Here is a 72,089-nt window from a genome sequence, read left to right as displayed (position 1 = left end):
ACCCCAAACTGCTCCCTTGGTCGGCTACCCCCACACCTCTGGGCAAGGAGTGGGCCCTGCTCTGCCTGTTACTTGCTAGGAGAACCATCCTAGCCAACTGGACAACCACGACCAAACCCTCTGTCTCTCAAGTTAGCAGGGAACTTATGCACCTTCTCTTTCGGGACAAATTGAATACCAGCCTTCTTCACGCAAAAGCCAAACAACGCTTTCACAACAGATGGGACTTGTTTATAGCCTCTAAACTCACCCCTCAGGAACGAGCTCACCTTGAGGACCACTCCATCCATAAGGGACATGCGCCAACGGCGATAGTCGCTGCAACCTAAAACCTTACCATGCGGGTCTCTGTTCTCCTGACTCTCTCCCCCGCGCACGGGGACTCATCACCTCTCACCGACAGGCGGGTTTTATGCAGCACCCCTCCCCCCCGATACGCAATAAGTCACACCTGCTCCTGATCACCCCCCCCCCTCCCCCCCCCCCCATAGTTATTTCATTTCATATTCCTTATATGTATTATGTTACCCTGTAGCTCTCTTTTATGAACCATACCATGATACCCTACGACCACCAGATCCATCCAGTTGAGACTTCCCCTTCTCCCTCCTTTGGGGAGAATGGTAAGTCTCCCTTGAGCAATGTACAAAATGCTTTGTTCCTACCAAAACCTAGGTTATATGACTGCTTTCACTCGATCTGTATACTACAATGAGAAAATTCTTTGTCTTTGTATTTTTGTATTATTTGTTATATACCCTTTTTCAATAAAATTTTATTTAAAAAAAACAAAAATAAAAAACTCACAAATGATCTACTAACCGCAAAAACCAACAGACACTATTCTGTAATCCTACTTCTGGACCTTTCAGCTGCCTTTGACACGGTTGACCACCCCTACTCCTCAAAAAACTATACTCCCCCGGTCTCCCTCCCTTGGTCTCTGTGACTGTTTTCTTCAGTGGCTCTCATCCTATCTATCCCAACTAGGGATGAGCTTTGAGTTCGAGTCGAACTCATGTTCTACTCGAACATTGCCTGTTCGCCTGTTCAGTGAACAGTGAACAATTTGGGCTGTTCGCAGCAAATTCGAAAAGCCGGAACACCCTATACAAGTCTATGGGAGAAATCTAAAGTGCTCATTTTAAAGGGTAATATGAAAGTTACTGTCCTAAAAAGTGTTTGGGGACCTGGGTCCTGCCCCAGGAGACATGGATCAATGCAAAAAAAAGTTTTAAAAACGGCCGTTTTTTCAGGAGCAGTGATTTTAATAATGATTAAAGTGAAACAATAAAAGTGTAATATTCCTTTAAATTTCGTAGCTGGGGGGTATCTATAGTCTGCCTGTGAAGGGGCGCATGTTTCTGGTGCTTAGAACTGTCGCTGCACAAAGTGTCATTTGTGCAGGAAAAAAAGTCTTTTAAAATCACTTGCGGCTAAATTGTCGGGTCTCCGTAATACAGAGAACACTCAATGAGTGTTCTCTGTATTAGCCGACAATTCATTCATTGATTAAAAAAAAAAAAAAAAAAAAAAAAAAGCGTGGGGGTTCCCCTAAATTCAATCAAAAGGCCCTTCAGGTCTGACATGGATATTAAGGGGAACCCCGTGTCAAATTTTAAAAAAAATTGACGTGGGGGTCCCCCTAAATATCCATACCAGACCCTTTATCCGAGCACGCAACCTGGCAGGCCGCAGGAAAAGAGGGGGGGACGAGAGAGCGCCCCCCCCCTCCCTCCTGAACCGTACCAGGCCACATACCCTCAACATTGGGAGGATGCTTTGGGGGTCTGTGACCCCTCAAAGCACCTTGTCCCCATGTTGATAAGGACAAGGGCCTCATCCTCACAACCCTGGCCGTTGGTTGTGAGGGTCTGCGGGCGGGGGGCTTATCAGAATCTGGAAGCCCCCTTTAACAAGGGGACCCCCAGATCCCGGCCCCCCCCTGTTTGAAATGGTAAGGGGGTACAAAAGTACCCCTACCATTTCACAAAGAAAGTGTCAAAATGGTTAAATAAGACAAACACACTTTTGAAAAATTCCTTTATTAAAAATCAAAAAAAAAAAAAAAAAAAAATTCCAGCGGTGCTAATCCACTCTTGCTATCCAGCGACGGGTCTCCGGGGTCCAGCGATGGATGATCATATCCAGCGACGGGGGATCTCTCAGTCCAGCGCTGTCCATACCTCCTTCTTCTGTCTCCACTGCGGAGACACTGCAGAGAGCCGAGCGCTGACATTTCTTATATTGGGAGGGCGGGGCCACCCGTCACCTGACCCCGCCCCTCTGACGCAGGAGAGGGAAGCCAGGGGTTCCCCAGTGACGTGTGGGTGACCCCGCCCCCTCTGATGTAACGGAAACCTGCGTTACATCAGAGGGGGCGGGGTCACCCACACGTCACTGGGGAACCCCTGGCTTCCCTCTCCTGCGTCAGAGGGGCGGGGTCAGGTGACGGGTGGCCCCGCCCTCCCAATATAAGAAATGTCAGCGCTCGGCTCTCTGCAGTGTCTCCGCAGTGGAGACAGAAGAAGGAGGTATGGACAGCGCTGGACTGAGAGATCCCCCGTCGCTGGATATGATCATCCATCGCTGGACCCCGGAGACCCGTCGCTGGATAGCAAGAGTGGATTAGCACCGCTGGAATTTTTTTTTTTTTTTTTTTTGATTTTTAATAAAGGAATTTTTCAAAAGTGTGTTTGTCTTATTTAACCATTTTGACACTTTCTTTGTGAAATGGTAGGGGTACTTTTGTACCCCCTTACCATTTCAAACAGGGGGGGGGCCGGGATCTGGGGGTCCCCTTGTTAAAGGGGGCTTCCAGATTCTGATAAGCCCCCCGCCCGCAGACCCTCACAACCAACGGCCAGGGTTGTGAGGATGAGGCCCTTGTCCTTATCAACATGGGGACAAGGTGCTTTGAGGGGTCACAGACCCCCAAAGCATCCTCCCAATGTTGAGGGTATGTGGCCTGGTATGGTTCAGGAGGGAGGGGGGGCCGCTCTCTCGTCCCCCCCTCTTTTCCTGCGGCCTGCCAGGTTGCGTGCTCGGATAAAGGGTCTGGTATGGATATTTAGGGGGACCCCCACGTCAATTTTTTTTTAAAATTTGACACGGGGTTCCCCTTAATATCCATGTCAGACCTGAAGGGCCTTTTGATTGAATTTAGGGGAACCCCCACGCTTTTTTTTTTTTTTTTTAATCAATGAATGAATGAATTGTCGGCTAATACAGAGAACACTCATTGAGTGTTCTCTGTATTACGGAGACCCGACAATTTAGCCGCAAGTGATTTTAAAAGACTTTTTTTCCTGCACAAATGACACTTTGTGCAGCGACAGTTCTAAGCACCAGAAACATGTGCCCCTTCACAGGCAGACTATAGATACCCCCCAGCTACGAAATTTAAAGGAATATTACACTTTTATTGTTTCACTTTAATCATTATTAAAATCACTGCTCCTGAAAAAACGGCCGTTTTTAAAACTTTTTTTTGCATTGATTCATGTCTCCTGGGGCAGGACCCAGGTCCCCAAACACTTTTTAGGACAGTAACTTTCATATTACCCTTTAAAATGAGCACTTTAGATTGTGAACGTTCGAGTCCCATAGACTTTAATAGGGTTCTAAAGTTCACACGAAGTTTAGGTCTGTTCGCAGGTTCTGGTGCGAACCGAACAGGGGGGTGTTCGGCTCATCCCTAATCCCAACACACCTATAGTGTCACTTACAATTCTACTACCTCCACTCTTCTTCCCATATCCGTCGGGGTCCCCCAAGGGTTCTGTTCTTGAACCTATTTTAATTTTCAATCTACACCTCTTCCCTGGGTCAGCTGATAGCCTGTCACGACTTTCAATATCATTTATATGCTGACAACACACAAATCTATCTCTCCACCCCTCAACTCACTCCCTCAGTCTCCTCACGCATCACTAACTTACTAACAGACATATCTGTATGAATGTCATCTCACTTCCTCAAACTCAGCTTGTCCAAAACTGAGCTTATAATATTTCCTCCCCATGTACCTCTTCCCCTGACTTATCTGTCAAGAGCAGTGGCACAATAATCCACCCATCCCCACATGTCAGCATGTTAGGTGTTATCTTGGACTGAACTCTCCTTTCAGCCCCACATCCAATCACTTTCCAAAGCTTGCTGCCTTAACCTCTGCAACATCTCTAAACGATGTCCCTTTCAAACCAATGAAACCACAAAGCTCCTGATTCACTCCCTGGTTATTTCTCACCTTGACTACTGCAACTCCTCATTGGCCTACCTTTAAATAGACTATACCCCCGTCAGTCCATCATGAATGCTGCTGCCAGACTCATCCACCTTACAAACCACTCAGTTTCTGATACCCCTCTCTGCCAATCCCTTCATTGGCTGCCACTCGCCTAAAAAATTAAATTCAAATACTATCAATAAGTTAGAAAGCCATCCACAACTCTGCCCCCAGCTACATCACTAGCCTAGTCTCAAAATATCAACCTAATCGCCCTCTTTGTTCCTCCCAAGACCTCCTGCTTTCTAGCTCCCTTATCACCTCCTCCCATATCCACCTCCAGGACTTCTCCCAAGCCTCACCTATCCTCTAGAATTCCCTACCCCAATCTGTCAGACTATCTCCAAATATATCCACTTTTAGGCCATCCCTCAAAACTTTCCTCTTCAGAGAAGCCTATCCTGCCTCCATCTAACAACTGCACTATTTTCTCCATTAGCTTACCCCCACAGCTATTACCCTTTTATATAACTTGATCCTCCCTCCTAGATTGTAAGCTCTAAAGAGCAGGGCTCTCTGATCCCCCCCTGTATTGAATTGTATTGTATTGTAATGTACTGTCTGCCCTAATGTTGTAAAACACTGAGCAAACTGTCGGCGCTATATACATCCTGTATAATAATAATAATAATAATAATAATAATAGATTATATGCTATAATGTATCTTCTTGCCCAAGTTACATTTGAGACCAGTTACTTTTGTTTCTATGGGATTTATTTACTAAAGTTGGAGAGTGCAAAATCAGGCTCACTTCTGCATAGAAACCAATCAGCTTCTAACCTCAGCTTGTTCAATTAAGCTTTGGCAATAAAACCTAGACGCTGATTGGCTTCCATGTAGAATTTAGCCTGAATTGGCTTCTATGAGAATTTTGCACTCTTCAGCTTTAGTAAATAAACCTCTATGTGGACCTTTTCACAACGGTTATTAATGTTTTGAACTATTGTACTTCCATACATTTGAACTACAGTATGTAAACTGCTTTCTCTTCAATAAAAAATGTTGTTATTGTAAAAAAAAATAAAAAAAAAATAAAAATAAAAAAGATACCTTCTGGTGAATTTGTATACAGCTTTGCCAGGATTTAGAATTTCACACTAAAAAGGTTCACTGCAAAATCAAGGTCACTGCAAATCCTAGCTTCAGTCCCAGTTGTTTACCTTATGAAAGTGTGCAGATATATTTAGTCAGGACTGGAGCATCAGTGCTACCTTTTTGACAAGTTCATTCCTATTACTATTTACTGTGCATAAATTATTTATTGTTATGTTGCACCACTGACAATCATACCACTTGTGATGTTTTATTGAATATTTATCAGTTAAAAAAAAAAAAAAAAAAAAAACACATTTATTACACCAAAAAAGTAATAGTAAATTGCTTATTATTAATCTTAACCTCATTTTAAACCTAAGCCTCAACCTAACCCTTAGGGGACAATTTAAAAAAAAATGGTGTGTTAATGTCTCAAGCATTTGCACAGCTGTCATGAAAAATGGCCATAAATACCCTGATTGGGAAAATACAATATTATGACCACTGGATGGAGCTGAACACCACATAGGAAGTACACAAATTTCACAAATTTCAGTCATTATTCAAATCAGCTGTGAGAATGTTTGAGGCTTTTGCACAACCATTTTTTTTAAATAAATAGACCCCTAAAATGCAACCAGTTTCTAACTTCAACCTACATTTTAAATAACCCCTTATTTCAACCTAATCGCATAACCATAAATAACTATCAAAATAGACATTATCACCTCAAATGAAAGAGCTAGGCATTGTTAGTGGTTAGATGCACATTAAATGTAAGAAATAGCAACAATAGTATGACAGCTATCAGGCTCATACTCTTTTGGCACATTTGTAATACTAAGGCCGCGTACACACGCGCGGACTGTTGGCCCAACTTTGTCCGTCCAACAGTTTGAGCGAACAGTCCGCTCAAACTTAGCATGGACGGACATGGCCACACACGACGGACGAACAGTTTGCTGAAACCGTGCGCGATGACGTGAACGGCACGTACGACGGGACGAAAAATACGACGTCCTATACACTGCAATGCAACCTTCCGACGTGGAAATCCTTTCTGAGCATGCGCGAGACTTAGTTGGCCGAACAAGCCTACACACGAGCGAACAGTCCGCTGAAACAAGGTTTCAGCGGACAGTTTTTCGGAATTTCCGTAAGACCTTGTTCGGCCAACTGTCCGCTGAAACTGTCTGCTGAAGCCCCACACACGAGCGGACTGTCCGCCCAAACACTGTTCAGCGGACAAGGTTGGGCGAACAGTCCGCGCGTGTGTACGCGGCCTTACATGTATTCTTGTAAGTTGAAATCCTTATTAACCACCTCAATACGGTGCACTTACACCCCTTCCTGCTTTTTTTCTTTGTTTCTGTCATAAAATTTTAGTAATTTTTCTTCATAAATTTTGGCCAAAATTTATACTGCTACATATCTTTAGTAAAAATAGCCCAGATTAGTGTATATTATTTGGTCTATGTGAAAGTTATAGAGTCTACAAACTATGGTGTCAATCGCTGAAAATTGATCACATCTGATCAGGCCTTCAGTACATCAGGTGAATCTCATTTCTTGAGACACTAACAAGTCGGGAAATTACAAATACCCCCAAAATGACCTCTTTTTGTAAAGTAGACATTCCAAGGTATTAAGTAAGTAGCATGGTGAGTTTTTTAAGTTGACATTTTTTCCCACAATCCTTTGCAAAATGAAGATTTTTTTTTTCTTTTACAAAATTGTCATATTATCAGGTTATTTCTCACACACATCATATCATACAACAAATTACACCCCAAAATACATTCTGCTACTCTTCCCGAGTATGACGATACCACGTGTGAAACTTTCACACAGCCTGACCACATACAAAGGCCCAACATTGACATGGCACTTTCAGGCGTTCTAGGAGCATAAATGACACATGTCATTTCTCAACCACCCCACCTATTACAATTTTGAGGGCCCTGGAGCACCAGGACAATGGAATTGCCCACAAAATTACCCCATTTTGGAAAGCAAACACCCCAATGTATAATCTATGAGGCATGAAAACACATTTGTTTCACACAAAGTTGTCAATTTATAATATATCTACAACACATAGCATGTATATAGCAAAAATTACACCCCAAAACACATTCTGCTTCTCTTCCTGTGTATGGTGATACCACATATGTGAGACTTTTACACAGCTTGGCCACATACAGAGGCCCAACATTGAAGTAGTATCTTCAGGCGTTCCAAGAGCATAAATTACACATCTCATTCCATTCCTATCTATCGCACTTTTGAAGGTCCTTGAGCACCAGCCCAGTGGAATTACCCACAAAATGACCCAATTTTGGAAAGCAAACACTCCAATGTATATTCTATGGGGCATGGGCTGCAGATAGGTACTCAGGTACTCTGATAGGCTGGAGACAGGTACTCGGGTAACTTGATGAGCTGCAGACAGGTACTTGGTCACTCTGATGGGCTGGTGATAGGTACTTGGTTACTCTGATGGGCTGGCGACAGGTACTCGGGTACTTTGATGGCCTGGTGACAGGTACTTGGGTACTCTGATGGCCTGGTGACAGGTACTCAGGTACTCTGATGGGCTACAGATAGGTACTCTGCACTGTATATACTGTATACATCCCAAAAAGTGATAAGAGCCTTGCTTTTCTAAGTCCCAAAAAGTGTCACTGTGTAGCTTATTAGTCTTTTGGAACTCGACTCTAACTAAGCAGTCTTGAAGTCATTGTACTTCTTGGTCTATGAGGCAATGGAGAACATTGCTCCAATTCCTTGGGGCAAAAGTCCTTTATGGAGGCTTGAGAAATGATGTGGTGGCCCCGCAACAGCTGACTTCATACAATGAACCTAAATACATGTGTTGGATGATAACCCATGTCCTGACCTGTAAGCCATGATATCCAAAAATAGAATTTGTCCCTCATGGTAGTGTAACCCCACCTGAATCATAGTATAAAAACAGTTGTGGACCTGCCATATGAATATTTCAGCATAATCAATTGCTTTAATTATTAGTTCTTTATTAATATTCCACAGCCCTTGAACCCATTCTAATTAATTTTTTCTTTATACATTTTTCAACAGATACCTTATGGTCATAGGTGATTTTAAAGCGGAGGTCCACCCTAAAATGGACCTCCGCTCATCGGAATCCCCCCCCCTCCGGCGCCACAATCGGCACCTTTCAGGGGGGAGGGGGGTGCAGTTACCTGGATAATCCAGGTAACTGCACCCACTTCCGGGCTAGCTCTCTGCGGAACGGGGCGTACGTTACGCCCCGTTCCGCAAGCGCCCGCCCCCTTCAGCAAGTGCCCCGCTGCCTGCTGGGAAACACACAGCTCCCAGAGGCAGCGGGAACCGTCCGGATTGCGCCGCGCGGCTCGCGCATGCGCAGTAGGGAACCGGGAAATGAAGCCGAAAGGCTCCATTTCCTGATTCCCATACCCAAGATGGCGGCGGGACCCGGCAGCCGAGCGAGCGATCGGCTTCGGGTGCCGACATCGCGGGCGCGCTGGACAGGTAAGTGTCACTATTTAAAAGTCAGCAGCTGCAGTATTTGTAGCTGCTGGCTTTTAAAAAAAAAAAAAAAAAAAAAAAAAAAAAAAAAAAAAACGCGGAGTCCTGGTGGACTCCCGCTTTAAGCTCATCTACATGTGAATCACTGGAAGCAAGTATATTTTATTATTGTTGTTAACGATGCAATGTCTATTTGGCACTTATATATTATGATTCAATGACGGTTAGGCACCTGCTTGTATATTTACTTGGTCAAAGTAAGGGGTGCACTTGCTTGGAGACAGCGGCGGTTACTGGGCTCTGTTTTCCACCCGCTTCACTGCCGTCACTGCTCTCTCCTCTTCCCTCCATATGAATCCAATGTCACCTTTGAATGAGGCAAAAACATCATTAAAGTAGAACCACCAACTACCACATAGTATGTAGGGAACACCACATCAGAAAAGATGAACTGGGTCTTAAGTTGGTTTATAAATGCACTCACAGATGAAGGGGTGACATTGGAGCCCATTGCCACATCTCAACGCTATAGATAGAAAATGTCAATGAAAATAATTGAATTATTGGTTGGAATGACAAGCAAACAATTCCTCAAACAATGACAGCTGTGATTTTGCCGAGCGATTGCTTTGTTCCATCAGTTCTAATGGTGCCCAAACACTTCTCTGATGGTCAATTAATGTTTCAGTATTGGACATGTCCCATGTCACCAATAATGTATTTCCAGCTCATACAGGAAAAGTCCTTCCTATAGAAATTCACCAGTGTCTCCTTCCAACAATGAAGTTGCTCATAGTTTTCTCCCCCTTCCTAAACCATTACAATACTATATTGAGAGTCCTGAATGTTAACAAATAAAAAAACAGTAATGGCCATTTTCAAGGCTATAGGCAAGGGATTGTCAAATAAATGGCACAGGGCCAGGGTACTTCCATGAGAAACATGTAGCAAAGCAAATAAAAACTTTAAAATTGGGGAGCACAGAGGTTATAGTAATGCTTAAAGTAAAACATTAAAAAAGCAAAATTACATTAAATAACATGCCTGGGGAGGTGCCCAAACCCTGCCTTTGAAGTGGCACATCTGTGTGATGTATACAACTTACTGCAGCAAAACCGACATTTACAAAGAAAAATGTGTATTTAAATTGCTAGTAAATGGCAGCTTTCAGTTGTTTTGTTCTGTTTATAAACAAAGTGGCCTAGGTTTCTATTTATCATTACCAAGACTCTTATCATAGATACGGGTCTGATACAGGTCTGATATAAATGTTAACGGGGACCCTCATGCAAAATAAAAGGTATGAGGCCCTTCATATCTGGAATAAATTTTAGGAGGAAGCCCATGCAAAAAAAGAAAAAAAGCATGGTCTCCCACTCTCAACTATACCAGACCACATGCACCGTGATCCCCCTGGCAATGAGAACAAGGGCATCTTTTCCACAACCCTGGCCTGGTGGTTATAGGTGTCTTCGGACCGGGGGCTTAACAGAATCTGGACGTACATAATACATCCAATACACAGTTTTGACAAGTCCTTAAAAAGGAGCTGCACAAAAAAAAAAAAAATATTAAAAGCCAGCAGCTACTAATATTGCAGCTGCTGACTTTTAATAATATCACACTTACCTGTCCCAGGTTCCAGCGATGTCGGCGGCAGATGACGAGCGATCGCTCGTCTCGCTGCAGCCACCGCCGCCATCCTCTGTCAGGGAATCGGGAAGTGAAGTAAGAGGGCTTCACTGCCCGGTTCCCTACTGCGCATGCGCGAGTCGCGCTGCACTGGTTCCCCGCTGTGTCTCTGGGAACTGTGTGTTTCCCAGAACACAACGGGGGGGCGGAGCCATGCGGCGGTGGGCGGAGCCATGCGGCGGTCTGGCCGGAAGTGGGTGCAGTTACCTGGATTATCCAGGTAACTGCACCCCCCTCCCCCCCGAAAGGTGCTGATTGTGGCACCGGAGGGGGGGAGGGATAATACTAGTGGAACTTCCCCTTTAGGGTGAAGAACCGCTTTAAATCAATTAAAATAAAGGCCCGGTTTGTCAAAAGCTGTGTCGATCATTATTTACACTCTACTTTTTTGTGAATGAGTAGGGATACTATGTTCACATTATCTGGGCATTCTTTTATTATTAACCACTTTCGTATATATTTTGCCAATATACATCCTCAATTCGAAGAGGAATATCGTTACTATGGCAGCAGCTACCTGCCATAAACCCAGTGTCCTCTTCAGCGGGCAGTCCGGTTTCCGATAATAGTGGTCTCTGCGGTGGATTCGCCGCAAGATCGCTTTTATCGGCACACTCCGGTGCCCTCCGCCGCTTGCCAGAGCCATCGTTATCAGTGGAGATGATCAGATGCTTCTCCTTCCTGAGTATGGAGACGAGTGAGGGAAAGATGGCCCCCTACCCGTCTCCATACCATTGTAGGGTGGAAGTGATGTCAAAATGTCACTTCAGCCTATAGCCATTTTTATTTTTTCAAATTACAAATTTTTTTTTTTTTACCCTAGATCTCATATTTAGGAAGTCCTGTCATGCTTTTTTTTCTATTACAAGGGATGTTTACATTCCTTGTAATAGGAATAAAAGTGACACTTAAAAAAAAAAAAAAGAACAGTGTAAAAATAATAAATAATAAATACAAATGTAAACGCGCCCTGTCCCGCTGAGCTTGCGTGCAGAAGCGAACGCATACGCGAGTAACACTTGCATATGAAAACAGCGTTCAAACCACACATGTGAGGTATTACCACGATCGGTAGAGTGAGGGCAATAATTCTAGCCCTAGAGCTCCTCAATAACTCAATAGATGCAACCTGTCAAATTTTTTAAACATCGCCTTTGGAGATTTGTAAGGGTAAAAGTTTGTCACCATTCCATGAGCGGGCGCAATTTTGAAGCGTGACATGTTGGGGAGTGTAATATATCAAAGAGGAATAATCCTTCACTTAGACACAATCCCTTTGGTGTATCCAAATGTGGGTGAACACTGATGTCACTTCTGGTACACTTGGTTACGGTCTCTGGTATGTTGGAATGCGCACTGATTCACCGTACACATGATTGGAATTTCCGACAACAAAATCATGGAATTTTGTTCAAAGGTTATTGGCTCCAATTTGTCTTGCATACACATGGTCACACAAATGTTAGCCAACAATTACTAACATTGGAACGTGGTGACGTACATGATGTATGATGAGAAAAAAGAAGTTCACTATCCTGTGCGGCTCCTTCTGCTTGATTCCGAGCATGTCAGTCACTGAAACTATATTTAGTGTAAAAAAAAAAAAAAATCCTATAACCTCTGTACATAATAATTGGCCATAGCAACAATGCATGCTTTTAGCTGATGATACCAAACCTACTTTTTATCTGTATTTTCATCTGCACCGTAACACATTGCAATGTGACCCCACACAGATATTGATAAATTCATATTCATAGACAAAGATTAAGTCATGTGTCATGTTCCTCATATAAAGTCTCAAATCAGCTCCTTCTATTTCAGATATAGTTATGGAGTTGTATGACTATTCTGTCATTGGCTTCATTCAAGGTCCCAAAAACCCTTTTTACCCAATTTGTTACATGTCTAAAGTGGTGAACGTCATAAGGTAGGTAACAGTGAAGACTTTTCCTGCTCCCTCTCCAAAAACCAAAATAAAACCTTGAGCCCCCATTCACACCTATGCGAATTAGATGCGGCTCTTACCGCATCCAATTCGCAGGACATTTTAAAATACATTCAAATGAATGTATCTCGTTTCACATATGTGCGTTGCATTCGCACTGCACATTGCACAAAAAGCGTGTGCGTTTTCTGGGCATTGCAGTGCGAATTACAAGCACATTATCCTCTATGTGAACGTATCTGCTTCGCAGATGCATTGCGTTCTGAACAAGAAATCTTTCCTTCTTCTCACTACACCTCTCCCTCCTCTCCCCCTCTCCCTGCTCAGCTGATGCGCAGATAGAACCGAGCGGCACCGCTGAACAGCTGCTTTTTCTCTTCACAGAGAAAATGTAGCTGGAATTCACACCACACTGGTGTGAACCCAGGCTGAAAATTGTGTAAACCTCATGCTAAGCAAATGAACAATCTAAAGTGAAACAGATAAGAAATTGGATTTGGGTGAGTCATTAGCAGACTGTTTTTTTTTACATTATTTGCTCTCTACCCATAAAGTAGAGATAGTAAAAACGTATGTAGCACTGACCCCCGAAGGAGCTGCTGGTTTTATTTGGTCTTACCGTTACCTCACTTGGTTGCTTCTCCGTCTTGGGGTTCCCGTGGTAGATGGCCCAAAGAATGTGGAAACTGACACTGAATCCTCTTTTGGGTTATTCATATAGAACAAAACAAAGTCTCTAAATAGAGGGTAGAGGGTTAGGAGTGAGTTCAGGCACTTAGATTGCAAAATGTAAGTCTTTAGAGAAACCATTTCACAACTGGATTTAGCAACCCCCGGATAGACCTCTCTCACTATGCCTAGCAGCCGATGGCGTGCTCGACAAAGTCTCTGCCACAGACTTGTGAGATACACTTGAGCGTTACTGAGGGATGTGGATAAATTTAAAGAACTGACATACGGTACCGGGTTCTCTCAGTCCATCCCGCGATACCATTTGAGTGTTGAACCAGGTTGCGTCCTTCAACTAAGCCTCCAGGCTCCTTCAGAGAAATCAGCCTTGCGCACGGTCTTCTCCTGAAAGAGTCCTCCTCTGGGATTCTTCAGTTGCTGGGCCTCTCCCTTCAGATGAGACGGCACCAGATCAGTTTGCCCTGAAATTCACTCGGGCCTGTTCCTGCAGTTGCATCACCTCGGGCCAGCCGGCCCGAGACTCAGGCTAGGAGGGCCATGGGGCTGGGTCAGGAGGACCACCAGAACCGAACAGACAGAAAATAATCTTTCGCCAATGTGGCGTCGGTACCTTAAATACCACCTCCCAGAATGCACAGCAGGAAAACATTCCAACTGGGCTAGTACTGAGAGAATGGTGGCATTCAATGTACCCAGCTAGACTGCTTTTCTACTCTTGCCGCCCGTGACAGCGCCACCTGTGGTCAAGGAGAACCCAGTGCAACCCAACTGGACTGATACTGAAACCGGAAATTTAGTCCCAAAGCCCAACTGTGGCTTCAAGCAAATTAACTTTTCAAAAACCATAGTGCCTGCTTGTCAGGAGCCAGCGCTACACTTATAAATGAAACCGTAAAACCATCTGAAACGTTTTAGCTAGCATAAGCCAATTTGCAGTAATCCTATTTGATGAGTTATTTTAGCATTTAGCAATCAGTTCAGACTCAGGTTAGCAAATCTATATTAAACAACCCTGCAAATGTATAAATTGTATTGCTTCTAATGCAATCACACCAGTGGCTTAAAGTGATTGTAAAGGCTTGCTTTAAAAAAATAAATAAAGAATAACAAACACTTTAGTAGGTTTTTCACAGAGAAGCCTGAATCCTCCTATTCTCGGGTCCCTCTTTGCTGCTCCTAGCATCTCCCTCCTTTAAATGCCCCTCAGCCAGCAGCTTGTTACAGGTTGTCACCCAAGCCTAGTCAGAACTTTGTGAATCCATTTAGACTCAACCTGAGCCTGCCCCCTCTTTCCCCTAATTGGCTGACTGACTTTGATTGACAGCTGCGGGAGCCAATAACGCCGCTTCTCTGCCTCAGCCAAATCAGAAGGAGTGTACTGGATGGCTGAGGGGATTGTGGACATTGCTGGAGAGTGAAGGAGGTCAGGAAGGTAATTAGGGGGTGCTGGGGAGGCTGCTACACACAGAAGGTTTTTTTTTTTATCTTAATGCAAATAATGCATTAAGATGAAAAAAAAAAAAAACTTCTGCCTTTACAACTCCTTTAAGAAAAATAGATTGCATATCTCCAATAACTCGCTTGTAATGACAATCTTCTAAAGCCACACATGCTACATTTTGCTTAACTTCCAGTTCTATAGCTTAATCATAGAAGCTCTAAGCTCTATTATCACAATAACATGCCCAGTTATTACTCTATTAATAGCTATTGGGGAGATTTGTTTTTTTTTGTTCAATAATTTTTATTGTTTTATAAAGGATATACAAAGGCAAGTGGTACAGGACATGTTGACTTTTACAGTTGTAATTAACAGTCGATGCAATAGAGGGAGGGAAGAGGGGAGAGGGAAAGAAAGGGTGAAAAAGAAATGGATAAGTAGGTGGTTAAACAAACAGTAATGCAAATACTGGTTACTACACAGGATATATCTTATCAGGTTTAAGATCTAGTTCACAGAATTCTTATATTTGTTGGTCCAAATTTTCCATTGCTTATCAAATAGATCGCACTTCAATGTATTTATGGCAAGAGCACGCTCTATAGTGTGGTGTTGGTTCACTCCTCTAATTAGGTCAGAGATGTTTACCGTCATGGCAGTTTTCCAATGTTGTAATATCATGGATCTAGCAGAAAGAAGGATGTTGGAAATAACAATCCGCATATCATGCGGAAATTGTTCAATACCCATATGTAAAATTCCTAGGGATGGATTGGGGCGAGTGATAATACCCATGAGCGATGTTATAAGTTGGAATACTTGGTTCCAGTAACTAACCAAATTGGGACACTCCCAAAACATGTGCAGTAGATGTCCTAGCTGTCCACAATTTCTCCAACATGTATTTTGGGCAGACGGAGAAAATGTTGCCAGTCTACACGGTGTGTATTGCCATCTGTTAATAATTCTAATAGTCATTGCCCAATGATTAATAGAACAGGAGGCTTTTTGGATTTCCCGAAATGTAGTTGTCCACTGATCATCTGTAAATGTTTTCCCTAAATCCACCTCCCATTTATCAATCGATTTTGTTTTCACAAAGGATTGTTTATCATGTAGAAAGGAGTAGAAAAGCGAAATGCCTTTCCTGGTGGGGCGTTCGCGAGTTAAGAAGTTCCATGCACTGGATGGCATTGTTATAGTAGGGGGAGGGTTACGTTTTAGAAAATGTGCCACTTGGATACATGTAAACTGGTACTTGTTGGGGAGATTGTATTGAGCCATAATCTGTGTGCTGGAAAGAGCTGTACCATTAGACAATAGGTCTTGGATGGTATGGATACCGTGGTTGGGGAACTGTTTTAGGGACAGCATAGGGATTTTATGCTCGAGCAGGCTAAGCGGAAATTTGAATTCCACAGCATTTTGAGATTTATGGGTATGATGTAGGAAGAACCTCCATGCTTGTAAGGAGGCTATAAGGGTGGGAGCCATGGAATGGAGAGCCCAGGGTTTCCAGACATCACTCACGAGCAGTGCCACTAGATCTGGCATTGGGGCCATGTGCCTTTCCAGCTCAACCCAAGGTGGTGAATCTATAGTTTTGAACCAGTGTTGGAGTTGGTCCAGTCTAGATGCCCACAAATAATCAGAAACATCAATTAGTCCTACTCCACCTACTCGGTTATTCGGGATCAGGTTACTAGGAGAGCAACAAGCTTTTTTACCATTCCATATGAATTTCCACAGAGTAGTAGAGAAGGTCTTAAGGAAATGGGTTGGGATAGGTATAGGTATGGATCTGAACATATACAATATGAGAGGAAGAACTAACATCTTACATGCTGCCAGTCTACCCATCCAGGAAAGTTCAGTCTTGGCTATGCATTTAAGTGTTTCATCTATCTTTAGAAGCAGTGGCTTAATGTTGACAGAGACTAGAGTTTTCGTGGAATTGGTGATTTTTATACCTAAGTAGGGTATGCCATCCTCTTTCCATACATACGGAAGGGTGGTTTGAAGTTGGAGTTTGATACGTTTGTCAATTCCTAAATCTAGAATCAATGATTTAGCGAAATTAACTTTATAGTACGAAATCTCACCAAAGTTTTTTAAAGTTTCATGAACTAAGGGGAGAGATCTGGACGGGTTTGTCAGCATCAGTACAACGTCATCGGCAAACAAGTTGATAACGTGGTTACGAGATCCTAACACGTGTCCAGTAATATCGGCCTGGGATCTAATGGCCTCCGCCAGAGGTTCTATCATAAGGTTAAAAATGGTTGGGGATAGTGGACACCCCTGACGGGTGCCATTAGAAATAGGGAACGGTGTGGAAAGCATTCCAGCTGTTAAGACTTGGGCGGATGGGTTGGAATATAAAGCCAACATTGCGTTGGAGATGAGACCTTGAAAGCCAAATTTTTGGAGAACTGCTTTCATATAACACCACTCCACCCTATCAAACGCCTTCTCTGCGTCTATGGAGAGCAGCAGAGAAGGAGTTTTAGTCAAATTAGCATAATGAACAATGTTAATAATACGTCTTGTAGCATCAGAAGTTTGTCTCCCCCTGATGAAGCCCATCTGGTCGCTTTTAATTAAGGAAGGCATAAACTCTGACAGTCTAAGGGCGATAAGTTTGGCGTAGATCTTTATATCCGTGTTTAGGAGAGAAATAGGTCTAAAATTACTAGGGGTAGTGGGATCTTTGCCAGGTTTGGGAATGGTGGTCACGTATGCTTTTAACATTTCATTTGGAAAGGATGCTGAGTGTGCTGCCCGTGTGAACATCTTTTGGAGATATGGGGAAAGAATAGTGGAAAAGGTTTTAAAATATTCATTATTTAGTCCATCAGGACCTGGGGATTTCCCATGAGGGAGTGAAGTAATGACTGATGTAATTTCATGGCTTGTGAACGGTGAATTCAGCAATTCAAGCTGTGATTCGGAGAGTTTAGGGAGATCTAAATTTTTGAGGAAATGCTGTATTTTGGGGACAGTGGGTTGAGGAGTGTGGGGGTCGGTGCTAAGGTTGTAAAGCTCACTGTAATATTGTGCAAAGTGGTTTGCGATTTCCTGAGGATTGATGATTTTATGAAGGGATGTAGGGTGTATCAGGTGGGAAATCCTAGTTTTGGTGCGTATTGCTCTAATGCTATTGGCAAGATATTTACCTGCTCTATTTGCACAGGCATAGGTACGTAACTTCAAGCGTCTAAGGTAGAAATCATAGTTTTGGGCCAAGTGATCTCTTAATTTTTCTCTAAGAGAGGTTATTTGGGTAGTCCGCTGGGGAGAGGGAGATGCTTTGAGGGTTTCTAAATTGTGGATATCGGAAGTAATGGAGTCTATGGTTGCAGTATATTTTTTTTAGCTCTAGCTCCTAGCTGGATAAAGATGCCTCTAATAAACGGTTTGTGGGCGTTCCAGAGTGTGAAGGGACTCTCTACTGAATGTTCATTTTGTTGGAAATATGTTTTAAGGTTTTGAGAAATCAGTTCCTTGGTACCGGGGTCCTGTAGTAGTCTAGAAGAAGTCTATTCTGGAATAAGACCCATGTACATGGGAGAAGAAGGTAAAGTCTTTCTCGTTGCCATGTGTGCATCTCCATACGTCGTACAGTTTTTCAGAATGCAGGACCGTATTTAGACAGGTGTTGTTGTTACGTTTAACATTAGAAGTGTCAAGTTGTGGGTCGATAATGAGGTTAAAATCGCCACCAATAATGAGACTACCGTATTGGATAGGTTGTATTTTACGGATTAGTCTATTCAAAAACCTAATCTGTCGGGTGTTTGGGGCGTATAAGGATACAATGGTGTACGGTTTAGAATTAATATCACCCTGGAGAATAATATAGCGACCATTGTCGGCTGTGATGGATTTCTTGAGATGGAAGGAGACCGTGTCACGGATGGCAAGAAGGACACCTCCGCTTTTTTTATTCGGGTTATTTGCCAGGAATATATGTGGGTAGTTTTTATGTGTACATTTGGGATGGTTGTCCTGTTGAAAATGAGTTTCCTGTACACATAAAATATCCGCCTTTAGTTTCTGAGCTTCGGTCCACAGCGAGTAGCGTTTCACAGGGTGGTTGAGGCCTCTGGCATTAATGGAAACAAAAGTAATGGTCATATTTCAGGTAGGAAAAAAATGTGTAAGTGTACTCACAGAATCCTTTGAGAATTGTTAGAGCCATCTGATCTCCATGAGATTGACAGAAGAGATGCTGCCATGGTATTTAGAAATGTAGTAGAACAGGAGATGAAGGGTCCATCACGTGTAGGTCCAGTGCTAATGGAACAAAGGGCGTAACCACAAAAATAAACAATAACGTATAGAATAATAAAAATAGAATCATAAGCGATCCATATGCAAACAAAGCTGCAAAAATGACAAATGTCAGGGGTAAGAACAAGGAGAGATGAAGAAATCCTTGTGCCCAGGGAGAGAACATATTTGTCAACGGTGTGTGATTATTTACTGCCATCAGTGACATTTTTGGGGGCTCGTCTGCGCGAAACTACTTGCCACTCATCCGGAATAGGGCGTAGTTGTGTTGCAGGTGGTTCCAGAGGGCTTTGTTGTGGAAGTATGCTCCATTGACGCAGGAGTGCGATACCTTCAGCTAAAGTGGTAACTGTGTGCGTGGTACCATCATGTGAGATGGACAATTTTGCTGGGTAACGCCATTTGTGTGGTATATTGTGGTTGCGCAGGGCCTTAGTGATGGTTGCCAAGTTTCGGCGCAATTGCAGAGTATGCCTTGATAGGTCAGGGAGGAGGATCAATTCAGCATATTGAGATAGGTTGTTGCCCCGAGTACGAAACGCAGTCATAATTTGTTCCTTGATATGATAGTAATGCATCTTGAGCAAAACATCCCGAGGGGTACCTTCAGGGAGAAATGCTGGCTTGGGGATTCTGTGAATCCTGTCAATGGTCAGTTCCTGAGGAGATAATGTTGGGATAATGGTGGAGAATAGCGTGTGTACATAATGCAGTAATTGGTTTGGAGGTATGGCTTCAGGAATACCTCCGATTTTAATATTGCACCTCCTAGAGCGGTCCTCGAGGTCTGCTACTTTACTCTTTAGCCATGCTATCTCTTCATCATGGGACTTGTGGGCTTCTACTAAAGTATTGAAGGAAGTTGTGCATTCCCCCATGTTGCGCTCCACTTGATCCACTCTATTACCTAGGGCCAATACTTCCCTATGGCAGTTAGTGATTTCTACAGTGAGGTCAGCTTGTATGGAGGCTTTGAGTGACATCAGCATCTCCTTAAGGACTGTATCTGAGACCGGTCGATCGGATGTGGGGTAGGCCGCAATCAGGTCGGATGCCGGTGGATGTATAGCGTAGCCTACAGGAGCAGATCCGCTTACCTCCATGTCACGGTCCGCTCGGTTTACCTCTGGAGAAGATATCCGTTGCCTTTGTTTGGCTGGGCTTCTAGTCGTTGGGCTATTCGTTCCCGAGGAGGAATCGCTGAGGGAAGTCGTTCGGAGGTGAGATTGTTGCGAGGCCTACTCTTGAGTTTCAGTCACGCACGAACCGGCGCCATTTTGTGTGATTCCGCGCGCCTTGAAAAGGTTCGGAAGTTTCCGCGGCGGTTGTTGATTCTTTCTATTTTTTGGCATCTTCGGTAGAAGCGAAGGTGTCTACACTGCGTTATAGATAGGTTTATGTGGAAATATGTCACCAATGGAGTTGCTATAGGGTTGTTCTCTCCGGTGGCCGAACGGAGCTCTCAGCTCAAGCGTCCATCTTAGCGCTCGGTCGCCACGCCCCTCGCTATTGGGGAGATTTTAATAAAATGAGTGCACACCAAATCTGGTACAGCTGGTGCATAGTAACCAATCAGCTTCTAACTTCAGCTTTGACAATAAAATGTAGAAGCTGTACCAGATTCAGTGTGCTCCAGTTTTAATAAATCTCCCCAGTGAGTCATGTGTGTGTCATGATATATTGTATTTCGCATGCCCAATTCTTTGCTTGCTAATAATGATTAGATTTGGATTCAGTGCCATTCTGGTGTCAAGTTCAAATCTTCAGATTACAGTTTCTTGTGAATCGTTGTGCAAATTCCCCCAGAAGAATTTTTTTCAAACAATATCACATGGCTGGCAGACTTATACTCTGTACACACGGTCGGAATTTCCGATGGAAAATGTGCGATTGGACTGTGTTGTCAGAAATTACGATCAGGTGTGGGCTCCATCTAACTTTTTCCGTCGGAATTTCCGACACACAAAATCTGATCGTTTAAATTCCGATCGCGTGTAGACAATTTCCGACGCAAAAAGTGCCACGCATGCTCAGAATAAATTACGAGATGAATGCTATTGGCTACTGGCCTCTTTATAGTCCTTTTGTACATGTTATACGTCACCTCGTTCTGAATGATCAGATTTTCCGACAACTTTGTGTGATCGTGTGTATGCAAGATAAGTTTGAGCCAAAATCCTTGGGAAAAGTCGGAATGTCCAACCATCTGTACAGAGCATTAGAAGGGTGTTTTAGGATAAACCAGCCCCCTCACTATAAAAAAGGACTCAGGGCAGCCAAAGTGTAATTGTATTGGAAGCTGCTATAAGAATTGGATAGGGAAAGCTGACAAACCGCATAGGGATGGATAGTTAGGAAACCACGCTTCAATTCAGATTTTTAGCTCTTTGGGCAATTGGTCTCTTGGCTGCCTTTTATTTTTGTTATATATATATATATATATATATATATATATATATATATATATATATATATATATATATATATATATATATATATATATATATATATATATATACATACATACATACATACATACATACATACATACACACACACACGTCCTTCTCAAAAAATTAGCATATTGTGATAAAGTTCATTATTTTCTGTAATGTACTGATAAACATTAGACTTTCATATATTTTAGATTCATTACACACAACTGAAGTAGTTCAAGCCTTTTCTTGTTTTAATATTGATGATTTTGGCATACAGCTCATGAAAACCCCAAATTCCTATCTCAAAAAATTAGCATATCATGAAAAGGTTCTCTAAACAAGCTATTAACCTAATCATCTGAATCAACTAATTAACTCTAAACACCTGCAAAAGATTCCTGAGGCTTTTAAAAACTCCCAGCCTGGTTCATTACTCAAAACCGCAATCATGGGTAAGACTGCCGACCTGACTGCTGTCCAGAAGGCCATCATTGACACCCTCAAGCAAGAGGGTAAGACACAGAAAGAAATTTCTGAACGAATAGGCTGTTCCCAGAGTGCTGTATCAAGGCACCTCAGTGGGAAGTCTGTGGGAAGGAAAAAGTGTGGCAGAAAACGCTGCACAACGAGAAGAGGTGACCGGACCCTGAAGAAGATTGTGGAGAAGGACCGATTCCAGACCTTGGAGGACCTGCGGAAGCAGTGGACTGAGTCTGGAGTAGAAACATCCAGAGCCACCGTGAACAGGCGTGTGCAGGAAATGGGCTACAGGTGCCGCATTCCCCAGGTCAAGCCACTTTTGAACCAGAAACAGCGGCAGAAGAGCCTGACCTGGGCTACAGAGAAGCAGCACTGGACTGTTGCTCAGTGGTCCAAAGTACTTTTTTCGGATGAAAGCAAATTTTGCATGTCATTCGGAAATCAAGGTGCCAGAGTCTGGAGGAAGACTGGGGAGAGGGAAATGCCAAAATGCCTGAGGTCCAGTGTCAAGTACCCACAGTCAGTGATGGTCTGGGGTGCCATGTCAGCTGCTGGTGTTGGTCCTCTGTGTTTTATCAAGGGCAGGGTCAATGCAGCTAGCTATCAGGAGATTTTGGAGCACTTCATGCTTCCATCTGCTGAAAAGCTTTATGGAGATGAAGATTTCATTTTTCAGCACGACCTGGCACCTGCTCACAGTGCCAAAACCACTGGTAAATGGTTTACTGACCATGGTATTACTGTGCTCAATTGGCCTGCCAACTCTCCTGACCTGAACCCCATAGAGAATCTGTGGGATATTGGGAAGAGAAAGTTGAGAGACGCAAGACCCAACACTCTGGATGAGCTTAAGGCCGCTATCGAAGCATCCTGGGCCTCCATAACACCTCAGCAGTGCCACAGGCTGGTTGCCTCCATGCCACGCCGCATTGAAGCAGTCATTTCTGCAAAAGGATTCCCGACCAAGTATTGAGTGCATAACTGAACATAATTATTTGAAGGTTGACTTTTTTTGTATTAAAAACACTTTTCTTTTATTGGTCGGATGAAATATGCTAATTTTTTGAGATAGGATTTTTGGGTTTTCAGGAGCTGTATGCCAAAATCATCAATATTAAAACAAGAAAAGGCTTGAACTACTTCAGTTGTGTGTAATGAATCTAAAATATATGAAAGTCTAATGTTTATCAGCACATTACAGAAAATAATGAACTTTATCACAATATGCAAATTTTTTGAGAAGGACCTTATATATATATATATATATATATATATATATATATATATATATATATATATATATATATATATATATATATATCCTGCTTGCCGATCAGCCTGGCCGCTGATTGGTTACAGTGGTTAGATTGAAAGCAGCGCAGCCATTGGCTCGCGCTCCTGCCAATCACATCCAATGACGCTGTGCGCCGGGGGCGGGCCGAGTGATACAGTGAGTGGCTATAGCCGCCAGCTATATCACGGGAGCATGCCCACATCCACTTCTCACCATGCGAGGGAGCTCGCATTAATGTGAGAAGTACTTGTGGGGGGAAGCTGAGACAGCCGTGAGGGACCCCAGAAGACCAGGTTCTGGGTCACTCTGTGCAAAACGAGCTGCACAGTGGAGGTAAGTATAACATGTTTGTTATAAAATATATATATAGAGGAGAAGAGATTTCATCTCCAAATACGGAAAGGTTTCTTCACAGTAAGAGCTGTGAAAATGTGGAATAGACTCCCTGCAGAGGTGGTTATGGCCAGCTCAGTGGATTGCTTTAAGAAAGGCCTGGATTATTTCCTAAGTGTACGTAATATAACTGGGTACTAAAATTTATAGGTAAAGTTGATCCGGGGAAAATCCGATTGCCTCTCGGGGGATCAGGAAGGAATTTTCTTTCAATAATTTTTATTAAGGTTTTTCAAAGAAGAATACAAAATAAGCTAAAGATAGCACCCCCCCTTTTTAAAAAAATCAGGGAGTGCATATTAACATACCAGTGTTTAACAGGTGTTACATAAAATAGAAAACAATCACAATTACATTAACATTGTAATGGTAGTGACAATCCAGAAAGGCATCTATGAGGAATATGCATTAAAGAAGACTCAGGCTAAACCTGTTTCTGACAGGAAGATGGCATGTTGGGGGGAGGCCGTACCCCACCCCAAGGGGAGCACACTGTGGGGACGGCCTCACTCTCCAACCCCATCCCCGAAAGGCTCGCAAGAGCCAGTGCCTCATTGGGCTGTCTATCTCTTAAATCAAGCATGTAATTGAACCCAAGGACAGTCGACTAATTAATCGCTGTGTGTAGGAGACAGAGAGGAACCTACACCTGTAGCAGGAATGCTGAACTGAAAGTCCTAGGCGAACTTGGTGCGAGCGCGCGGAAACCTGGCCGTGCCAGGGGGCTTCTGCCTGCTGTTGCATCTGGATATAAAAAATCAAAACACTGGAACAAACCATCGGAACCAGAGAGAGAGGGAAAAGGAATAGGATCAGAAAGAGAGAGGAGGTAGGGAAGTAAGAGAGGAATAGCAGGTCCATAAGAAGTAGGAGAAGAGGGAAGGATAGGGATAGAAGGTCATCCAATCAGATAGTTGCGGCTTAAGAAGTCTATGTCCCAGGAATTATGGAGATTCCGACATAATTCGCCCATGGTTCCCATATAAATTGGAATTTGTGAGTTGTATCCAGTAGTGTAGCAACAATTTTTTCCTGGGCCATGATCCAAGAAATTTTCCTTTTCATGTCGTGCATGGGTACCGTGGGTCTTTTCCAGTGTTTAGCTATAGTAATTCTAGCACCTAATAGCATATAGAAAATTAAGGCTTGGGTGTGTTTGGGAGTACCTACCACACTGGCATTAAGAAGTGCTATCTCGGGTAGCTGTGGAATAGGTGTACCCGTAATTTTCCTCAACAGATGGAAAAAATTGTTCCAGAATTTCCGTATCCTGGGGCAGGTCCACCATATATGAAATAGGGAGCCAGTAAGCCCGCAACCCCTAAAACATAAAGGGGAAGCGTCCGGGAAAATCTTAGCCAGTGTGGTCGGTACGAGGTACCAGCGTACCATGAGTTTAATACTAGCTTCCATTAGAGAAATATTCATAATATTTTGGAATGATCTGTGAAATTGAGAATACCATTTGGGTAGGTCCCACTCTACTGCCAGATCTTGTTCCCAAAGTCGGGCATATAATGGCTTGGTGGTATTCTTGGCAAGTGAGTTGTAAATGATGGAGATACCCCCCCTCTGATCCAGCATGTTGCCACACCATATTTCATAAGGGGTCGGTAGAGGGGGTGTAGAGTTTAGAGGCCATTTGGATCGAAGGAAGTGAGAAATTTGTAACAGTCTATAACGCTCAGTGGGGGGCATTTCTAATTTGCTCACACAGTACGCCAGTGTGAGAGGTCCTGTAGTATGCAGGAAATGTCCGATCCTATACAAGCCTTTGTCTACCCACCACCTGAATGCTGTAATATTTTGTCCGGGCGGAAAGTCTGGGTTATTAAAGAGATGGGCAAGTGGCCGCATGGGGGAGACTAGGGCTGAGTGCATTCGGAGCCTATCCCACAATGACATAGAGTGAGAGAGGGTGGGGGCCAATATCGCTGGCCGCAAACGCGGTTCAGACCAGAGTAGGTAGTCAATTGTGTGTTTGGGTGTCGCCATCCTTTCCAAGAGAAGCCAATCTGGTTTGGGGTTTTGAGAGTGTACTGTTGATATTTGGGCTATCTGCGAAGCTTGGTAGTACCACCAGATATTGGGCAAAGCTAGGCCTCCTTGGGACTTGAGTCTATAGAGAATGTCTTTGGAACATCTCCTACCCTTGGAACCCCAAATGAATTTCAGGATGGAGGATTGGAAGCGCATGATTTGGGCTTTCCTGATAGGAATTGGCAGAGAGCGGAAAAGATAAAGTAAGCGGGGCAATAGAGTCATTTTAATAGAATTTACACGGCCCAACCAGGATAGATCATATTTTGACCATGTCGCCATGTCGGCTTCTAGTTTTTTGAACATGGGGGGGAAGTTACTGGAAAATAGTTTATCATAACTAGAAGTCAGGTTTATTCCTAGGTAGGGAATAGCTGATGAGTTCCAGGTGAACGGGAAGTGATTTTGGAGGTTTGTGAGAAGGTTTGGAGAAACAGATATGTTTAGCGCTGCAGATTTAGCTACGTTGACTTTAAGACCAGAGGCTCTACTAAATTGCTCCAAGAGTTTAAGGATGTTGGGAGTAGAGATAAGGGGTGATGTGATGAAGAGGAGAAGGTCGTCAGCAAAGAGGGCACATTTATGTTCCTGAGCACCACAGGAAACTCCTCTTATGTCTGGGTTTGTGCGTATGGCTATGGCTAGGGACTCAATGGCTATAGCAAAAATCAGGGGGGATAACGGACACCCCTGTCTAGTGCCTTTCTCAATAGTGAACGTGTCCGAGTACCTGCCCTGCAGACGTACTTGGGCATTGGGAGTAGAGTAGAGTGACTTCATAGTGCCTATAAAATTGGGACCCATGCCCCACCTCCCAAGGACCGCAAAGATATAGGGCCAGGTGACCGTGTCAAATGCTTTTTGTAAGTCAACGGAAAGGAGGAACCCCTCTTGCTTGGGTCCTCCATCCCATTGAGAGTTAAGGAGAGACACTATATCAATAGCTCGTCTGATTTGGTCCGGGCCTTGTCTCCCCGGGATAAAGCCTGCCTGGTCCCTGTGAACATATTGAGCAATAAAAGATGATAAACGGTTAGCCATTATTTTTGTTAAAAGCTTGAGATCATTATTGATCAAAGAGATCGGGCGATAATTGCTTACTAAGGACGGGTCCTTTCCGGGTTTCGGAATGACCGAACAGGAAGGAATTTTTTCCCCCTGCTTTAGCAAATTGGATCATGCTCTGCTGGGGTTTTTTGCCTTCCTCTGGATCAACTGTGGGTATAGAATTGGGTATATGGGCTGGTATATGTATGTGTGTATGTATGTATGTATGTATGTATGTATGTATGTATGTATATGTGTATATGTATGTATAGTATATTTTATTTTATTTATTTTTATTTTATTTTTTTTGGTTGAACTGGATGGACTTGTGTCTTTTTTCAACCTAACTATGTAACTATATATATATATATATATATATATATATATATATATATATATATTGTAATATTTGGGGGTTATTTTAGCTTAAAGGTAGAGCTTACCAGTGAGCTGGATCCACACCAGATGTCGTTTAAGGGCTCGTAGGCCCACTTTTATTAAAGAAAGAAAAGTCAGATAACAAAATAGTTGCCCACACAGGGGTTTCAGCTTTCCACAGCAGTAATGTATGTAGAACCAAAAATACCAAGCCACCTGGCTCTCTTTAGCAGCACTGCTGCTCAGACTTCTGCTGCAGCCCTCTTGGCTCTTTAACAGAGTTCCTGTACACCCAGTACCTCAGCACTCTTTAACAGCTTCTCTTTCAGCCCACAAGCTTGGACCCTCTGTCTGCTCTGACAGACCGACCTGTGCAGACATGCACACTTCTTCTCCCTTACACGCCTGGACTCCTCGGGAGGGTGGAGCCCAGAACCATGGTGTTGGCTTTGTTTTAAGCCCAAGACCCACCTGTGCAATCATCCAGTCAGACTGCTGGCTGTTCCCAAAACCCGGTCCCAGGATTGGAGATTCCGAACTACCACATATCCCCCCCCTTTGTTTCGACCCAGAGGGCGGAACACCCAAGTTACTTTTGGCACCTCTGTGCCAGATACCATTTACAGAAGTACCCTCCTGTCCAACCTCGCTTCTCCTAACGGGGAACTCCACCCAATGCCTCCTTTGGGGTCTCCCTCTAAGCCTTACTGTCACTCTGCTATGAGCTTTGATGCGACCTTCCCAACTTTTCTTCTGAGTGAATTTCCATAAGCACTTCCTCTCCTGAAATCTAAATGGGTTCCCGTTGGTCTTTCTACCAACCCTTCTGCCTCCACGCTTCAGTTTCCCAGGTTTCCCCAAAACTCTCTCAGCAGTACTGTTCTGAGACTGTAGGGGGCCCGTTTCTATAGTGTTTAGAACGGAAACCCACCTCTTATTTCTGGTACCTGACGCAGCAGTCACTAACTGATTACCAGGTTTACCTGTACCTTTGGACACCACATTATCATGTACCATTAACACATTATTTGGTTCATCATTGACAGACATATTCAAACCAACATTAGACCTCTCAATGTTGCACATGTCACCAATGCCTTTTTTTTCAAAATTTGCTAGGGCAGAGTCTGCAGAGGGCACACATACTGGAGGGCCGCCATCACCCACAGGAACCTCACAGGACGCCACCTCCCCTGGGTTCACCCACTCTGCAGGCAGCTGTCCTATCACTTGACCCGTTCTGATGCCATCTGTATTTTTATCCACCGGAACAGGCAAGCTCTGGTCTGATCCACATACAATTTTTATCACGCTCCTTGCCCATTCCCCTGTCCCGGGGACCTTATTAGGTTTGTCACCTAAACCAACCATTGGACTGGGGACCCCAGTCTCTTTAACCACCTTTGTTTGAGCCCTGGTCAGGATCTCTGCTGCTTTCAGGTCCACACATGGCCCTTCCACCTCATGTGGTTTTTCTACTGGTGCAGTATACACGCCCTTCACCAACAACTGACCAGCACCACACTGGACCATAGCAGCAGAAATGCTTCCCATCTGGCTGTTAGGAGGTGTAACCACAGACATTTTAGGCTTATTTTCAACTTCTCCAATATCTGTCTCAAATATTTCTTCTGGAGCTAATCTAGCAGCATACGTAGCGGCAACTTTTAACAAAAGTAGCAAATTTAGGAATAAATCATTCCTGTCCTGTATTGCTTTGCTCTGTACAGCCTGCCATAAAGTGCTCCACCTAGTGGTACTCCGCAGTACCGGACCATCAGACTGTGGAGGAGACACACTAGTATAGATTGGTTGTACATCCCAAAGTTCAAGCATCTCTTTTAATGCTTTGGTGAATAACCAGGCCCTTGACTCCAGACCTAAGTCCTTCCTGGGGACTTTCATGACACTGGGGATGCAGAGAGACTCACTTGCTGAGACTTGAAAAGTTGCAACGTTTAACGGAACCTCCTCCCGGCTGGAGGTAAACACAGCCTGGTGCTCCACCAGAGCGCTGCCAGGTGCTGGACTTATACACAACTTCTCAGGCCCAGCATCAGTGAACTGCTCCAGAACATTACTAGTAACAACGTCACGTTGACACTCCATGCCAACCTCAGTTTTGTGGGTCACGGACAATGCCTCTGCTGTGCCCTTATTTGGTTCATCCTGCTCACCAGGGTTAACCCCTGCAGCAGCCATCGCGCCCTCAGGTACAAGCTGTTCTGCAGCCCCTCCTGCTGGCCCAGCAGAAACCGTGTCCACCTTATCTTTGTGCATAAAAGCCTCATCTATCAGGGAGATAAGATTTTTGCTCCAACTATCCCAATCTGTTGTATGTGCGCTCCCTTCTGCGGTACTCCTCAGCACCGATCCATCTGCCCAAGGAGACACATAAGAACAGACTGGCTCAGCTGCAGACTCATTACACCAGTCATTGTAAATCATGTCAGACTGTGGTAGCACAGGTTGCAATACACCATATTCACCACCTTTCTCTGCTTGCATTTCATAAGCCTCACACACGTTTGCATTTTTCACAGGTTGTGTTAATCCACCATTTACCTCCACATTTTTAGTACTAGCAGTTTGCACCAACACATTACTATTACACGGTACAGTTCCATTCTGTCCCACCAGAGTGACATCGCAGTTGTCCAGGGCAACCTCTGACTCCAATACATGAAGTTCCCTGGGGATTCCTGTGGACAACTGTGCCGGCTTACCACCAGTTGCTACAGGCAACGGCCCATTTTTGATAACCCCAGGTTCTTTCAGAGCAAAAGTTTTCCCAACAGCAGCAAACTTTTCATTAACAGTAACACTTATAGCATTTTTAGCATTTGTAGGCTGTCCTAGCCCATGGTCAACTTGAGCCTGATAGTCATTAGACACAACACTTTTAGACATCAACACAGGTTCTATTTGGACTTTAACCCTTGCATTCCCACTATATAGGGAAAAGTCATTCTCAAGTGCACATTCAGTGGCCCCACTAACTGGGGTCACTCTCACATCATCATGGACAGTCTCGTAACCAGTCCTTTTATACATGAAATCAGCAGTTCCAGCCATCATTTCATTAAAGACAGTCTTACCCACCGCAGTAGTTGGGGTCACCATCTTCATTTGAGTACGTCGTCTTATGCACCAGTCCTCTGCTGCACTTTTACTGGCCAACACCTCCTGGTGGCCATGGGATGAAACTACAGCAGGCATCTCCCACCGCTTAGCACCCCCTGCAGGCACAACAGGAAACTTCTCGTTGCTAGGGGTGACTGCAAACATATTTTCACCGGACTCTGGGCCTACAGACAAAACTTTCTCAGCAACATTATCTCCAGCCGTATTCCACAACCTAGGGCAAGAAAACATGCCATGCCCCAGCTGGCCACATTCCAGGCATGGTACTGGACGACTTTTTCCCAAAGCGATTCTCTCCTGGTGATTCCCAGCTGGCCGGAATGCACAGGCCTCTTTATGGGGACGCTGAACCAAACCTCTATTGCAGCTCCTTTCAGGCATAAATTTCACTCCGGTTGCCATGGGAGACCGCACTCTCCCAGCAGAACTTTGCTGGCTCTCTCCAACATGATAAACTGGCTCCTCCTTAAGCCACTTTCCACGATCCTTATTAGACATAGCCCATGGTACAGAGACAGCCCGATTGGCTTCCTTTGCGTTGCTATGGGCAACCACTCTCATCCTCAGCCTTTGATCAGCCTTTCTCCTTGCATATCGCATGGGCTTCGCTCTGCTGGATCCCATCTCATGCTGTGACACATTCACATCTTTCACAATAGCTGTTTTAACTGCAGTAGCTTTGCCAGGGGCAACAACAGCCCTCTTCCAGTTATGGACATCCAGTGGCTTTTCCCTTGCACTGAGGGTTGGCTTCCTTTCCTCTGTAGCTTGGTTCAGGGCTGCTAAATGCCGCTTGCACCAATCCACTGCAGATTCAAATGCTGGTGGACTCTCCATAACAGCAGTCACCTGTGCACTCATTGCACCAGGGTTGCTAGGGACAACCCCAGCCATTTTTCTCCTTGATAAACTCTGATCAGGTATGTATGGGGCTCGTTCAGGCGGTAACAACCCCTCCAACCACAGAGCTCTGTCTCTCATTTCAGCAAACCTGGCTTCTTTTAAGAGCTTTGACCGCCCCATACTTAGAGACTCCAGAACAACTTTAAACAGTCCAGGAAAATGAAAGTGTCTCTTTTAAAGCAAGTTGCTTTTCTCTTCATGCAAGCTTTTCTCACCTGCACATTGCACACACTGATTATGCTGTCTCATGCACACAAACACAGTTCATAGCAAGAGAAAAAATAATAATTTTGACTTTTCATTCACAGGTACACCACCTGCAACACGCAATGCCTTTTGCCTGGCTGCACTTCCACACACAGCCAATAGTTCCTGACTTGAACTTACTGTGGAGCAAGGACCCGGATTCCACCGTCTTCTGCCCGCATTCGAACACCACTTGTAATATTTGGGGGTTATTTTAGCTTAAAGGTAGAGCTTACCAGTGAGCTGGATCCACACCAGATGTCGTTTAAGGGCTCGTAGGCCCACTTTTATTAAAGAAAGAAAAGTCAGATAACAAAATAGTTGCCCACACAGGGGTTTCAGCTTTCCACAGCAGTAATGTATGTAGAACCAAAAATACCAAGCCACCTGGCTCTCTTTAGCAGCACTGCTGCTCAGACTTCTGCTGCAGCCCTCTTGGCTCTTTAACAGAGTTCCTGTACACCCAGTACCTCAGCACTCTTTAACAGCTTCTCTTTCAGCCCACAAGCTTGGACCCTATGTCTGCTCTGACAGACCGACCTGTGCAGACATGCACACTTCTTCTCCCTTACACGCCTGGACTCCTCGGGAGGGTGGAGCCCAGAACCATGGTGTTGGCTTTGTTTTAAGCCCAAGACCCACCTGTGCAATCATCCAGTCAGACTGCTGGCTGTTCCCAAAACCCGGTCCCAGGATTGGAGATTCCGAACTACCACAATATATATATATATATATATATATATATATATATATATATATATATATATATATATATATATATATATATATATATATATATATATATATATATATATAGTTGGAGCCCTCCGCTCTAAGAGATATGAAAGAACACATAAACACATCACAAGACTAACAACATAAAATGGACCTGAATTGTGCCCTTGGTCTGCTGTAAGGTAAGCCCTGGTGAGCTGGGCGGTGAGCCCTACTCTGCTGGGCGATATGCCAAGAGAAGGCCGCATACCTTAAGAAAGTAAATGGATGTTTCTGTAGAGAAACGTGTTTTTAAGTGAAGTACTCTGAGAAGGGAAATGGGTGGGTGTGTACCTTGCACTGGAACCGACACAGACCGTTGTGGGTGGTCTGATTATATACCCTCCGGGCTCCTCCCATAATTACGGGCCACCATACTGGCCCTCTTATTTATGGTTGGAGCCCTCCGCTCTAAGAGATATGAAAGAACACATAAACACGTCACAAGACTAACAACATAAAATGGACCTGAATTGTGCCCTTGGTCTGCTGTAAGGTAAGCCCTGGTGAGCTGGGCGGTGAGCCCTACTCTGCTGGGCGATATGCCAAGAGAAGGCCGCAAAAGATTTGGTGTAGGGAGGTAATTATTAATTTATGTACAACAAGACACTACAGGGCAAAGTTGCTGAAGGCTCAGGACATTTCCACTTGCGGATTGGAGATGTATCGAGTAAAGCAGGTTGATTCCCGCCTGCCCATCTTTGATCGCGTGGACTGGGACCCCGTTTCGTGAGGCTGCTGATGCTGCTCCAATGCGAAAGAATGTCCAAGAAAATGACCAAGGTCCTGGCCTAATTTGCTCAAAAGGAACCTGACGTGACTAATGAACTGGTTGCTGCCTGGGGTACTAATCGAGAACGGTAGTAATGGGCTATCCTGCGAGGGATCAAACATATGGGCCAAAAATTGATCTAGGATGGACATGGGGCACCAGGCTTTGAGAGTTTGGAAAGGTTTTATGTCAACCCCTGGACCGGACTATTGTGTTTTAGACACGCTGAGGGGCAAGATGAAGTCTGATGGCGTGTGAGGTGGCGTCTACGTAACACTTTACAACTGGGATGGTGACAGTATTCACTGGGGCGTAAGAAGCTGTAGAAAGCCAGGTAGATGGCTGCTTGAAGGACCAGGCTGAATTTAGCCAAAAGGGGAATGTGACAGGATGAAAGACATGTCTTGGAATATGGCGCTGGTGACGGGTAGCCGTTTGATACTGATTTGGGGTCATTGCCTGTGAATACCACACAACATGGTGTTGACCGTATGGGCGGCGAACAAGACGGTTTGTTAGGATCTCATAAGGGGATGAAATACTGGATGTCAGCTGAGTGGGGTCTAAGGTATTGTGTGACAATGCCAACTGTGTGCGGTGGCATAATATGAAGACCAGGATGTGATGGAGAACTCTTGGTATTGCTCTGGGGTTTGAGGCTAGTAACCTGACATAGAACCTCTAGGCTGCCCGGTAGGCCTTCAGGGTGTTGTGAGATAGTGAAAGATTAATAAGGCAGGTAGCGTCGTGAAAGTGTTGTTTGAATCCGAGGTTAGCTACGACCAGTGTGGGATAAGAGACATGGTCGGGTCGGTTCCAGGTTCCTGCAAAAAATAACGAAGCAAAGTTAACGGGTAGTGCGTCGGCCAGATTATTGCATTTGTCAGGGATGTGGACGCATAGGACGTTAGATTGGTGCTGTGGGGATAGTGGCACCAGCCTGCACAGGAAGGCCACAATGGCCAGCTACTAGGACCTCCTTTATTTATAATACTGGCTGTAGCTTGGTTGTCTGTGGCGAACGTCACTGTTTGTCCTGCCCAGTTGTTGCACCAGACTTGAGCTGCTGCGACAATGGGGTAGAGGTCGAACAAAGAGGAGGACTAACTGAACCCAGGAATCACAAGGATTTCTGACGGCCATGGCCCTATAAACCCAATTTGGCCAAAATTGAGGCGAGGACCTGTGGAGGCTGTGGTGACCATGACTACCTGAGATGAAGAGAGAGATGCTGAGGGAATACACATTGGCATGCCATTCCAATTTGTGAAAAATTCGACTCCCATGGGCAGATCTGCTATAGCTGGCATATCTTAATTTAAGGATTTAGTCAGGGTCTTTGCCTGGAAGAGAAACACTAAAAGATGGGAGGTAAAAGATCCCCTTGAGTCTGGCTGCTGCCTTGGCTGAAAATGAGCAGTGATAGTCAAAGGATGGGCACCCTGCGTACTTGTGACCTGCTGCGTGCAGATACGGGTCCAATTCTACCCTCCTGTTGGGGTTGCTCTGCCTAGCATGTCTCTGACTGTCCCCAAGGCCCGCACAAACTCTGTGACAGTGAGCTTGCGATTAAGTAAAGGGTCTCTGGCCTTCAGGATGACGGAGACATCTCCCCGCGAATATGATTTGTTCTAGGCCAAGTTGTGTACTGCTATGAGGAGGGATGCTAAGTTAACGTCGTTGTCATCCAAGATGTCCTCCTAGATGCCCTGCTAGGACAAGGTGTGCAGGGAAGACGATGGTGCAGAAGTTGGGTGTATCTGTAAGTGAAGGTACGGGAATGACGGTGGTGACTGGAGCTGGTAGGGGCACGGCTGGGCGTACCTCCAGGGCTGTCACTCTGCTTGGACTTCGGCGACTGCTGCTGACAGTGTGGTTACCCAGGAGTGCAGCTGAGTAGTCGCAAAGAAGATAGACTGAAGTGGTGCCTGGAAGGGCTGCCACTGGTGGTGGAAACAGTAGCCTAAAGGCTTGGTTTCCTGGCTGCAGCAGGGTAGGATTTACTCCTGCGACACCGTTCTGCTATGAGTTTATTTTTTTATTTATTTTTTTTAATTGGTCCAAGCTCTTGTGAGACTGTAAACCGCCGCTTGCTGAGCCCGTAAAGGGTGATGGCAGGGCTGAGGCAAAGTCCTCACTGTCTGCCTGCGACATGGCGTCAACTAAAAGCAAGGGGGGGGTGCGTATGTTTGAGGTAAGTTGCAAAGGTAGGAGGGGATAGTTGCGTTGGGTAGATAAGATGAAAGGCGGAAGGAAACAAGAATAGGACAAGGAACGACAGCCATAGTGACAGTTGGTTTGCGCTCGAGCGCTGTTGAGTGTGACTTTAGAAAACTCAAAAGAATGCGTAACAACCGAGGTGAGCCAGGAGGTGACTGGCTAGGTAACCGATAGCTCGGGTGTCAGTCTGTGCTCGGCACAGACTAGTGAACCAGAGCGCCCCAGGGCGGACTGGGGTGGGTAGCTGAAGTCTGGTATACTAAGTAGGAATGTTGCGATCTGTAGTTAATTGACGTGGGTTCGGTCTACTAATGCTTGCACTGCCAGCAAGTATGGAGATTAGGCGACCTTGTCTGCGTATTGAAGGCTTGTGCTTCGAAAACAGAGTGAAGTGCACAGAAGTATGTGACAGTTGCTAACGCCTCAGGAGCAGGTCAAATTCTGTATGTGAAGTAAAAATATGTAGTGAAAGAGTGTTTAAGAGAAAGGAGGAACTACACACCTGACTTTATGCCCTAGTTGTGAAGTCGACTGGTTGGTGGTCGAGAACTGAGTTGACCGGGAGCCTGTAGTAAGGTGACATGAGAATTTAGTTTTGACAATGGGGATTGCAAAGAGCTGTTTGGGGCAAAGCTGGCCCCCTGGTGAAGATGCCAGCCCTCGACAATGTTTTTTTTTTTTTTTGGGAGATACTGTCCAAACCTGGTGCAGGGTGGACTAACTGGTGTTCTAACTGGCCTAAAAGGGGAAAGCGACAGAGAAAAACGATGAGCAGCCGTGTTGCTACTGGAGACGATGAGTGGCAGTTTGAGCCATTTGCTGAAATGCTTGCAGCGATTGCAAGGAAGCAGCCTTATTTGAATTATAAATTGAATTATGAGGTGAGAATGAATGAATGAATGAATGAATGAGGTGAACAGCTGTGTTGCTACTGGAGACGATGAGTGGCCGTATTAAGCCATTGCAGAGATGCTTGCAGCGATTGCAAGAAAGCAGCTTTATTTGAATCTATAAAATTAATTATAAGTGTGTAGGAATGAGGAGAGCGATAAGTGGCTGTATTGAGCCATTGCATCGATGCTCGCAGCGATTGCAAGGAAGCAGCTTTATTTGAAAGGTGAAAGCAATGTTTTGCGGATTTATAAGTGTGTAGGTATGATGTGAACAGCAGTGTTGCTACTGAAGACGATTGGCAGTTTTGAGCCAAATGCAGAAAGACTTGCAGCGATTGCAAGAACGCAGCTTTGTTGAAAGGCGAAAGAAAGGTTATAGAGGAAATGTGATTATGTAGGAATGACCGTGCGCAATACTGAGCAAATTGGTGGAGAGAATTGTGTACGATCATGTATGGATAGACTGAGAAGGTCAAATGTAAGTACTGCTGAATTCGTACAGTCGATGTGACTAGTTTGAACTGGGCTATAGCTATGGAATAGTCTGCGAAAGATTTGACTCATTTGAGTCGATGATGCAACAGGATTCGGCTTGGTTGTTAGAGTTGCGTTTGGCAAGGACTGGAATCGTTGCGCCGACGCTGCGACTAGACTCGAATCCTCCGTAGATGCGACTGAGAGGCTCGTATATGGGATCCGACCGTATCGCTGAGGATATGGCTGGGTTCGGATTGATTGAATTGTGATGGTGGTTGAAGGGGCTGGTGATTGTCAATCATCCGAAACATAGAAGCGAAGTTGCGACTAGATTCGAAACGGCCGTAGATGCGAGGTGACTACAGGGCTCGTATGACAGATCTGCCCGTGTTGCAGATGATATGGCTGGGTTTGAATCGACTAAATGGTGATGGCGGTTGAAGGGGCTTGTGACTGCTGAGGATCCGAAACATAGAAGCGAAGTTGCGACTAGATTTCGAATCGGCCGTAGATATGAGGTGACTACGGGGCTCGTATGACAGATCTGACCGTATTGCCGATGATATGGCTGGGTTCGAATCAACTAAATGGTGATGACGGTTGAAGGGGCTTGTGATTGCCGAGGATCTGAAACATAGAAGCGAAGTTGCGACTAGATTTCGAATCGGCCGTAGATGCGAGGTGAGTAAGGGGCTTGAACGTCGGATTTGACCGCATCGACAGTGAAGTGATCGGCTCGAGTAAACCCGCGTTGGGTAGAAAGGATGAAATACATGAAAGATGACATAGACTTACGGTGGCGTAAGTGCGACTTTGCAAAACGAACATGATAAACGAACATGATAAGGTAACTATTGGAGTTTAGAAGAGCGGTAACAACAAAGTCCTACCTGCGACAGCGAGTGTGTAGCGGTCCGAGCGTGGGACAATCGATGAAGATATACGACCGATCTCGAAGGTACAACTACGTGGACATGCAGTGAGTTGGCAGAGTCAGCCTCTGCAATGCATTTGACATGAATCAGCTCAAAAATGTATGAGATGAATCTGATATAAATTGGCAGTAAGGAGTATCTGATACAAATTGGTTGTAGAGTGTATGCCATTCCTTACTGTGAAACCAAACACCTATCAACCACCCATCCCCCCAGGCTAGTCAAGTGCAGGAAAGACATCAGGTGGGTTTAATTACACCTCAATCAGCCACAGAAACCCATACAAACAATACCTGTTTATCTCAAAAAGGATGAGAACAGTGAATGTTATAACCAGTGAAGCCTATGGCGAGTGATATTGGAGAACAACCGACAGCGACTCGAAGGCTTGGATCTATGAATGAATCGTACGTTTGGTAGAAAGAATTTACGAATGTACTATGCCTGTGCCGAACAATGTCGGGACATGAGTGTCAACAACTCAGAGGTAGGTTTTGCGAAAGGGGTGCAGGATAGTAAGCATGATAAGCCGCAAGTTTGCACATGATATGAAAAGATTCGGATACTACTTATCTGCGACCATGAGCGGGAACCGCCAACGAAGACCACGAATGAAGAAGCCAAAGTGCACCTACGATTGGACGCACGGATAGACGACCGTGAGGGAGCTGAGAAGAGTCGGCCTCTTGATGTGCAGTACCTTGCACTGGAACCGACACAGACCGTTGTGGGTGGTCTGATTATATACCCTCCGGGCTCCTCCCATAATTACGGGCCACCATACTGGCCCTCTTATATATATATATATATATATATATATATATATATATATATATATATATATATATATACCTTTACAATCCCTTTAACTGCAAGTCTTCCCTTTTTCAAGACACACAAATTAATTTTAGTGTACACAAACTCATTATAATATCCATGTTTTTGGAAAAAAATATAACAGATGGCAATACTTCAAGTAAATAGATAACAAGCATGTTCAGCCTCAAAATTGCATAATGTTGTTTATTGGCAAAAAGAAAAAAAACTGTGATTGGTGCCCCTGGAATTCTATCTCTTTCTTCTTCACAGTAACTCAACTACCTCTTTGTTTGCCCATACATTAAACCAATCTTTGAAACTGACTCATATAAGTTTAAAACCACATAGGGCAAACTATTACTCATCCAAAAAGAAGCATTGACTATAGTTGAAACTTTTTACACAAATATGCTATCTTGCCTCACAAATTCAGCTACAGCAGCTTCCCTATATGGCTGGAGAACCTCAATGCCTATTGTTCAGCCACAAAATCCTGAATATTATGAAGTCTTTGAAATCATTGAATGCCTTTGTGTGTTTGTTGGGTGTCCAGTGCATCCCTATAACTTTAGGGAGGGGTGAGCTCCTTCTGGGCATACCTTCCCTTAACCACTGCAATACAGGGCACTTATACACCTAAATAAGTAAGTTTTATCCTTGACTGATGGGCACTGATGAGGCTGCACTGGTGGGCACTGATGAGACAGTACTGATTGGCACTGAATAGGTGGCACTGATCAGGTGGCACTTATATGCAGCACTGATTGGCACTGATAGATGGCATTGATATACAGCAATGGTGGGCACTGATAAATCCCACTGATGGGCACTCATAGGTGGCACTGGTAGTTGGCACTGATGGGCACATATATGCAGCATGCTGGGCACTGGTGGGCACTGATGGGCAGCACTGATAGGCAGCACTTATCAGAGGCACTGGCAGGCAGCACTGATGGGCACAGAGTCCATCTCTGGTGGGCTCAAGTGGGCTTACCTGGAGGCCATAGGTGGGCATCCCTGGTGGCCATGGGTGGGCATCCTTGTTGGTGTTTATAGCAATTATCTTACATTTCTCCAGTGCTGTTTGCTGCACTCACAGTGCCCACATGTATTGTCAAAAAATGGTTTTGTTAGATCACATCACATGGAATACTTAAAAAAAATTATACAGGGGATTTAATTGTGACGTATGTTATCACATCTGCAATACTGAGTCAAATATAGTGCTGTATACTTGAAAATAAAAAAACTTCTCAACATTCCAAAGGAATAAAAAAATAGTAAACTGTTATATTAACTATAGAGATGTAACAACAAAGTAAGCAGATTGATGCAACAGTGGTAATAACTAGGGATGAGCTTTGAGTTTGAGTCAAACGCATGTTCGACTCGAACATTGCCTGTTCGCCTGTTCAGCGAACAGTGAACAATTTGGGCTGTTCGCTGCAAATTCAAAAAGCCGGAACACCCCATACAAGTCTATGGGAGAAATCTAAAGTCCTTATTATAAAGGCTAATATGCATGTTACTGTCCTAAAAAGTGTTTGGGGACCTGGGTCCTGCCCCAGGGAACATGGATCAATGCAAAAAAAAGTTTTAAAAACTGCAGTTTTTTCAGGAGCAGTGATTTTAATAATGATTAAAGTGAAACAATAAAAGTATAATATTCCTTTAAATGTCGTACCTGGGGGGTGTCTATAGTATGCCTGTGAAGGGGCGCATGTTTCCCGTGCTTAGTACTGTCCCTGCACAAAGTGTCATTTGTGCAGGAAAAAAAGTCTTTTAAAATCACTTGCGGCTATATTGTCAGCTATTGTCTGGATATTAAGGGGAACCGCGCATCAAATTTTAAAAAAAATTTGACGTGGGGGCCCCCCTAAAAATCCATACCATCCATACCAGACCCTTTATCCGAGCACGCAACCTGGCAGGCCGCAGGAAAAGTGGGGGGAACGAGAGAGCGCCCCCCCTCCTGAACTGTACCAGGCCACATGCCCTCAACATTGGGAGGATGCTTTGGGGGTCTGTGATCCCTCAAAGCACCTTGTCCCCATGTTGATGTGGAGAAGGGCCTCATCCCCACAACCCTGAGCGGTGGTTGTGGGGGTCTGCGGGCAGGGGGCTTATCAGAATCTGGAAGCCCCCTTTAACAAGGGGACCCCCCATTTGAAATGGTAAGGGGGTACAAAAGTACCCCTACCATTTCACAAAGAAAGTGTAAAAATGGTTAAATAAGACAAACACACTTTTGAAAAATGTATAAAAAAATAATAAATAAATAAAAGATTCCAGAAGTGCTAATCCACTCTTGCTATCCAGCGACGGATCTCCGGGGTCCAGCGATGGATGATCATATCCAGCCACGGGGGATCTCTCGCCCAGTCCAGCGCTGTCCATACATCCGTCTTCTGTCTCCACTGCGGAGACACTGCGGGGATCCCAGTGCTGACGTTTCTTATATTAGGAGGGCGGGGCCACCCGTCACCTGACCCCGCCCCTCTGACACTGGTGAGGAAAGCTATGGGGTTCCCCAGATTCTGATAAGCCCCCCGCCCGCAGACCCCTACAACCACCGCTCAGGGTTGTGGGGATGAGGCCCTTCTCCACATCCTCATGGGGACAAGGTGCTTTGAGGGGTCACAGACCCCCAAAGCATCCTCCCAATGTTGAGGGCATGTGGCCTGGTACGGTTCAGGAGGGGGGGCACTCTCTCGTCCACCCCTCTTTTCCTGCGGCCTGCCAGGTTGCGTGCTCGGATAAAGGGTCTGGTATGGATTTTTAGGGGGACTCCCACGTCAATTTCTTTTTAAATTTGATGTGGGGTTCCCCTTAATATCCATACCAGACCTGAAGGGCCTGGTAATTGAATTTAGAGGAACCCCCACGCTTTTTTTTTTAATCAATGAATGAATGAATTGTCGGCTAATACAGAGAACACTCATTGAGTGTTCTCTGTATTACGGGAGCCGACAATATAGCCGCAAGTGATTTTAAAAGACTTTTTTTCCTGCACAAATGACACTTTGTGCAGGGACAGTTCTAAGCACGGGAAACATGCGCCCCTTCACAGGCATACTATAGACACCCCCCAGGTACGACATTTAAAGGAATATTACACTTTTATTGTTTCACTTTAATCATTATTAAAATCACTGCTCCTGAAAAAACTGCAGTTTTTAAAACTTTTTTTTGCATTGATCCATGTCCCCTGGGGCAGGACCCAGGTCCCCAAACACTTTTTAGGACAGTAACTTGCATATTAGCCTTTAAAATTAGCACTTTAGATTGTGAACGTTCGAGTCCCATAGACTTTAATAGGGTTCTAAAGTTCACACGAAGTTTAGGTCTGTTCGCAGGTTCTGGTGCGAACCGAACAGGGGGGTGTTCGGCTCATCCCTAGTAATAACAAGTGAAGTTAACATAAAGTTATTTTGCCATGGAATCTGTCCATCATCAGAAAGGAAGTAGTCTGCAAAATGTTGACAGATTTGGAGTGCTTGATTACTGGGACGAGTGCCAGTCACATGACCTTGGGGTTCATTTGAAAACACAAGATGCACTGGACACATTCTCCTTTATCCTTAGAAAATTATGTAGAGCACAGCACGCCAAAACTTCATTGACTGCATGATCAACTTCCAGGTGCATTGATGTTAATAAAACATGCCATTTTGCTGTACAGATACCAAAAACACACTCCACCATTCAGCGAGCTCTTCTCAGACGATAATTAAAAATGTGTTTCCTGGAATTGAGACCATGCCTCGTGTAGATCCTGAGAGGGTAGGTGGATAAAGCAAATGCCTCATCTGCTAGAACTACTAAAGGCAGATCTGGCCCAGCGGCACAACGCAGAGGCCTTGATCGTGGCACATCAAATTCCACATATTGGAAACGCTGACCCATCACAGAATTACAAAATATTCTAGAATCTCCCGAACTTCCATAGGCCCCAACATCCACAGCTATAAACTTCATATTGGCATCACTGAGTCCCAGCAGAACAATTGAAAAATATTTTTTGTAGATGAAGAAGCAGGTACCATATTCAGGTGGCTTTATGAGATAGATATGTTTGCCATCTAATGCCCCTATGCAATTTGGGAAGTTAGTTTTCTCCCAGAACTCATCAGTCAATTCTTCCACACACTGGATGTTGCTTCAGGCATTACTGAGTTTTTCATTTCTTCCCACAGGACGAGACAAGTGTCATACACAATTGTTGACAGTTAATAGTTGAGATTACCATTAAAAATTGATGGTGAAGGGAGGTGAAACTGGCACCAGTGTCAAGGTATCTGCAATACAAAATTGTGAGCAATTCAGAAAGAATTAAAGTAGTAAAACAAATAATTACACATATTTTAAAGAGTTAAAGCGGAGTTCCGCCTGGGAAAAAAAATATTCACAGTCAGCAGCTACAAAGACTGTAGCTGCTGACTTTTAATTCAAGGACACTTACCTGAAATTGGATCCTGCGATGTCGGCACCTAAAGCCGACCCGTCCCTCAGCTCCGGGTGCAGGCGCCGTCATCCTTACTAAGGGAAACAGGAAGTAAAGTATTGTGGCTTCACAGCCTGTTTCCTATTGCGCTGCACATTCTGAATGGTCCCTGCTGTCTTCTGGGACCTGTGTGTCTCCAAGAAGGCAGCGGGGGGGAGGAGGAGGGGCCAGACATTGTGTAGTTCACCACACAAGATTGCAGTGATCTTTCTGGATTTGAAAGGTATCTGCTCCCCCCTGAATGGTGCCAAATGTGGCACCGGAAGGGAGGCGGAATCCGAGCAGCGGATCCAAGTTCCATTTCTGGGTGGAACTCAGATTTCTGGTTGAGACTCAAATAAAATATCATGTGGAGGTACCTTAGATAATCTAACTTGTAATGATAATTTCTGCTTTGGTGTTTGAAGCTCCACTTACATAGTTATGATAGAAAACAAATCTGCTTAAATACTATGATGTTTCGTATTTTCAGAAAAAAGGACATTCACAAATTGTATTATTTTAATAAGGAAAACATTACAATGACCATACTGAACATGTTCTGTAAGCACCACCCTAAGTTTTGAGCTATAGCAAAGATACTTTGCTATACTATAACATAAATATAATGTAGCGCCGGCTCCTTAAGAGCACACACTATATGTTTTTGTCATTTAACTTTAACCTTAAACCGAAGTTTGGTTTTGGGTTTAATTGTTCTAAATTTGACCTCAGCACCAGTCTGACTGGACTGCAGGGTGTTCTGTATATCCATAAGTTTCCTGCAAACTCTGATGACACTTTTCCTATATCGGTGTGGTGTGTTTAAAACACGTTGGAGATTACAAGCAAACGTTTTTTGTTGATGGGATGATGGACTAATATTTGAACATTAGTATATGCATTTCCCTGTCTGCACTTTGTTAATATTTTTTGATTTCATGCTTTATTTATTCACTCATTTGCTTCACATAGCATTTATCGGATCAGTATAGCGCAGCTTATTTGGGAATATCCATAGGTGGCGTTGTCACTTTTGGCAGGTATTGAAACACAGTCTAGTTGGGCGTATTAAGATTATTCTCTCTCGGAGCCAGCCCAGTGGGAGTGTCACTCTTGCTGTGCTTCCTGGGAGAGGGTACTTAAAGTGTGGATGTCACGTGTGTCGGGGTTCTGGTCCAGAAGTGGTTTCTGGCTGATGGTCCTGGCCCTCCTGACCAGCCCCCAGGACTTCCATGGCCTGGGGTGCGGATCCACCCAATTTTATGTCTCAGGGGTGTCTAGCCCGAGGCGAGGAAACTGAAGGAAGGATTCGGAGGTGGTCTGGTGCTGTCTCGGTTATTGGAGAAGCCCAGCAACTGTGAAGGTATCCAGGGGAGGACTCTTCGGGAGAAGACCGCGCAAAGGTTGGCTTCTCAACAGACAGCCTGGACAAGTTGAAAGACCCAAGTGAATCCAATCTCGTGTGGTATCGCCGGACCGGCTGCAAGATACTGATACCATACAAGGGCTCTACAAATTTTCAGTTTACCAAGTTGTGGCAGAGACTTGTTCTTTACCTGAGCACCCTTTTGGTTGCTAGGCCTGGTGAGAGAAGGACTATCCATAAGGGTGAAAATCCAGCTGTGAATGGCTATTCTCTGGATTTGCTGATACAGGAGACTTTTTTTATACTAGCACTAAGAGTACCTGGATTTTTCCTACCTAACCCTCTAACCCTATGTTGAGAGACTGTGTTGATAACTATTTTTCGCAAATAAAAATCCCTTCAAGTGGATCTGGCACCAGTCTCTACAGTTTTTGGGCCATCTACCTCGGGAAACCCCTAGATGCACACTCATTGAAGAAGGTAACGGTAAGCTCAATAAATTCAGCCCCTCCTTTGGGAGTCAGTGCTACAATAATATATTTAAATATATACACATACATACATACACACACACACACACACACACACAAACACACACACTATATTGTCAATAGTATTGGGACACCTCCATGCACCTGAACTTTATTTTTAAGCATCTGTTCAACATAGAAAACCTACCTTTAAAGTCACTAACAGCCATTCTTCCACACTAATACTTTGTCTCATGTTGGTATGGCTTTGGCTCAGATGTCCTCTTACAAGGTCTAATAGCTGCTCAAAGGTTTCCACTGACATCCTTGTAAAATTGTAGAACTTGTCTTGGTGAGTCCGCAGTTCTCCAAACATGAGGGCAAAGTAGCCATTAGGTAGACGCTGGGAGGTCAAGGGATGCACCCAGTAAAGATGATGTCTCCTCCACTGAATTAGATCCATCTGTCTCCTTTTCTTCCTCATAAGCAGCAAAATTAGCATTGCAATCAGATTACTTACATAAGAATTCATATTCAATGATCACAGGTTGATGTCCTCTCAATGAACACAGACAAGGGCACTGAAAAAAAACCACAGGAAATACCGTATTTTTCGGACTATAAGATGCACTTTTTTCCCCCAGAAATATGGGGGAAAATGTGCCTACATCTTATGGCGCAAATATACGATTGGCACCACCCCCCGCCGCGATTCGGAAGGCTCTGCAGCCTCAGCCTTGCTTCAAACGGCGGCCATCTTGGTGCACCCGTCGGCTGTTTGCAATGTGATTGCTCCGTCAAATGACGGAGCGATCACTTGATGACAATCATGATGACGCTGGTTCCTCTCTCCCCTCTGTGTACAGATCTGTACATTGGAGGGGAGAGATCGTATGGCAGCAGCACTGTGGGCTGCATCTGTAGTGCCCACAGTGCTGCTCTGTGACAAGTGCAGTCACAGCTATCCCTCCATACCCTGCCAATACTCTGCCATACCCAGCCAATACCCTGGCAATACTTTGCATGGTAATGGTCACTCTGCATTTTCTATGGTAATGGTCACTCTGCATTTCATGGGCACTGGAAAATATTTTAGTACACCATTTGGTTCAGAATATTTTTTTTTTTGTTTTCAACCTCTAATGGTCGTCTTATGGTCAAGTGCGTCTTATGGAGCAAAAAATACGGTAGATGGTTTGAAATGCAGTGGGCTGAAATGCATCATGGGTAGTCAAGGGGCCAAAAAAAATTAAAAATAGCTGCTTTGAGAATGACAAGAATGTTCAACCGCTGCTAAACACAGCTGCATGTAAACGCACATAAACACAGCTAATCACAATGTACAAAAGCAAGTGATTGCTGTGCCTGGAGTCCCGTATGTGGGCTCCGGCGGACTTTTTTTTACCCAAAAGTCCGGCGGACTAAGAAAGTAGTTTTGCACATAAATATGTCCGCCAGACTCGCATTTCAGCGGACAACACGGCCGTGTGTGTGCTAGTCCAGCAGACAATACGGCCGTGCATGTGCTAGTCCGCCGTACTTTTGAAATGAACAGACTTTTCCCGCCTGGAGAAAACTCTGTTCATTTTGAGCGTGGCTCCAGGTAGCCGGGACCAGCGAAGGAGGCACCACTGGCCCTGTCACCTGGTATGGACTTAAAGGGGAATTCCTGCGCCGAAAAACGGTGTGGCGGTCCCCTCTAGGTCCATATCAGACCCTTATACGAGCACGCTACCCGGTCGGTCAGGAAAGGGGGTGGGGGAAAGGGGGTGGGGACGAAAGAGCACCCCCCCTTCTGAGCCGTACCAGGCCACGTGCCCTCAACATGGGGGGTGCTTTGGGGAAGGGGGGCTGCGCGGCCCCCCACCCCAAAGCACCTTGTCCCCATGTTGATGAGGGCAAGGGCCTCTTCCTGACAACCCTGGCCGTTGGTTGTCAGGGTCTGCGGGCGGGGGGCTTATTGGAATCCGTGAGCCCCATTTAATAAGGGGGCCCCCGGATCCCAACCCCCCACCCTATGTGAATGAGTATGGGGTACAATGTACCCCTACCCATTCACCTGTGAAATTTTTTTTTAAAAAATACACAACACATAAGGGTTAAAATAATTTATTGCACAGCTCCGGGGGTCTTCTTCCATCTTCGGGGGTCTTCTCGCTGGACTCCTCCGCTATCTTCTGCTAGCTCTTTTACTAGCGGAGGAGCCCGGCTTTCTTCTTCGCCGCCACCCTCTTCTTCTGACTTCAGGGGTCTTGTCCCACTCTTCGGGGGGTCTTGTCCCACTCTTCGGGGGGTCTTGTCCCACTCTTCGGGGGGTCTTGCCAGGCCACCGGACCTTCTTCTAGCTCTTTTACAAGCGGTGGCCCGGTCTTCTGTCACCGCTGTCTTTTGTTCTTCTGTTCTCTTCTTCTCTTCTTCTCTTCTTGAGCTGTTGCCTCGTCGCTGTCTCAGAGGATGCTGGGACTGTGACATCATAATGGGCAGGGACATCATCCGGCAATGTCCCTATATAAGTCGCTGCATGCCGCGTGCCTGTCATTGTGACCAGAGACAGCGACAAGGCAACAGCTCAAGAAGAGAAGAAGAGAACGGGCGTGGCTTGACCTCAGCCAAGATGGAGGTTTAGATTCAGAGCTCCGGTATACAGCGGGACAACGGAGCGGCTCACGGAGCATAGCGGCCACATCTTACACCCTTTTAGCTGTGTTCCGATTCGGGTACAGCCTGCCAACATGTCTATGAGGAAAAGAGCCGAGAGGAGACCAAGGAAGCTGATGGCGTACTTTATGCAGCCGCCGAGACAGCATGGCGCCGGCGCTCCTCACATCCAGATCGCTAGAATGGAATGGCGATAGTGCCCACTCTAGCAGTGAACATTCCCTGGGGAACTCACAGGCATCCACCCCTTTGAGCAGGAGCTGAGCCAAGACCAGGAGCAGGACGGACAGCTCGGGGACACTGCAGCAGCATGAGGTGAGGTCCCCCACTGATTCCCAGGAGGACACTAGGGAACTCCCTGACTCCATTACATCTTTCCCCACAACAAACCAGCCTATCCTGGACACTACTCTTAAAGATATGCTCATTTCATTGCGCAGCACCATACATGCAGACATGATGGCATGTATGAGGAGCTTCAGTACTGAACTTAAGGAGGTGGGTGAAAGAGTGAATCATGTAGAAGCAAAAATGGGGGAATATGCCACCACAATAAATGATTTAATTGATGCTCACGAAACAGTTGAGGAACAGTGGAGTTGGATTAAAGCCAAGCTGGCGGATTTGGAAGACAGGGCCAGGAGGAACAACGTAAAGCTAAGGAGTATCCCTGAATCGGTTACCCCAGCAGACCTGCGTCCCTATGTTACAAATATGTTATCCACTCTCATGCCAGATCTCTCGCCAATAGAGGTCTCTATTGATACCCTGTTTCCCCGATAGTAAGACACCCCCGATTGTAAGACGTATCGGGAGTTTCAGAGGGGTCGGCTAATATAAGCCGTACCCCGAAAGTAAGACATATGTCTTACTTTCGGGGAAACACGGGGGTATTGCCGCCTCCCTCTCATCTAGCTGCGCGCCGCCTCCTGCCCACGTCCGCACTGTCCCCCTCTCCATACGTCGCCGCGTCTGCCATTTCCCTCTGATCTTAATGAGCGCCGCCTCCTGCCCACGCCTGAGCCGTCCCCCTCTCCATACGTCACAGCGCCGTCCCCTGCACTTGTCACTGCCGCCTCCTGCTTAAAATACGGTAATGCACACAGTATTAATCATACATCAGTAAAACATACACACTGGCATACTGGGGTATCATCTGCTGTATGTAACCCAGTGGGTATCAGCAGGTGTCACACTGGATTAAATACAGCAGGTGGTACTGTATCACACATAAATCTGTTTTATCTTCCAGTATTCCACTGTTCGTTCTTACCATTTTTCATTGTTTTACATGTTATGCAATGTTATAACAAGACATTCTTGGCACTTCCTTTTATAAAACTGTTTTGTGGTGAATACAATACTGTTCAGGTTGTTAATAAATGTTAATTTTATGGTTAAAACAAAAAATTCGAAATTTTTTTTCCAATATAAGACATACCCCGAAAGTAAGACATAGTGGGGCTTTTGGGGATAAAAAGAAAGTAAGACACTGTCTTACTTTCGGGGAAACACGGTAGAATACACCGCATCCCTAAGCCTACTTTTATCCCAGAAAATGTACCCAGAGATGTTTTATTTTGTATTCATTTCTATCAAACCAAGGATCACTTAATGCAAATTACAAGGAAAGGGGAACATCGTGCTACAGAATTTTCTGGCATTCAGTTTTATGTGGATCTTTCGCAGCATACATTACAACTCCGCAAAAATTTGAACAACATTACCAAGGTGCTACGGAACCATAACATCAGTTATAAATGGGGGTTCCCCACCAAATTGATCGTGAATAGGGAAGGGACCAATCACGTGATCTCATCACCTGATTAAGGGCTTCAACTTCTCAAAATATGGAAGATCCTCCCTAATGATTCACCTCCGTCACCTGCTGTCCACAGCCCTAGTGGATGACCACCTGTTGGCTAACTCCTCTATAGCACTTGATTTCTCGCCTGATATTTTTTTTTCTTTTTGTTGTTTTTGAGACTATTATGCCGCGTTAAGCAGCATCTACAGGGCCCCGCCTTGTGGTGCCGTTCTTCGGCCGAAAAGCCCCCACTTACTTGAGCAGATAAGATCTGCACACGGGTTATGACAACCCTCCTTTTAACTGGTTATTGTTTTGGATGTTTTTTTCCCTTTTTGTTTATCCCTCAGGAGCTCACAGCACCATCTTTATACTCAGGATCAGCAAAAATCACTGTATCTGCTTATTGACTACGAGAAAGAGAATCAGCGGAGACATTCTACTCGCCATGTCTGCTTCACTGCCTACTAAAGCGACTCCAGGCAGAGACCATAAGTGAGTATGAGCGACTCTCAACAAGAAGCGCCTCACCACATAGATACTATGCCATTTAACATTCTGTCAGTCAATGCCCATGGGCTAAACCACCGGGCTAAGAGATTTTCTTTGTGGAAAGAAGCCCAAGCATCGCATTGCGACATTCTGTTCAAGATACGCATTTCCACAGAGATTTCCTTCCTAAATGCACATCAAGAGGCTTTCAACATTACTTTATATCTAGTGCACAATTGAAGAAAAGAGGAACTATGATTGCAATTAGGGATACCATCTCTTTTCTATTGCATCAGGAAATTTCAGACGCCAATGGTCGCTTCATAATTTTAGTGTGCGATATTAACAACACTCGCTACACATTGATAAATGTTTATGTTCCCAATGTATGCCAGATTCGCTTCCTAAATGGACTAATGAAAAAGATAAGAAAAACTCGACAAGGGGCTTTATTATTGTGTGGAGACTTTAATATTGCTCCAAACCCAGATATGGACTCAGCAAGCACCCCTGTTAGGAAAACTCCCTCTCTATGTAATTTTCTAAGAGCTAATGATCTATATGATGTATGGCGTTGCAGACATGCCAATGAGAGAGATTATTCCTTCTATTCTCATAGGCATCACTCTTATAGTAGGATCGATCTGTTCCTGTCAGATAAGTGGCTCCTTCAAAAAATCATTTATACCAAAATTAACTCAATTACATGGTCGGATCATGCATCAGTGCTGGTAACGATCGCAGATCACAATTCCACCAACACCGCCTATTTGTGGCGATCCAATTCTCAATTAATTCAGGATCCATCTACCAAAAGCCTACTGGAGAGCCACCTCTCTGAGTTTTTTCAGATCAACTCTACCCCTGAGGTTACTCCATCTACGGTTTGGAATGCCCATAAGGCATACATCCGCGGTATCTTTATCCAGCAGGGGGCCAGATTGAGGAGGCAGAGGCAGAGGCAGATAGAGGAGCTTCTGAATAAAATTAAAACCTTAGAAGGCTTAAACAAAACAAACCCTGATCCATCCCTCCATACCACTCTTGGGCACTTGAGGCATGAAATCAGGCTCATACTACTACATACATTCGAACAATTAGAGAGGAAGCTGAAATTGTCCTTTTATTCTAAGAGCAATAGGGCAGGGAAAGCCTTGGCGCGTAGGTCCAACGTCAAAGAATGTGACCTGCAAAAGATTGCAGATTCCTTTAGCGATTTTTTTACTTTTTAAAGGTTTATTAGAAAAGTTGAGGTACATAGCAAATTGAATAGAACAATAATGTGTACAGCTTGTGTGGTACAGAGTCTGTCATTAGAACAATAAATCAAAAAAGGCAGAGATATACCAAGCTCTTCCGTGGGCTGGGGTCCTTGGTTCTATATCGCATGCAAAAATCAAAAATCCTGCCAAGTTTGTGGCCCAACCTGGCCTAACACCGTAGCCCAGTTCTTAAACTTTAAATTTATTCTACACATTCAGGTTAGACAAAGAGATGAAAAAGGAGCAGAAAGAGGAAGAGGGAAGGGAAAGACATAAGGGGAGGTGGGGGAGGGTATTATGTAGGGGAGGGCGGGAAGGACGTCTCAGTCAGGGAGCCACTCGAGCCTCCAGCATTGATGCTCAACCCCTACTGGCTCCATTAGAGTCAGCAGAGAAGTAAATTATTAATGCATCAGGTTTTGATAATCACGAGAATGCCTGAAGACAAACCATGGGGACCAAGTTGCATGGAAACGGTCCACTTTTTCCTCAGCTTGAGCCCTGGTATCCTCCATCTCACAGATGTAGGCTATTTTCAGTAGCCAGTCTTTTGTGGTGGGGACCTGGGATGATTTCCACAACATTGGGATAAGAGATTTGGCCGCATTTAAAAGGTGCCTGGTGAGTGAGTTTTTATATTTCTTAAACGAAAAGTTTGAGATGTGCAGTAGACAGCAGGCCACATCAAGTTTAAGCTTGGTCTCTGTAATTTTGTGCGTCAGCTCTATCACTCTATCCCAGAACATGCTAATGCGATCACACTGCCACCAGATGTGAATTAAGGTTCCCTTTTCCCCACCACATCGCCAGCACGCCTCTGATGTCTGCGGGTACCATTTATGCAGTTTTGCCGGTGTTGCGTACCAGTGCGTCAAGATTTTGTATGCGGTTTCCTGCATTTTGGTGCTCAGAGAGCATTTATGGGCCAGGGCACAAGCTCGATTCCATTGAGCATCTGTGATTGTCACACCCAAATCATCTGACCATTTCTGCCTCAAACTGCCTGTGTCCGGGGCCTTCCTATTAGTCAACCATTTGTAGGCCACTGAGGTAGTCCGCGGGACCTGTTCTCCTTTTAAACACAATGCCTCTACCTCTGTGGGTTCCCTGGAAAGGTTTCTGCTGTGGGTGCCCGTGGATACATAGTCCCTAACCTGGAAATAGGTCCACCAGGACAGGGAGGGTAGTTTGCCCACCTCTCGTAAGTTGGTCAAGTCCCTGATTTGTTGGTTATGGAAGCATTGACCTGCTAAGAGTGGCTGCCTTCCTTCCCCAGAGAATAGGAAATGGTTCCCCACTCCCGGTAAGAAATCTGGATTGCCCCATAAAGGTGTTAAGGGGCTTAAAGGGGATGTAAGCATATTGGTCGTCTTCTGTTTCATGATTTGATGCATTATTCCTAATGTGGTACCTACTGTCGGGTGGTCCTTCGTTGTACGAGGTAACCTAGCAAAGGGACTCCAGGGGGAGAACCGCAGGGGGCTCGGGCTAAGCTCTTGTTCGAGCATTATCCAATCCTTAACCCCTGCATGACAGTGCCAATCGATCAATCGCGCAATGTGCGAGGCTTGGTAGTACCTACCGTAGTCTGGAATGCCCATCCCCCCCTCCAATTTGCCCCTTGTTAAGAGTGAGAACTTGATACGGGGAGGTTTGTGAGCCCAGATGAAGCGCATCTGGATAGTCTGAAGGGACCTAAAGAAGCTTTGTAGTATCTTTATGGGTAAAGTGCGTAGCAAATATAAAATTTTTGGCAGGACGGTCATTTTACATATGGCCACTCTGCCGAACCAGGAGAAAAATTTGGAATGCCAGCCAGTGAGGTCTTTCTCGATCATTTTAAGAAGTGGGGGAAAATTTTTGGCAAAGAGCGACGACAACCTAGGTGTCAACATCACTCCCAAATACTTAATAGCATGGGTCTCCCACTTAAAGGGGCTGTTGGCCTGTGCGGACTGTAAAGTGTGCTTCGGGAGGGAGATGTTCATCGCTTCCAATTTGGCGTAATTAATTTTCATGTTTGACATGAACCCGTAGGTTTTAAATTCCTTCATGAGGGCAGGGATGGAGACGTGTGGCCTGGTCAAAAAAAACATAAGATCATCCGCGAACGTGGCAACCTTGTACTCTCTTCCCCCCACTTGGTAGCCACCTATGTTCTCGTTTGCTGTCACGCAGCGGATAAAGGGCTCTAAAGTAAGGATAAACACATAAGGGTGAAAGGGGGCAGCTTTGCCTAGTGCCGTTGCGAATGTCTAATCTATTCGAGAGGGTGCCATTAATTTTTAGCTGTGCTGATGGGTTCTGGTAAAGGGACATTATCCAAGACATCATTTCGGGGCCTAATCCCACGTGCCTGCACGTCTCAAACATGTAGTCCCATGCCACACGATCGGAGGCCTTCTCCGCGTCCGTGGACAGGAGAAGGCCCTCGATCCCACGTTCTCCAGAAGCGTGGATTAAATTCAACACTTTGGTGACATTATCTCTCGCTTCCCTCCCGGGCATGAAACCCGCCTGGTTCGGGCCTATCAAATAATGTAGTAGAGGTTTTAGCCTGTTGGAAATAATTTTAGCTAGTAGTTTAGCATCAATGTTTAGGAGAGATATAAGCCTGTAATTGGCGCAGTGTAGGGGGTCCTTTCCTGGTTTGGGTAGGACAGTGATGTAGGCTGAGAGAAACTCAGAGGGGACTTGGCGCAGCTTCGAAAGAGAGTTCAAAGCTGCCCCAAGGTGCGTTTCCAATTTATCAAGAAAAGTCTTATAATATATGGCCGTAAGCCCGTCAGGGCCTGGGCTCTTGCCCGGCTTAAGATCCTTGATTGCAAGTTTGAGTTCTAAAGGGGTGATAGGGTTGTTTAAGGGATCGCTAACTTCTGCTTGGAGCGATGGGATGCCAGAACGCCCGAGTTAATCCCTAATTGCCTCTATTCTGTCTCCCTGTACTTCCTGAGGTCTATGTTGGGGTGGGAGATTGTAGAGGTTGGAGTAAAACTCCTGGAAATGACAGGCTATATCTTCGCTGGTCCTATCTATGGGGCCCCCAGCATTGCGGATGCCCGATATGGTGGTACCCAGCCGTGGTCCCTTCAGAGCTCTAGCAAGGAAATGCCCCGTTTTGTCCCCCTGCTCGTAGTACAATTTGTTTTTAAAATATAAAATGCGTCTAGTCTTGGAGTCCAGAATCAGTTTAAGAGCCTTTCTCGCATCAAGAAGGGCAGTCGCTGAATGTACAGACAAGGTCTGTTTATGCAGGGTCTCTAGGCGTTTGATCGTCTGTGTCAATTTCAGTATGTCATTGTCCCGTTCCCTCTTCTTTCGGGCGCCCAGCCTGATGAACTCTCCCCTCATATAACAATTGTGGGTTTCCCAAAACGTCAAGCGGTCCATTCCCGGCGTCACGTTGTGACTGAAGAATTCAGTTAGCTTAGCATGAAGCTCAGGTAGTAACGCCGGGTCTGATATGAGGGAGGAGTTTAGTCGCCATGTGCCTTTGCCCTTGTTCGCTTCTGTTAAGTTCAGGCATGTAGAAATGGGGGCATGGTCCGAAATGGTCTAAATCCCTATACAGGCCTCCTTTACCAGGTGGAGGTCTCTCCGGAACACAAACAAATAGTCAATCCTGGAGTGCCGGTTGTGGGGGATTGAGTAAAATGAATAATCCTTGTCCTCTGGGTGCAAAAAGCACCACATGTCCACTAAGTCTAGGGAGTGCAAAAGTGTTTTAATTCTCTTGAGTATTCTAAGGCCGCGTACACACGGGCAGACTGTTCGCCCAACTTTGTCCATTTCAGCGGACAGTTGGACGGACAAGGTTTTTCGGAATTTCCGAAAAACTGTCCGCTGAAACCTTGTTTCAGCGAACAGCCCGCTCGTGTGTAGGCTTGTTCGTCAAACAAAGTTGCGCGCATGCTCAGAAAGGATTTTCACGCCGAAAGCTATAATGCAGTGTATAGGACGTCGTATTTTTCGTCCCGTCGTACGTGCTGTTCACGTCATCGCGCACGGTTTCAGCAAACTGTTCGTTCGTCGTGTGTGGGCATGTCCGTCCATGCTAATTTTGAGCGGACTGTTTGCTGAAACTGTTGGACGGACAAAGTTGGGCGAACAGTCCGCGCGTGTGTACGCGGCCTAAAGGTTATATAGGTTTTCCCGGTGGAAGTATCAACTAGGGAATTTAGAGGAATGTTAAAATCGCCGCCAAGAACGAGGCGACCTACACTAAATTCCTCCAACTCCCTTACTACTCTTTGGCAAAAAGTCAAATGACCTGAATTGGGGAAGTAGACATTGGCCAGTGTGGTGGGCACTCCCATACATTCACCCTTAATAAAAATATATCTACCCCCGGGGTCTACCAGCTTGTCTGTGACTTCAAAAGAAGCCTCTCTGCTAAGTAGGATGGACACCCCCTTGGACTTGGAGATGTCATTTGTGGCATGGTGGGCTTCCGTAAAAAAGGAGTCCGTTAGTCTGGGGACGTGATTAGTCTTAAAATGTGTTTCCTGTAAGAAAACAATTTTGGGCCTACCTTTCTTAAGTTCCCTCAGAAGGGCAGAATGCTTCTCAGGAATATTCAGTCCCTTGACATTATGTGACACCACTGTGGGGGACCTTCCAAGCTCAGAGTAGGCCATTGTTTGAACCTAGGAGGGCACTTGGGAGTGACAATCACCGGAGCTGTTGGGAGGAAGAGACAATTTAGATATAGAAAGAATCTTCAGATGGCCGTCCCACCCGAGACGTCCACGGGGGGGAAGTGGGAAAGGAAGGGGAGAGGGGTAGAGGGAGGTAAGAGGGTGGGGGGGGAGGATGAAGGGATAGGGTTCAGAAAAGGCGTGAGAGGAGAAGCAGATAAATAGAACAGATAGAGCAGGAGTGTGGAATCTCACTTATCTGGGCAATGCGTGTCCGGACAAATCTAAGTAGTGTACCGACGCCGGTTAAAGCGTCTAGCCCACTTCAGGGGGAACGTGGGAGGTTCGCGGGCAGAGATAGGGTCTGCAGCCCAGTTCTCTTCAGGCAGGAGGATAGAGGCAGACAATTATGTAATAATAGAAAAAATAGAAAAAAAAAATATCCGAGAAATGGGTCTGTCTCGACCCTGCCTGTCTGGACAGCAAATGAGACCTGATTGTGAAACATACATTGCCTAACTAAATCTGTGGCAAAAGCCGTCTAAGCTGGATGAACAAGCATTATTCCTGGCCAAATTTTTTTTCGCCATCAACATTCAACAGTTAACAGAAAACAGCCAGTGGGGGCGGTCACGCCAGGGGCACTAAACATCCCCTTGACCCGAGCACCCCCCTGTCCGCCTCTACACACCCGCATGAATATAAACAATTTTCCCGAGCAGTTCGCTAGCCAGTGCCCATGGCCCACCACTCCCGACCCCCCTCCCCTCCCAAATAAAGTCTCCGTACCCCCCCCCCCCCCCCGTCCCAAGACCCAGCAGCTCCATAGAAAGAAGAATAAAAAAAACGTCTATCAGTGGGAGAGAAAAAACAAATCCCAATTTTCTTCCTCCAAGCTGAGAGATGGTGAACCTGACACAGGTGGAAGTGTGAGCCATTACGGGAGACTACAACGGTCGAGGTTCCAGAAAGCATCCGAATACATTCCGCTGGGGAGACCGCTGGTCATATAAGTAACGTGGTCAAAAAGTGGCAGGTTCAACCTATTGGTGGGTGGAAAGGTCAAAATTACTTAGGAGTTGGGTAGTAGGGCTGTAGTTTGTGTCATTCAATCCAGAGGGTCCCGGGGGGGTATGGGGAGAGGGTGGGAAAAGGGAACAAGAAAAAATCCAAAGAACTAGATCATGGAGGGGGGTAAGGCAGGGCCGGCGTCTCCGGGAGGGATCGGTAGAATTCAGCCAAAGGCCCTGCAGGCCAACAGAAAATAAGGCAGACCTAGAAGTGAACTGTGTAAAGTGCAGCACATCGCATCTGATAAGGCGTCAAGGTGTTAGTTCTCCTGTAGATTTTGGGACACGTGAGCTCTGCTACGTGGTGCTTCAAGTCCCGAACCGTCCCTCCATCCCTGTTTCTGCCGTTTAGATGAGTGTTTATCCGGTGTGATCGGGGGAGAGTGTGGTGGGCTCCTGTCGCCCCGTGTGGGAATAAACTCCTGATACCACTCGGGGAGAACAATGCGGTCAAGCTGCAATGAGTCGCAGAAATCTGGGAGATCCTCGGGGGTGCGGAGCACATGTTGTTTGCCATTGTGAGTTACTAGGAGTGCAAAGGGGAAGCGCCAGGTGTATCGGATGTCCTTAGCCCTCAGTGCCTCTAGGAGAGGTCGCAGAGCTCTGCGATTTCTCAGTGTAATTTGAGACAAGTCCTGAAACAATTTAATGTGTTCCCCGTTGAAGACTATTTGGTCGTTTCTGCGTGCTTTGAGCATGATCTCTTCTTTAAGGGCAAAGCTATTTAAACAGCAGATAATGTCCCATGGGGGAAGGGTGTCTGGGCCTCTGGCTCTCAGGGCCCTGTGCGCCCTGACAAATTCTATGGCTGAGTCCTCTGGTCTCTTTAGGAGGCTGTTAAAGACCCTCTGGAGGGCAGGAACTATTTGGTCTGCGCTCACCGATTCGGGGACCCCCCGAACCCTGATATTATTCCTCCTCCCCCTATTATCGAGATCTTCCAAATGCCTGTTTATCTCAATAAAGTGCATGGCGTGTGATGAGGCCATGCCATCTAGTCTTTGAATAGCATGGTCTCTGCGTCTGCCCGCTGTCTCTGCTGCGGCCATTTTCTCTGCAAGAACTAACAAGTTTGTTTTTAAGTCAGTAATGGCAGCTGAGAAGGACGCCTTAATGTCAGTGGAGAAGCCAGACATATCCGCATAGATGAGGGGATGGTCGGGTCCGGTATGTCTCCTACCTCCTTCCTCTGATGCAGACTGTGAGTCCTCACTGAACTCCTCGTCCTGCTGGGTCGGCACCATCTTGGTCCCCGCCTGGCTCCTCTGTGTCTCGGCCTGGCTCTTAAAGATTTCGGAGATATTTCTCCCTTTGGAGTTGGCTGTGTGTCGGTGGGGTCTGCTGTGTTGTGCTGAGTGGTTCTGCCTGTTCATCGTCGGGCGTTTGATGGCAATGTAGCTCGCTGAGGTAGGGTGTCTGGCGGAGCTCCTTCACTATGCTGCCATCTCTCCCACGCGCCAGGCCACGCCCCCCCTTTAGCGATTTTTATGAATCTCTTTACAACCTAGGTAAGGACAGCTCCATTCCACAGCCTTATAAGGCCGATATAGAATTTTTTTTAATGAAAGTGAAGCTTCCCAAATTAACCCCAAACCAACTGGAAGACCTAAACTTACCTTTCACGATTGCTGAAGTGTTTAAAGCCATAGATATTTTGCCAAACAATAAATCTCCAGGCCCTGATAGGCTAACGGGGGAGTATTATAAGACCTTTAAGACAATATTGGGACCCCATCTTCTTAGAGTTTACGAAACTGCCTCTGTCTCTGCTCTATTCCTGCCCAAAATGTTGGAAGCAATTATAGTAACCCTGCCTAAACCCGGTAAGGCTCCGGAGTTGCCCCAAAACTTTAGACCTATATCATTATTGAAAATTGATTTGAAAGTGTAGGCTAAAATGTTAGCACTACGTTTGAGGCTGATGTTGCCTACAATAATAGGTTCTGACCAATCAGGATTCACTAAGGGCAGACAGACCTCGGATGCCACAAGACGAAATATAAATGTGACTGGCCTGACAAGGAGTCAGCAAACTCCTTCTCTGCTCCTAGCCTTGGATGTGGAGAAGGCTTTCGACCACATCCATTGGGTATATTTGTCTGGTGTGTTGGAGACTTTTGGCTTTAGAGGTCATATATTATTGGGCATACTTGCTCTTTACACTTCTCCGTCAGCTAGGGTATACTCCTCGGGAATTTTGTCAAAGCCATTTAGAATCACGAATGGCACCCGACAGGGTTGTCCATTATCGCCCTTGATCTTCAACATGCTTATTGAACCTTTGGTTGCATGCATTAGGCAGGACCCGAATATTCATGGGTTTTAGGTGAAGGATCGTAAACATGTTATCAGCTTATTCGCTGACGACGTGATTCTAATGCTTACTAGACCATCAACTTATCTAATGCATGCAGCCAAAATTCTGGAACAATATAGCAAAATCTCATATTATAAGGTAAACAAATCCAAGTCCTATGTCCTTGACCTAGGTATTTCCCTGCAAGAAAGAAGGTATATACAAAATAATTATCCTTTTATATGGCAAGACTCGGGCATCTCCTATCTGGGGATTACGCTTACCTCCCACCCTGATCATCTTTTTAGAGCTAATTATATCCCGCTAGAAGAAAAAATGAGGTCTGGTCTCCTCGCTCTGAGTAAACACATTTTATCATGGTCAGGCCGCCTAGCGGCGTTTAAAATGCAAATCTTGCCTCAATTGATATATATATTTTGCACAGTCCCCATCCCAGTTAACAACCAATTCTTTAACAAATTGCAATCAATGCTCTCAGGATTTTTCTGGGAGGGCAACAAAGCTAGGAGCGCATTCAAGAAATTGAGCAAATCTAGAAAAGCTGGAGGCCTTGGTTTACCTATACTAGTGGATTACTACAGATCAGCTATATTAGCACAACTAAGGGACTGGTTCACTGACCAGCCATCCTCATTATGGGGAGAGATAGAACAGAAGAGGGTCCTAGGCGGTAGTCTATATGAGTACACTCTGGCTTTCCCACACCTCACGAAGGTACCTGGGGGTCTTCCTCTCCCAGTGCTAGCATCACTACAATCTTGGAAACTACTAGCTTCCACACAATCACTTAGCGGCCCAACTTCCACTATTCCGATACCCCTATCCATTTTAACATTACTGATTCCTGATTTATCTTTGTGCAGTTGGTCCAAATCGGGAATCAACTGGATACAGGACTTATTTAGTGGCTCTAGGATTAAATCCTTTGCAAATATTCAAGAGGAGTATGGCCTATCGCATCTGGAATACTTTACATATATTCGAGTACAATCATATCTCACTAGTAATTATATTCCCCCTTACAAAGTACATTGGCGAATTAAACAGTATCTCACCGCCAAGGGTTGGAAAAGGGTTGGGTGGTATCTCCTTATTTTATAACACTCTCCATGATAAATCGATACTGGAAAAGACCAAGTCCATGTTGGACTGGGAGAGGGACCTCGGCGTCTCTATTTCCAACGATCAATGGAGCACAGCCATCCAACACACCTCTCTGGCATTGCTCAATGTAGGAATAGAGGACATTCCACCATCTCTTAGACAGTTTGCTACCCATCTGTTTCTGGCAGCTAGATTGGTACTGCTTAGGATTTGGAAATCATCATAGCCACCGGAGGTACATGAGGTAGTTCAGACCCTTGCTACCCATTACAATTATGAACTTATTCTGGCATCGGTATCAGGGAAACGTACTATCTACCTAAACAATTGGCAACTGTGGAGTGCTTGGTATAAATCATACAAACCATCATAATGTAATATAGATAAACTAGATGGGAGTGGAGTGAACATATAGGAACTGGAAATATACACTTCTCTTTCAGAGGACCTTTCTCAGGTGACAGCCTTCCTGCCCTTTGAACCTGGTAATAGGCTCCTACCCTTCCTTCCTCCCCCTCCCCCCCCCCCCCTCCTTACCCGTTTATAGTTACAGTTATGGTTTTCCCCCTGTTTTTCGACTTTCTTTAATCCATATAGAAGACCATATCGAGGGATATTTCTACCCCCAACCATGCGCTTGGAACCAATCTATTGGATATGAGAGGAACCTTGCTTGGTTTCCCATCTGTTCCAAGTTATAGCTAGGAATTGAATAATGGGAAGCTTAGAATCCCACCTACAAGGTGCAGCTAGATCCCGGACAGGGCACCTAAGGTGGGAAGGAGTTAATGATATAACGTGTAGTTATGATACTTGATTGGTAACAAGTTGTGTAAGTGCACCACATTGCTTTATATAGTTGAAGATACATTGTTTTATGGTTATCTTTGGACTGTCTTCTATTTTCGGTAGATGTATGATTCCAATGTACGAAAGTCCATATGTGCATTTTATGCATTGTAATTCTGAAAAACTTGAATAAAAATTATTGACAAAAAAAAAGAGAAGAAGAGAACAGAAGAACAGAAGACAGCGGTGAAGAAGACCGGGCCACCGCTTGTAGAAGAGCTAGAAGAAGGCGCGGTGGCCCGGCAAGAAGAACCGAAGAGGGTGACAAGACCCCCGAATTCGGAAGAAGAGGGCAGTGGCGAAGAAGAAAGCCGGGCTCCTCCACTAGTAAAAGAGCTAGCAGAAGATAGCGGAGGAATCCGGCGAGAAGACCCCCGAAGACGGGAGAAGACCCCAGAGCTGTGCAATAAACTATTTTAACCCTTGTGTGTTGCGTTTTTTTTACATTTTTTTCACAGGTGAATGGGTAGGGGTACATTGTACCCCATACTCATTCACATAGGGTGGGGGGCTGGGATCCGGGGGCCCCCTTATTAAAGGAGGCTCACGGATTCTGATAAGTCCCCCACACGCAGACCCTGACAACCAATGGCCAGGGTTGTCGGGGAGAGGCCCTTGTCCTCATCAACATGGGGACAAGGTGCTTTGGGGTGGGGGGCGCACGGCCCCCCCTTCCCCAAAACACCCCCCATGTTGAGGGCACGCGGCCTGGTACGGCTCAGGAGGGGGGGAACTCGCTCAACCCCACCCCCTTTCCTGGCCGGCCGGGTAGCGTGCTCGGATAAGGGTCTGATATTGACCTGGGGGGACCCCCACGCTGTTTTTTTGGCATAGGGATTCCCCTTGAAGTACATACCAGGTGACAGGGCCAGCGACACCTCTTTCGCTGGTCCCGGCTACCTGGAGCCGCGCTCAAAATGAACGGACTTTCCTCTGTTTGTGTGGGCGAGTCCGTTCATTTCAAAAGTACAGTGGATAGTCTGGCGGTACGGCGCATAGTCCAGCGGACTTAGTCTGCCGGACCTAGTCCGCCGCAAAAGTGCTGTGTGTGGGCAGGTAGCTCGTTCGGAAAGTCCGGCGGACAGTCCGGCGGATAGTCTGATACGTGTGTACGCAGCATAACACTATCATAGTATATATCTTTGAAATGCCATTTGGAACTATACAGCTTGCCTGATCACTTTTTTATGAAGATCATGGGCAGAAGTCATCTGCTTTGGTAGTTCATAAACATACAGATCCACAAATACTTGAATGATTAGGTTTAACCCTGTACGCTAAATATTCACATTGTATTTTTTAAACTTAGCTGATAACTGAACACTGAACATTTCAGTTGTTGTTACAGATGTAATAGAAAACTTTACTAGATCAACTTATGTAATATACAAAATAAAATAAACTGAATCAAGCATGGCTTATTTCATTCTTCCTCTGCCACATGGTGTAGCAGTATGACAAAAAATTCTTTATTGTATATCTGTATTATATTAGCAGACAGAGATTAATGCGTATTCTGAACACATTTACAGTAGATCATGGTCCAGAATAGCAAAACGTAATAACGCACTTATCACCATATTGTTGGTGGGAGCTGTGTTCATTTAAATGGATTGATCCGTACGCTGAATGTACCAGTGTGTACCAGAATTCTATAAAAAATCTTCTGTGTCACAGTACGTGCTGTCCAGAGCAACTGCATTTTAAAAAGAAGCAGTTTAGTTTTGGGGCTGTCACTTGGCAATTACTTTCCCTGCACTCATTATTATTAAATAACATCTATGACCTTTAGTGAGGATTTAAATTTTAGTTGGCCATTAATTAGGTTGACAAATGACAAAACCCTCCAGGACTTCTGTCAATTATGTCGCTAATGCTTAGTAAAGCCAGGAGACACAGCTGACTCTTATTATCCATTGCCAATCTAAAAAGAAAAATCTTTAGACAACAAAAACTAACCTAATAACTATTTAAACACTAAATATAGTTATGCAGTGTTTTATTAACATTGTTTAAAATGTTTGTAAAAAATACAGTTTTCTTGGCAATTTACTCTATATTTCCAAAATTGAATATCTATTAAAAATACATATCATATACATATAAATATTTTTGTTTTTGGTTGTATTTATTATGAGTATTGCATTTTTTTTTACTTTCATCCTGTAGGAGGAGGTCATGTCCTAAAAATAAGGGGTAAAGAGCACATATGGTATCACATACTAATATTGAACTGAGGCAAGACAAAAGAAACATATGTGGATTTTACAGTGGCAACCAAGAAGAAAGGAGACAAACACAAATGTTTAAAAACACATCATTTTATAACAATAAATCGTTATTTGTAAGACACAATGGGGGTTATTTACGAAAGGCAAATCCACTTTGCACTGCAAGTGCACTTGGAAGTGCAGTCGCTCTAAATCTAAGGGGTAGATCTGAAATGAGGGGATGCTCTGCTAATTTTATCATCCAATCATGTGCAAGCTAAAATGCTGTTTTTTATTTTCCTTGCATGTCCCCCTCGGATCTACAGCGACTTTACTTTCAAGTGCACTTGCAGTGCAAATTTGATTTTCCTTTAGTAAATAACCCCCAATATGTAACATGTAAGTTGCAAGTATATAAACCGCACAATAACTTCCCTGATAGAGAACTTGTCCTATCTTGCCCAGATAATCATATGTACAAATATAATGAAACCATAGATTTAATAATATAATAATTCAGGGGCCAGTGGTGCAGTGATCTCAATGCATTTTGTCAACTGGTTTGCATCATCTGTTTAGGGAGGGATGATTTATGATCATGCTGAATCACTATATGTTTACTGTGTTAATGAATTAAGTATATTCTTTACCTCTCCCACTTGGCATTGCAAAATGGCATGAACATGTTTTGCAACAAAATATGTGTTGCTAGCAGTTTAGATAACAATATGCATGTTGTAAGCAGTTGTATGTCGATATGTCAAGTCATGCATGATGACAGAAGATGGGAGACACAGATAACCAGATAAGCAGATGTGGAGCTCTGGGTGTGTCGACCATAGAAGGGGTATAAAAGAAGAGATGTATTCAAGTCTCAGTGAGACACTGCTGATATACACACTTTCTGTATACTGTTGTGTTCCCCATATATATTTGTGCTAATAAACAATTTAATTTGGAGCCAGTCTTGCTTTCAGGTATTTCCCTGTACAATCAATGTTGCCGTAGAAGACTCGGATTGCTAACTGAACACAAGATCTGTGATCTACCTGACGTACAACTGCAATAAGACAAGGGCCCATTCAGTGAGTCGAATTTCTCACTATATGTCTGATTGTCCTTGTGCGGCCAGGGGGAATACAGATCGTGTGTCAACATGCAATCAAAGAACCGTGGCAAAAGGGGTGATACTATATGTTCTCTTTGTCTACTAACCTGTATGAATGGGTTCCTGAGCCGTAGCCATTAGGGCTGCTGGCTGTAAGTCCATCGGGGCTCACGGGAAGAATTAATTCCTGGCCAGTCCAACAAAGGTATGTGAAAGTGTGAGTGTGTGGAGAAAGTTAGGGTCTCAAGGTATGGAGCCCCCCTTCCGAACAAGTGTAAAGAGTGAACATTATTGTTTGTTATATGTGAAAAAGTTAAACCGTTGTTGTCTTTTAACTAATGCAGAGTACTAAATCATTTTTTTGGGTGTGAATGAGAGGGTTGCCTCAACGTCAAAAGCTAGGAGGCCAGGGTTCGTAGCCTAAGGTGAGGCCATACATGTATGTGCTGCTCTGATGCCTATGATGTCTCAGGTGCCTTCTGAATGAAAGTGTATTGTCTATGTGTCATAGAACTATTCTAATTGTTGATGTTAATTGAAAAGTATTAACGGCTACCCTGTATGAGTGGGTTTGCTAACAAGGTTTAAAGAGTGAGTAATACTTTGCCTAAATGAATGATACTGCTAATTTACTGTAGCTGCAACTTCTCTGTTAGTATTTGAAATATTGACGGAAGAATTGGGGGCAATTGCTTGGGTGCTATTAGCAATAATTGTGCTTAGACCAAGAGAGAAAACCATACCCCCATGTTCATCTGTTATATTATAGTGTTTGTGGTGGGAATGCTGCTGAAGATCTGGCGAGATAGAAAGCATGGTTTGCCTGTGTATCATCTCCAATTCATGCTGTAACAAGCTGTGCCATAAAAGTCCTGAACAAAGTGACCCTGGGATATAGTCTCATCCATGTAGGGGTGGGGAGGGTGCTTTCAGTGGAGGAAAGCTCAAGGAGAGTTTTGTCCAGCTCCCATAGGAAAGGAAAAGTAACTGGAACCTCACTGATGATCCAGTATTGGGAAATAAGGTGGGAGGAGATATTAATGTTTATGGAGTGCCATTGACACCCCAGGAGGCAGTCAGGGCCCGCTATGGGAATTGGGTAGTGAAATACCTAAAGGAATGGCACAGCTTGGCAAAGGCAGTGGATTGGTCAGTGACACTACAGGGAACATTTGATGTCAGGGTTTGGGCGGCGTTACACCATAACTTTAAGGGTAGGATGACTGAACTTAATGAAGTTGCAGAATGGGCTACATGGGAGGCAGAAGCATATGGGAAAACAGCTAAGGTCCTAGTTGCAACACTGCCCAAGATATCAGAGGAAGAAGGTGAGTGGTCAGAGGAAATGATTGCTAGTACACATATGTTATCAAAGACACTCAACGGAAACCCAAGTAGGCCCGTCTCTGACCAGCTAGTGTCTAGCAGTGGGTCCCCACCACCATGTCACATCGTCAACCTTTCTTGGAGCAGGTGCTATAGAATCATCTGCACCAATAAGAGAGGAGCTGATGCAATAATATGTACCAGGCACACCTAAGGGTAAACATTGGTATCGATCACCAGGATGGGGTAGTATCAGGGGCGTACCAAGCAGGGGGCGGGGGGGGCGTTCCGCCCCAGGTGCCACACATTGAGGGGGGTGTAAGTGGCTGGGTGGCATTGCTATGGGGTTCACTCTGCACTCAGACAGTCTGACAGAATCCTGAAGGGAATCCCTGGCTCTGGCTGCTCTGTTTTTGTGAGTTTTTTGTGAGCTGGAACACCCCCAGCACTGCGGCCCAAATAGTATGGTCTATTTTCTGTTTTCCCCTGCTAGCTCCCCCCACCACTGCTGAGCAGCCGAGCTGAGTGTGTCATCATTCAGCGCAGGGGTGGTTGCTGTTACACACTGTGTCCACATCATCTTCCAGAGTCTAAACCTCCTTAGCTGAAGCTGAGAGCCGAGGTGAGCTGGTGATAGGGGGTGTGTGAGCTGTGAGAAGACGTTGGAGGAGTGTGTCTGTCCTGCCATCCTTACTGTGCTGGTCTGTCATAGAAGGGGGGGGGGGGGTTGCTGTGTAGTAGGTATACTGTAGCTGACCTGATGGGGGGGGGTGCAGAATACAGGCGTGTGCTATGTACAGGTTGTAAACTCCAGATTTGTGCTATATACAGGTAGCAGAATACAGGTGTGGGCTATGTACAGGTTGCAGAATGCAGGTGTGTGCTATGTACAGGTTGCAGAATGCAGGCGTGTGCTATGTACAGGTTGCAGAATGCAGGCGTGTGCTATGTACAGGTTGCAGAATGCAGGCGTGTGCTGTATACAGGTGTCAGAATGCAGGCGTGTGCTATGTACAGGTTGCAGAATCCAGGTGTGTGCTGTATACAGGTTGCAGAATGCAGGCGTGTGCTATGTACAGGTTGCAGAATGCAGGCGTGTGCTATGTACAGGTTGCAGAATGCAGGCGTGTGCTGTATACAGGTGTCAGAATGCAGGCGTGTGCTATGTACAGGTTGCAGAATCCAGGTGTGTGCTGTATACAGGTTGCAGAATGCAGGCGTGTGCTATGTACAGGTTGCAGAATGCAGGCGTGTGCTATGTACAGTTTGCAGAATGCAGGCGTGTGCTATGTACAGGTTGCAGAATCCAGGCGTGTACTGTATACAGGTTGCAGAATGCAGGAGTGTGCTATGTACAGGTTGCAGAATGCAGGCATGTGCTATGTACAGGTTGCAGAATGCAGGCGTGTGCTGTATACAGGTTGCAGAATGCAGGCGTGCGCTATGTACAGGTTGCAGAATCCAGGCGTGTGCTGTATACAGGTTGCAGAATGCATGTGTGTGCTGTATATTGCTTTGTGTCTACCACCCACCTATAGTAGCTGAGCTGTGAGCTTACCTGGTAAGGGGGGGGGGGGTGGTGTTGCTGTGTTCACAAACCAGGTATAGAGTAGATGAGCTGATCTGATAAAGGGGGGGACTTACACCCACATCTTGCAGCCATCAGATCCATCCAGCAAGCAGCAGGTCACAGCGGCATCTTGCCATCTTCCCTGCGGCCATCAGATCCCATCCACGGTCCAGCAAGCAACACGCCTTGTCAGCAGGTCAGTTCCCAAATCATCAATGCCAATGCTGTCCCCAGGGACAGATCCGATCCAGAGATCGCCATACAGTGGGATATCTGGATCAGATCTGTCCCTGAGGACAGTAGACATGGGCCATACTTTGTATTGTCAGCTGTATCACTCTGATGTCTCCCTCATAGCAGCTCCAGTCCAGCTCTCCACTTTCCTGACCTTTGCACAATCTGTCCAAAAATGTGGCATCTGCTCACACCTGAGTGACTGACACCTCTGTCCTGTCCCGTCTATTGTCACTGGCTACCATGGATGAACAGCATCGGCTGTTATTACAAGGAGCGGGAGGGGACGTCCCCATCCCCCCACAGCTCCGCCCAGGTCTCCCATCCCACCCGCAGACTTGAGCCACCAGTAAGCTGGCCAGAGACCCGAACAAAGCTGAATTTGCCTTTGATCAGGTATCCGATGTAGAAAACTGGAAGCGACACCACAGTGTCACTTCCGGTTTACTCGTAGCCAACAGCGCCATTTAAAAAAGAAAGCAGAATTAAAAAACACTGATCTTGGCAGAGGAGGGTGTTTTTTTGTGGGTGTTTTTACAGTTGGGGGGGGGGGGTGCCAGATATAGGATGGGCCCTGGGTGCCAAATGCTCTAGGTACGCCCCTGGGTAGTATACCTTGATCGAGGCTGGTAAGTACAGGGGATTCAACAGAGGTAAGTGGGCAGGATAAAAGTTTCCTAGGAACACCTGTCGGGATGACACCAATACAAAGGGTAAGTATGCAGCAGGGAAGAGTTTACCCCCCCTTCCCTCTGACTCAGATGAAAGTGACGAAGAGGTAATAACTTCTAAATGAGGGGGGACAGTAAGAGTATTACCAGTGAGAGAGCAGAGAGTTCATAATGGTGACAGTGATTTAACAGGGATTATGATTCACTGTGTGCCCTGGACTCCTGGGGAGATGAATACTTTCTTAAATTTGATTCCCAAGCCCAGGCATAGTCCTCATCTGTTTGCTAAGCAGCTGTGCAACATAGCTACAAGCTACAAAGCGAAGCAAACTGGGAGGACATTTTAAGATGTAAATGACTTGTGCTTGGCGGCAGTGACCAGGGAAATATGTGAAATGGCTTGTTTTGGCAGAGCAAAATTATAAGGTGGCAAAAGATAAGCTACATTGGTGCAAGGAAAAAGTTGTTTTTTGTGGCACTGTATCTTTAAGGGAGGTAAAAACGTAACCTCAGAAAGGAAAGAGGTCAGGTGCTCATAACCCCTTCCTAAAGATCAAAGGTGTCTAAGCCCACATACACACGGTCGGAGATTTTGCCAACCAAATCCGTCGGATTTTGCCCATCGGATTTAGTCTGACGGATTGTGTCCGAAACTGTTGCATACACACGGTCGGGCCAAGTTGGCGAAAAATCCGATCTTTCAGAACGTGATGACGTAATTTCGTTACGATGGGACTACATTCAGGCTAGTAGCCAATAGCTTTGATGTAGGAATTTGATCTGAGCATGCGTGGCACTTGGTCCAATTAAAATGCTCTACACATGATCGGATTAGGTCTGTCCGGCCCAGTTGGTCGGGAAATATTTCCAACATGTTGGAAAATTGGGTTGGATGGAGATTCGGACGGAATCAGTCCAATGCATACCACACACAGTCGGATTATCTGAAGACACGGTCCGATAAGACTCATTCCGACAGATTCTCCGACCGTGTGTACAAGGGCTAAGAGCATTTTGGGGTTTGGTTGGGTATTGCAGACAATGGATCCCTAATATGTCTCAAATAGCTAAACCATTGTATGCTTTTACCTTTGAGTTGTCTGCTAAAGAGAAACAGGCTGTAGAGGCATTGAAGGATTGGCATTGCCAGACTTTAAAAAGGACTATTAACTGTTCTGTCATGAATCAGGTATTCAGGCATCTGGAGTGTTAACACAAAAATCTGCTGATAAACACAAACCAGTGGGCTATTATATCCAGCCTCTTGATCTTGTAATAGCAACTTGTGTGAAAGCCACGGCAGCACCAGCCATGTTAGTGGAGAAAACTGCTGACAGTGTGTTGAGGAACTCCCTGATTCTCATGGTCCTCATGCAGTGGAGCAGGCAATGGGCTATCTTAACATAAGACACTTATCTGCTACAAGGTTAACCAAGTATGAGCTGTCTTTGCTTACACAGAGTAATATTGTCATTAGGAGGTGTAATGTTTTAAATCCAGCCACTTTGTTAACCATTCTGTCTACTCCAGTAGAGTGGGTGCATGACTGTTGTCACACAACTGAGGCCTACTATGAGCTCCCAGTGATGGTACAGGATATTGCCCTGGAGAATAGTGATGGACGAACTTCCGACGGGACATTTCGCGAAAGCGGACCGCGAACGCGGCCGATAGTTCGCGAACTATAACGTTTGCGGCAGGCCCAATTGACTTCAATGGGAGGCAAACTTTGCAAACCTACAGGTCAAATTTTCAGCCACAAAATAATTACTAGCTGTGCAAACATAGTCCCACCACATGGCCAATGACATAACACATGTATGAGGTGAATCTGGGATCGACAACTACAAGCATTCTTTTTTTATATGTGAAATTGTTGTGACAATTCAGGACTGTGGAGCGCATGAAGGCAGTGGAAGAGAGGGAAGGTCAGGGTAGGCAAAGAAGAGGGTGCAGGAGATGATCACCAACAGCGTGACATACAGCAATGACACCTGCATCGTGATAGAGTCATCTGACACCAGCACCGTGATAGAGAGCACTGACATCAGCAGCGTGACATAGAGCAATGACACCTGCACCGTGATAGAGTGATCTGACACCAGCACTGTGATAGAGAGCACTGACATAAGCAGCGTGACATAAAGCACTAACACCAGCACCGTGATATACAGCACTGACACCAGCACCACGATAGAGAGCACTGACATCAGCAGCGTGACATACAGCAATGACACCTGCACCGTGATAGAGTGATCTGACACCAGCACAGTGATAGAGAGCACTGACATCTGCACCGTGACATAAAGCACTAACACCAGCAGCATGATATACAGCACTGACAGCAGCACCGTGATAGAGAGCACTAACATCAGCAGCGTGACATACAGCAATGAGACCTGCACCGTGATAGAGTGATCTGACACCAGCACAGTGATAGAAAGCACTGACATCAGCAGCGTGACATAAAGCACTAACACCATCACCGTGATATACAGCACTGACAGCAGCACCGTGATAGAGAGCACTGACATCAGCAGCGTGACATACAGCAATGACACCTGCACCGTGATAGAGTGATCTGACAACAGCACCGTGATAGAGAGCACTGACATCAGCAGCGTGACATAAAGCACTAACACCAGCACCGTGATATACAGCACTGACAGCAGCACCATGATAGAGAGTACTGACATCAGCAGCGTGACATACAGCAATGACACCTGCACCGTGATAGAGTGATCTGTCACCAGCACCATGATAGAGAGCACTGACATCAGCAGCGTGACATAAAGCACTAACACCAGCACCGTGATATACAGCACTGACACCAGCACCGTGATAGAGAGCACTGACATCAGCAGCATGACATAAAGCACTCACACCAGCACCGTGATATACAGCACTGACACTAGCACCGTGATATACAACACTGACACCTGCACTGTAAGCAGCCCCAGGAGGAAGTCAGCATAGCACAGGGATGGTGGGAGCCCCTCATAATGAGCATAGCACAGGGATAGTTGGATCACCTCATAATATGCACAGCAGAGGTACAGCCCCAGGAGGAAGTCAGCACAGCACAGGGATGGTGGGAGCCCCTCCTAATAAGCAGCCCCAGGAGGATGTCAGCATAGCACAGGGATGGTAAGAGCCCCTCATAATAAGCAGCCCCAGGAGGAAGTCAGCACAGCACAGGGATGGTGGGAGCCCCTCATAATGAGCATAGCACAGGGATGGTGGGAGCCCCTCATAATATGCACAGCAGAGGTACAGCCCCAGGAGGAAGTCAGCACAGCACAGGGATGGTGGGAGCCCCTCATAATAAGCAGCCCCAGTAGAAATATGACACCGCTCAACCTCTTCAAACAGGAGGGTACGGGCATATAGTACAGTGTGCTTTTTTTGGACAAGTAAGTGAGCCAAATGAAGAAAGAAGGTCTGTGTGCTCGATTAAAAAAATTGTTTATAGACATATACATGGTCTACTGGTCGCATGTGTTGAATTCCTCTTAGATCCATGCCTCATTCATTTTTAGAAATGTGAGGTAGTTAACACTGTCGTGAGCTAGGCGAGTACGTTTATCGGTCACGATCCCCCTACTGCACTGAACGTCCTTTCGGACAGGACACTGGACGAGGGGCAAGCCAACAGTTCGATTGCAAATTGGGCAAGCTCTGGCCAGAGGTCAAGCCTGCCCACCCAGTAGTCCAACGGGTTCATCACTCCTCAGAGCGTCCACATCGGCCGTTAACCCTATGTAGTCGGACACCTGACAGTCTAAGCGTTCCCTGATGCTGGATCCGAATGACACCTGTCGATGGGTCGGCTGAAAGAATGATCTCATATCTGAAGTCACCAACACATCTTCAAACCGGCCTCTTCTTGCAGGCGCTGTTGGATTGGTACCCGCAACTCCTTCTCTGGGAGTGGGAATTGCTCCTCTGCCAGCGCACGCAAAAGCATAATGCAGCATTTCTCGAAGCAAGGCCTGGAAGTGACAGCCCTCTGTGACGGCGGTAACATTTCTGCCATTTTGTGTTTGTACCGGGGGTCTAAGTACGTTGCCACCCAGTACTGGTCCTTGACCCTTATGCTTTTTATACGGGGGTCCATATTAAAACACTGGAGCATGAAGGCCCCCATTTGCACTAAACTGGAAGCGGTGTGGTGGCCTGGCTCCTGCTCATCATCCAGAATAATGTCGTCCTCTTCATTCTCCTCTCACCATCCATGCACAACAACAGGGATCCCAGAAAGGTTTAAAGCATGCTCTTC

Source organism: Lithobates pipiens, unplaced genomic scaffold, assembly GCF_037356315.1.
Source record: "Lithobates pipiens isolate NorthernLeopardFrog02 unplaced genomic scaffold, aLitPip1_a1.2 Scaffold_19, whole genome shotgun sequence".
Classification (NCBI taxonomy): domain Eukaryota; kingdom Metazoa; phylum Chordata; class Amphibia; order Anura; family Ranidae; genus Lithobates; species Lithobates pipiens.
This window is presented reverse-complemented; position numbering follows the sequence as displayed.